This window comes from Rhinopithecus bieti, unplaced genomic scaffold (genome assembly GCF_001698545.2).
Source record: "Rhinopithecus bieti isolate Rb0 unplaced genomic scaffold, ASM169854v2 scaffold_10354, whole genome shotgun sequence".
Classification (NCBI taxonomy): domain Eukaryota; kingdom Metazoa; phylum Chordata; class Mammalia; order Primates; family Cercopithecidae; genus Rhinopithecus; species Rhinopithecus bieti.
Window position 1 is genome coordinate 1,872,760 of NW_016806491.1, and position 72,089 is coordinate 1,944,848.

Sequence of the window (72,089 nt, forward strand, 5' to 3'; positions counted from 1 at the left end):
GCCATGGGGAGGTTGAGTGGATGCGGGGCCTGGTTCTACTGGGGGCAGGGGCTGGGGTCCCACCACCCTCCCCTCTCCTGCTTGCCCTGTCTGTCTGCTTCTCTCCCTTGTACCAGTGTTCCAGGTGATGGTGCATGAGCTCTCCAGCGGGCCTCTGCCCAGTTCCTCCCTCTCAACTCCCTCGGTTTATTCTCACCATAGGAGACATTTTCTAATGAAGTCCCTGATATTTTTCTCTTCCAATGCTCAGTACTGTACCCTCTGTCCAGTACCATCAATTTCACACGCTCCCCAACATCTGCGATGTTCATCTCCCACAGCAATCCCCTACATTCTACTGAAAAAAAAAAAAAATACAGAGGCACAGCTGTCTAATCACCTTCCTTGGCACAGAAGCTCAGATACCAAAGAAATTGTGGCCTCACACCAAGATCCTAAGGTGTCCCAAAAGAAAGGAAGAACAGGTATTGTCCTAAGATTTCCAGCTTTGGAGATGCTGGGCGCATTGCCAGCCTTCTCCTTATCTCCCGGCTCTGACCCAGCAAGACCATTTATGCCCCAAACCAAAGCACGTCTAAAACACAGAAGTCAGATACTTAATGCTTTAGCTGAATTGTCTTGAGACCATTTTAATTCAGTATTCTTGGGAACCATGAACATCCTGAAAATAGTGCCTTATACACTTTTATTTTTCCTAATTTAGTTGAGACACTCAAATACTTTACTGTGTCAGGTTATATGTGCATACCCACTCCAAGTAGAAGTTTCAGAAACAATTGCTTACCTTTTTGCTAATAAAAATGCTATGTTCTTATTCAAGAAAAATATGAAACTTAAGAAGACAAACTTTAAACCAATTACTTCCCAGTATATGTGTCCAAATCTATCTCAAGGAAAGATTTGCATGTCCGGGGAACTATTTTGCACAATTTTAGAAGCAGAATTACTCACAGTTAAGAATTTAAAATTTCATAGTCTTATATGAAGGACTATCTAGTCTGTATCCAGGTATTTTTTTAGTCATATTTTTCTCCTTTGACCTCTTGACACCCTTTCTAAAGTCAGATCATGGTGTTAGGAGGGTCTTTGTGCCACGCCTACTTGGACATGACTGTGGTGTTGCTTTTGGGATGTAGATTGGTGAGAAAGACTCAATTTTCATGTATGCCTGTTCCCCTGGCAGACTGCCTCACTCTACCTTCAGCTGTCAAGTACCTCTCTTAAATAGACTGAGATATAACATCTTATCTGGATCAATGAGGAAGAACACAAAACAAATCTTGGTGTAGCTTCTCTTGGTCCCTGAAATCTATAATGGGGGCTTGGAGTTGCCAGCAATGCTGTCCAGTTCTGTCTAGATCATGAAAGCACAATTCTTGCTAACTTTCACCCATGTTTAATCTCAAGGATTGTATCAGTATTTCAGAAACATCCACACTAATAGTCCATGTATTTTCATTTAAGGGAATGTTGATAAACATCCCTAGAGTCTCCTTGTTCTTAAGCCAAAGTCAGATTTATTGACATTTGGGTGGTTTGTGTAAATGAGTGGGGTAGAAGTCCGAGGAGATTGGTTGAGGCAATAAAGATAATTAAAGATATCCGTATAAGGGATCAGGTTCATCCTTTGATACTATGTATGACTCATCAATAAGGCCAAGATTTTGGGGGTGGGGCATTACATGCATTAATGAATCACAGCTCCACATCCACCTTTCCAGTGTTCCAGAAAGCCCCTTTCCTCACAATAACATTTCACCTTATTTCTCCAAGTCTGTACAGTGACTCTATTGTCTACCGAATCTAGTGGGAACATTCAGGTCTGGTTGAAGGCCTGCTGTGTTTTGGAGGTAGCTTGCCTCTCCGCTGCTCAGTCACCATATTCTGCTGATGTCACAAACTCTATGTCCTCACACAGCAACTGTATTTATTTCCCTGCACCCATTTGAATCATGCTATTTCCCTCACCCAGAATATTTTCAGCTTTTCTGTCCTACCATCTAAATTCTGTATCCGGTATTTTCCTGGCATCCTCTTACCCTTTATCTGCAATTTCCCTCTAGGAACTGTCCCTTTCTCTGCTCTCAGCTGAGACTCACTTTACCACACAGAGATGCATTGTGGGCCCTGGGCCTGAGGGAGACCCACTCAGAGCCAGACTTTTGCTGAGGACGCTGAGGTAGAGGCAAGCCAGCTTCCTCCACTAGACCTGAATTCGACAGGAAATAATGTTCAGAGCTATTGGCCACCATCTTGAAATTGTCAGGCACAAGTCAGTGGGAGAACAGAGCTAACCCAGAGAAAGTGGAGCCAGGGAATGATGGGAGAGGAACGTGGTCCTGACACTGAGCCCTGCAGAGGGCTCAGGCTGTGCCTCAACTAGCCTTGGCTTTTTCATTATGTTATCTTTTTATTTTCTTATTGTTTTGCTTAGGTCAATTTGCACTGAGTAATCTCCTTATCCTTCACTATGTCACTTTATAGCGGTTATGATGATGATGATATGGGAAAATGCATATAAACTGTCCAGCACAGTGCCTTCTGCAGAAGAAATACTCCACAAATGTTAGCCATTACTATAGTGATGGCAGAAGGGGATTAAATCAATATAATCTTTAAACATTTTAAGGGCTAGTTTTCCCAGCAGTTAAGAATAGTATGAAGTGCTTGTTCTGTGCAGTAACGAATGATGAGAGGAACTTGGGACAGTAAGGGGGAAATACACCAAGGTTTGCATTTGATGTTGGACTTCTCTTTGTTATTTTTCTGGAGGATCAGAAAAGTGCTTCATGTGAAAAGATTGTTTTCATGCTTAAGAAACTCCTTTCAACATTTTTGATTTTCCAGGACAATTTATCGTCTTCTCTTAGTAAATTAGAAAGGTGTTCAAAGAAACTTTTGTGTGTGTGTGTGAATTTTTATTTTGGAGTCTCAGATGCAGGACGGCACATAACTTTAACATCGCAACTAGATTCTTCAGTCTGACACACTCCATTGGATACTAATCTGAGTTTTCTCACATGTCTCCTTGGGACCTTAGAAAAGGACCATTTCCGCAGGCGGAGAGCTACCAATCTGGCAGATGCTCCCCAAATGGGGAATTCACTTGCTCATTATTTCAAATGCATAGTAATTCATTCGCTTTAGAGATATTTTCTGTTGCCTCACAGCAAGATCTTCTTTGAATGGTTAATATTATCTCTCCAACAGAGTTCAAATCCTGGCCTGACCATTCGTTGACTTTCATAATTTTATCAAATAGCTTGGACTCTCACTACCCTACAGCAGCAATATTTGTAAAATGCAGGAAGTTTATATTTTCCGCCAGATGTTGGAATATTGCTTTGTACTCTGATATTGATGAGATGTTCCAAAGTAAGTGGTCATTATCACTCTCACTCATTTTTAGCTGAAGGGAATTTAATAATGCTGACTCTAATTTTCCTTTGGTCTGATAATTATAGGGCATGTGGTTTTAGTCCAAATAAAGGTAACATCTGCCTTAATTTGTCTCGGTCCTTTACTCTCCAGTGCCTTATATTGAGAACAGTGACTGCCATCACTATAATCACAGAAATTTTCTTGTTATATATGCTGATTTTTCTATGGCACTCCACAAGACATGGGTTTTTCTGGTGCTTACCTTATAAGGGAGATAATGGTGATAAATAAGTGTGATAAATTTACCTGTCCATCCAAGGGTTCAGCAAGCCTTTCTTGAAGGTTTCTCAAAGGACGCTCATTATAAACGAAATAAAATAATCATTCTTTATTCTACATCCTGTAGAAATTATTTCTCCTTAGGACAAGTAGCCTGGAGGTTGTTAAGGATTCTTTGGAGAAAATGCCCTACAAAATGGTATCATTTTCTGTAATTGTTACTGTCATTTAATATTTAAATTCTAGAATTTAGAATAGGAATTCTTTCTCCTTTTAAAAATGTACACTTTTAGTTTGTGATAAGGATGAGCAAAGACTTAAATGAAGTGCAATATAAATCAAAACGAACTCCCAGGAGAAAACAAAAAATGATCACTAGGATAAGGGATTTGATATATGAGCTAAACTCTCAACAGATATTTAACAGGCTGATTCAATACTGTGTTGATCCCAAACCTCTCAGAAGTTAGAGTGAGAAGCAAGAGGGATTTAAGAGTTTAAGGCATGACATGATTTATGTAAACTTTAAGAAAATCACACACACAAAATACTAATTATAGTTCATGGATACCTGCCCATACTATGAAAGTATAAAATCAAGGATGGAAATAAAAGCACACTTGTCTTAGGACAACACTAAGTTCTCAGGAGACAGAGTGGAAGAGGTCAGAGAAGGCGTCAAGCAGGGCTTCAAATGCATTTATGTCCTATTATATCTTTTCTTTTGTTAAAAGCAAGATAAGGTTTTGAAGAAATATGGCTAAATTTTAAGATGTGTTAAATATTGGTGGATGGAAATTAGTTATTATAGTGCTATTTTGTATGTTTTAAATGTTTCACACGAACAGGATTTTTTCCAAATTTCATTTCCCAAGAAAATGTACTGTTTATCTGAGTGGAGGAATAGAATCACAGAATTGATGACCTGAGAGAGTAAAGTATGGCTATGGTTTATGGTCCATGTTTTATGAATGAGGACACCAAGCCCTGAGAGGTAAAGTGATTTTCTTAAGGTCCCGGGGCCAGGTGCCATCATGGTGTCACTCAGGTTCATCAGAGCCCCTAGCTGAGAGCTCTTTTCAACATATATTGCAAGCATGTCTCGTAAGCAAAACTTTCCTAATGGTGAAATAGGCACTGCTCTCACTCCAGGATAAGTGACAGAAGAATCCTCACTGGAGACATTACAAACATGTCTGAACATCTTTCTAAAAGGACACTTTGGGCTTGAAATTAATTCAGTCCAACAAATCTATTGAGTACCTAGTAATCGCAAGGCATTATATGTCCTACCCAGATAAGATTCTTATAGATCTTTTCCATCTGTAACTAACTTTGTGATAGTTTTCCCCTTAACTGGCTTCATCAAGGCAGAGAGACATAATACTGAAACCAAACGTCCTTGATAAGCCAGAGGAGAGGCTAGAAGCCAAAGACCAAGTGGGAAAAAACCCTGGGACATGGCAGCCTCGAAGTTTCTAAAGGTAAAATCTGTATTTAGAAACAAGCGGGGATGGATGTCTATGACCAGTCTAGAACTTAGGTGTTCCCATGTAAATCCATAAATAATAGTGCCATTAGAAGAGTTTGATTTCCAGGGTCTAGAAGTAATGGGTAAGAAACGATCCTTCCTAATTCAACTCATAATCTGTGAGACTGAAAGTAATTGTGCAACCATGTGGATCAAGGCAGGTGACTAAAGTGTTAGGAAGGAAAGAGTGAAGAGAGGATGGCTCAACAAAGGATGCTTCACATTGGCAGAGAAGAGGAAATAAGTTCTAAATTGCGGAGATTGTTTAACATAGGAGTTCCTGGCTGCTCATGTTGGCATATATGAGAATAAATTTATTGAGAAAGGTTTTGGAAGTGCTGTCTTTAGGCAAATTCTAACAACAACGTTTATTCATATGTGACTGAAACAATTCCCTTTAGGGTCAGTAGTTGGAGCAGCTGTGTTCTCAAGGGTTCTCCCACATCTGTGGTCCTAAATCAATTTCTGTCATTGAGGCTGAATGCCGGTTCACCAGTGGAGTTGCTCAGAGTGGTTTGCCCAGTGCAAGTTTGGGCTTCCAGGTTCCACATTGTGAACCGGCTGAGGAGCTGGTGGGGGTGAGGTGGGTATTCCCACAATAAGGCTGGTGTTGGCAATGGGGTAGCCTGAGGATGGGGAGAGTACATCCAGGGCCACATGCATTCCTGCGGAAGGCCCTACTCAGCCATCTCCATGTAGTCTGACAGCGACAGTGGCAGAACCTGAACATGAGGTGGAGGGGAGGTGCTGTGGAGATGGCCGCACCAACACCCACCCACCCCAGCCCCACCTCATAACCACCGCCAGCCACAAGGTCACCGGGGACATGAAGGATTGGACGTCCAGGGATGTGGTGGGGATACGATGGGGACCTGGAGGGAGGGAAGAGGAGTGGGCAACTGGATGGATTGATCATACTTCCCAGTTTGCCTAGAATGGTCCTGGCATATGCTCTTCTTTCCCCCTGAAACTTGTTAAAAGTGTATCTCCTTTCACTCTCAGACCTGTTCCCATTTGGATGATAAATTATATGGTTACCCAAAGGGGGTCATGGGGCATAAGACAAGTGTATATATGGCCCATCTTAATCCAGCTGAGAACACTAAAGTCATCCCTTGAAAATGTTGGCACTGTGATAGTTTGTGTTCTGACTCACAGCTGAGTTAAGGGGCAAAATGTCAGCATCACCACAATTCCTTATATCCAACTGTTACGGAGGCTGTGAATTTAAATGGTTCCTGTCTTTGAAGTTGCAAATGAACCCTGTCAAATTCCCAGAGTTGTCAGAGTCCTCGCTGAGATGTGAGTCCAGCAAGGGCAGATGGACTCTTCCCACCAAAATTACCTCCCCAGCTCTGTAAATGAATATCCTCAGCAAAAATTGCTTTGAAAAAATTATCTTCCCATTTAAATATGGAAAGCTGGGCCACATGCATTTTGCAGCATGTTTGAGACTATATCCCTGGAAAATTTAACTGATTATCTTTAAGATCAGCCGACATCAACTATCATCCTGGCACAGATGAAAGAATAAATGATTAAATCTGAAAAGAAATGTGGGTGCTTTAAAAGAATTGGATTTTTTTGACAACATAATCATCTTATTCATGTGTTTTTCATCCTCTGGTAACATTTTGATATACAGCCCATGTTCAAGATCAGCAACGGAAGCAGGCACAGAAATGAAATGAAATGAACTTCCACAATAGCCAGTTTTAGATATTCTAGGCAGTTCTCCCTGTAGGCCGGGGACTGCCTAATAATGCAATGAAGGTCTCAGGGCTCACCAGCAAACCACAAAGCAGCTAATTTGGTATTTCTTGCAGAAAAAGAACTGGAAGCTGCACAGTGTTTGTTTAGGAAAGAACTTAGCCAAGTTAGTTGATTAGGGTGTTTCAGGAAGGACAGTTTATACTCCAATAATCGTCAGAATACAAAATAGAGATGTGAAGTGAATTCTATCGAGGAACAGCCTTTTCCAGAAGCCCACGTTGGGGCTGGTGGGAGTGTTACACACAAAAGAAAATTGTATCTTCCTCTCCTCAAGACTCCACGCAAAAAATCCACATAACTGTTGAAGAACGGCCCCTCCCCGTACACATACAGAGGTGAAAGAATAGGGGACACCAGTCTTCTGTGTGGTCTCAGGCAGGCCCTGCACATAATTAGAAACCCACCAGAGTAACGAAAGAAGGTAAAGCAATGTAAACCGGGTGCTTGGAAAGGGAAGGTCCATGCCACTTGGCAGGAGAAAGTTCACAGGGAAAAGAGAGCTCCTGACCTCTTCTGGTAATTCTCAGATGAAGGTGGAGACTGGCCTGCCATGTCTCTAGCCATTCAGAGGCCAAAACAGGAGAGCAAGATCTTCTGGTGGGTGGATGCTGAAGAAGAAAGAAGCAGAAGAGGAGGAAGAGAAAGAAGAGGAAGAGGAAGCACAAGAGGAAGAGGAAGAAGGAGAAGAAGAAAAAGGAGGAGGAGGAGGAGGAAGGGAGGCAAAGAAGAGGAGGAAGAAGAAGAAGACAAAAGAGGAGGAGGAGGAGGAAGAGGAGGAGGCAGTGGCTCTTAAGAGGGAAACGTTGCTTTTGAGCCTTCTGCCAGCTTAGACATTGTAGGACTGAAGTTGGTGGCCCCAAGTGTTGTGACTCATGTGTTGATGGCTCATTGGTGGCAAACTGGAGCTGCTGGGAATGGGTCCCAGGGCTGTAGAAATAATGATGCCCTCAGCTCAAAGCTATGGGGCAGCCAGACCTCCTCGGTGGTGGCCTCGGGCCACGAACAGTCACATCCTTGCCCCAGCGTGCTGCTGAAATGCCATTTCTATGTGTGTTAGTGAAGTGACCAAGGCTGGGAAGCCCTGGAATAGTGCCTCCCTCTGGTACTTCCAGGTGCTAGTGGGGGTCAGGGGTGTTGAGGATGTGGAATTTATTTCTGCTGTGGTCCTAATTGTGTTCCCAAGAAAGATAAGTGAGAGTCTTTACCTCTGGTACCTGTGCATGTGACCTTATTTTGGAATAGTCTTTGCAGATATCATTAAGATCTGAATATGAGATCATCCTGGATTTAGGTTGGACCCTAAAGCCAATGACTGGTGTCTTTATAAGAGAAAGGAGAGGGAGCTTTGACAGGTGCAGGGAATAAGGCCATGTGAGGATGGAGGCAGAGAATGGAATTATGCAGCCACAAGCCAGAGAATGCCAGGACCCACCAGAAACTGGAGCAGGCAAGGAGGGATTCTCCGTAGAGTCTGGAGGGAGCATGACCTTGCCAGCACCTTGTTTTTGGAGTCCTGGTCCCCAGAATTGGGAGACAGTAAATCTCTGTTTTTTAAGCTAACAAGTTCATGGTCATTTCTTGCAGCAGCCTTAGGAAGCTAATTCGATTTTCATTATGCCATGTCTTCTTTCTGAACAACTTGAATATGTATGGACTCCACTCTACTGTCATCCATCCCTGCCTTCTTCCCCTCACTTCTTTTCTTCCATCTCCCTTCCCCTATGTTCCCCTCCTCTCACAGAGGTCTCCACTCACTGCTCTACTCTAGGCATTGCTAGTCTGTGGGACTCCAGGCATGGATAGACATGGCTCCTGTCCTCAGCTCAGTTTGGTGGAGGAGATAGACCTAAGCAGGTCATTTCAAGGGCGGTAGGTGCTGGAGTTGACATTGGTACAAAACGCTGTGGGAGTCAGAAGAAGGAGCGATTCATTCCGTGGGTGTAGGGGAAGTTTTCCCAGAGGTGGGAGCATTTGAGCTGCACCACTGGAGCATGAGTGAGATGAAGACAGTCAAGCGGAAACAGGCACTCTAAGCAAGGGGAAATGTCATCTGAGGTGGATCTCTGATGGGTGAGTCATCAGTGACATATCCCTTACTTGTGCTTCTTTCTATTCCTGTGACATGTGATGAAATGTTGGGCTGTTTCATACATTCCTTGACCTACCTTCCATTACCTCTAAGGCAATTTCTGCGCTCACAGTCTGGACTGTGTTGGGCACAGGAATCGATTATAGCTCAGAGCTGTCCCAGGAAGTGTGGTCTGCTCTTGGCCTGATAGGCCCAGAGGTGCCATATTGAACTTCTCATGAGTTTGTGCTTATTGGAAAGGAGGAGAGCAGAGTCACCATGGAAGAGACCCTCTGGGTGCACCTGCACTCTGCTGGAATCACGGGGTACAGACCAGCATTCTCAAAGGTTGTAGTGATAGCCACAGAAAGGCACTGTGGATCCTTCTCACCTAGAGTGGAACTGGCCCATGAAGTGCTCTCTAAAACTTTCTCTACCCCAAGGGGAATGGAAAACTAGTAAGACAGTCTCATTTTTAAATTAAAGTAGTTGAATGCTGAGACTTTGGTATTATCCACTTTTGAAAGTATGCTTTTGATTTTTAAGTTGTATTTGTGTCTGGGTTTAAGAACTTGCACTTGACTCTTCAGGTATTCTGCATTCAAACTAGAGACAGGTTGACTTTGTCCTGAAACATCAGACTGTAGATGAAGCTCCAAATATGCTAACTTAAGCCAAAGGGTGTTAATTATGGCCTGCACCTTGGAGCCAGGTCACCTTTCAATAGACAGGAGTCAGCTTAGTATAGGGCAGGTCAGGGTGAGGGAAGCAAGGCACTAAGTCCCCAGGGAGACATCAGCTCCTCACGTAGTGTAAAACCCCTTGGTGTATCACGTGCAAGTCCTGGCTTTTCTCTTGTGTGTCTTAGAGCAAATGACTAACCCACTTGTGCTTCAATGTTCTCATCTGTAAAAAAGGCATAATATTAGCATCATCTTCAGGTGTTGTGAAATTAAAATGAGTTAATGCATGTGAAGTGCTGCATGCCACCTGGCATGAGGACAGCAATCATCGAAAGCTCTGTTATTATGAAGACCATGGCTACTTTCTGCAAAGAGTCAAATGAGATGATGTAGGTGAAGTGGCTAGCATAGTGTGACTGCATGCTAGGCCCTCAACAAGTATGAATTCCCCTTTACCTGAAGGCACTTCCCAGCTGACCTGGAGTGGGAGGCAAGGACTCAAGGCACATAATGCACAAGGGTCTAGAACAGATGTGGCACAGGTACCGGGGATCTGTGTCACATCTGCTCAGGGCAGTCCCGGGAGCCTGCCTGACCATATACAAGCGGGTGGCTCTTGCAGCACCCCAAGATGCCAGGCTGGGGAGATGACAGGAACCATCACCAACTGCTCCTACTCCAGGCCTGGCAATGGACAGAGCCACCCCCAGTAGCAAACCCATTTCCTTAATGCTATTTCTAGAAACTTCATGGGTGCTTGCTAAAGAGTGTGGGGTTCAGGTCCTATGCCTGTGTGGGGGGTGGGGGGCGGGGGGTGGTGTTGTCAGGGGTACGGGGCTGGTCCAGCCTGGTCCAAGGCAAAAGCTACTGGAGGAAACAACATTGAGCACTGAATTAGTGCTCACTCTTGCATCTCACTGGATTCTCACAATAACCTTCCAGGGTGGATATGAATATCCCCATTTTTATAGAAGAGGAAAGGGTGATTTAGAAAAGACAGTGACCTGCCCAGGGCTACCCAGCTAATAAAGGCAGAGTTGAGAATCAAACTCACTCTAACTCAAAGCTTCAGTTTCCTTCCCTCCACCAAACTGTGTCTCTGCTTTCATATCCCCTTAATGATAAACACACACTTCTGATTTTACCATAAGATATTTTTCTTCTAAATTTCATTTTAAAGAGAAAAAACACTATATTTTTTGTTTAGGTAAATAAAGCTTTTTATTGTGCTCAGAAGAATATATAGGAAACTTGGAGGATAATGAAATTGGACATACAAACTTTCTAATTTACTAAACATACCATATCCCTGTAAAGAACTTACCTAGTTTTGCTTGCAAAAGAGGAATAAATTGAGAAATTATAGGAAAAGTATGCTTTCCTTGTGAATCTAGAACAAATTGAAACTAGGATATTATCTATATGGAAAAATACTTTGGGGAGAGAACTTCTGAATTGTTTTAGAGATTCATTTCTGTGCTTTAACCAAAACCTCTATATTTCTTGTTTAGGTAAATAAAGCTTTTATTGTGCTCAGAAGAATATATAGGAAACTTGGAGGATAATGAAATTGGACATACAAACTTTCTAATTTACTAAACATACCATATCCCTGTAAAGAACTTACCTAGTTTTGCTTGCAAAAGAGGAATAAATTGAGAAATTATAGGAAAAGTATGCTTTCCTTGTGAATCTAGAACAAATTGAAACTAGGATATTATCTATATGGAAAAATACTTTGGGGAGAGAACTTCTGAATTGTTTTAGAGATTCATTTCTGTGCTTTAACCAAAACCTCAAATTTGCATGAAAAGAGAGATGATAAGAGGAACCTGTAGAATTTCTGCTAAATCCAGGTTCTCATCCTCAGCATTCCTGGCATTTGGGGCTGAATGAATCTTTGTTGGGGAGCTGTCAGGTATATTGTAGGATGTACCACAGCATCCCTGGCCTTTACCCACTAGATGCCAGTAGCAACTCCCTAGTCGTGATAACCAAAGACGTCTTCAAACATTGTCAGATATCCTTCTGGGGCAAAATCACATCCAGTTGAGAACCACTGAGCTAGATGAAAAAATGTTATCATCAATTAATTTTCATGCTTATTCTCATGGTTTATGGCATTATATCAAGAGCACATCTGCTTCCTGGCAGTTCCCAAGAGGGACCAGCAGAACAGAGGGACCTTTTCATGATGGGATCATATTGGGCCTCTCCATTCTTCATTCTTCTTAAAAAAAAAGAAAAGCAGCTTTATTAAGATATAAATCACACACTACAAAATTCCCTCTTTTAAAGAGTAGCATTCAGTGGTCTTTAGAATATCCACAGAGTTGTGCAATCGTTACCGCTACTTAATTTTAGAACTTTTTCCTCACCCCAGCTCCTGGCAAACACTCATCTACTTTGTCACTCTGGATTTGCAGGGATCCATTCCCCAGTGCGAGATGTCTGGCTTGAAAACCAAACAGCCAATGTTGATAGGGTTCCTTCCCCTAACCCAATAGCTCCTTACCCTCCCTTAGGAGTTTTTAAACTTGCTTTAAAATCTGGTTTAAAATTCTCCCCTTCCAGGAAGCATTCCCCAGTTTCTTCCAGGCTGGGAAGACTGTCTGATCGTTGCCCCCAGGGCCTCCGATTATAGCTACACGAACAGAAGAGCTTTGCAGAGGCAGATGTCTTCTGGCCTGGCCCTGCAGCTGCCATTGTGCACTCAGGCCAGCAACAGGAGTCAACATGGTTCCTTGTTTGATTTGCTCTGGGTCTCAAAAGCTGCTTTGCTTTGTGGGAATTAAAAAAAAAAAAAAAAAAAGCAACAGAGTATATTGAGTAAGGAGCTAGGCAGGCAGGTCTGTGGCTGGTCAGATTCCTGGGCTGTCAGTAACTGAGGATCTTTAAGACTGAGCCGGTAGGGCAATGGGCAGAGATGAAAAAGTCGAGATGAAAATCCATGAACGGTTCTAGCTATAACACTCATTCCAATGGGAAAAAAACAAGCAGGAGGTGTTAGTGCCCAAATGTCTATGGTTTTGTTTGTGGAGAGCCAGAGCAAGGAGTTCGTTTATCTTGGTCTCAGAGCTGCTTTCAACCTGCCACCCTCCAACTTTAATGAGGTGGCAGCAAGGTCTGGGAACCCAACCCTGGGGCCTCTGTGAGAAGCAAGCAGGAAGGGCAGGAAACGACCTCTCCCAAGCATTTGCCATCTGTTAGCACTGGGCCAGAAAGACCATAGCTGAGAATGGAGCATCCACCATGTGCCCAGTTCAGCTCTAAGTCCTCACATTTAGTTCCCAAAGCAAGCCAATGAGATGGGTGCTATCACTGTGCGCATTTTGGAGACAGAAAAACTGAGACCCAGGGAAATTGAGTAAGTTGCCCAAAAGGTCACTGAAAAGTGGTGAATGTGGGGCTCTGGTCCAGAATCTGGGCGTGTAACTACTGCCTGATACTGCTTCTCAGAGGAGCACTGCCAGGTGCTCTGACATGCATAACCCCCTTAGTTCTCATGACAGCTCTTAGTTCTCATGACATGCATAACCTACCTTAGCTCGTCAAAGAAGAGAGCTAATTATGATTCTAGTTATTTACATAATTTAGATGACAATCTTGAAAACATAGTTATCCTTCTGAGGTTCATGTCTCTGTGCTCTCGTGTGAATATTATTACCTTGTTGTCCAAAGGAGGAGCCTAATGCTCAGGGAGATTAATGATCATGCAGCTCCTAGGTGGCAAAGCCAGGTTTAAACCCAGGCTAAACCATGCTCATCCCACAGGGACGTTGCCAAGGACAGTGCCAATGACTGGGTCCTTCCAAAAATCAGCCTGGAAGCCTCAGCTCTTACCCCTTGGAAAGAAGAGCCACTGGTTATTTAGGGAAAATGGCTTAGTTCTTTTAGCTTCAGGCAAAGGTGAAAAACAGGCAGTGCTCCTAGAAGGATCTGAAAAAATTTTCCTTACAGAGATAGAAAGAATGTAGAAAGAGAAAAATGGTGCTGAATCATAGGATCCTGAAAAGGAGTTAGGAGAAATAAGGATCCAACTGCATTCCTTGGAAGAATCTCCCAGGACTGAGGACTGGGATACGTGAGTTGAGCATGGACAGGAAGGCTGGTGGCCAGGCCATTCTTGGTCAGGATGCTCACACGACACTTACCCCGGGAGGATCCCTCCTGCACAGTCATGCCTGTCTAGGACAGAAGCACACCTCAAACTGATAAATATACATAAACACACCTCAAACCTGAACGGAAGCTCATCAAAGAAGAGAGCTAATTACAGTGCTAGTTATTTACATAATTTAGATGACAATCTTGAAAACAGAGTTATACTTCAGAGATTCATTACTTTAATCAGGTTGCAAGTAATGAAAAATAACATAGATCAAGCCAGGCTGATTTGCATGAGCATTAAACATATAGGTTAGTACTTATACATAGAGCAAAATGCCAGAGATTGCAAATTATCTTAGAGTCATTCTGGGATAAATGGGATAATGGATCAAAAGAGAAAGTATGAAAAATAAAAATTGATCAGGACAGTTATTTGAATGTGGAGTTAGATGGCTCTGTAACTGCTTTAATCAATGTATATAGCTGTAGCGTGAAAGAGTATATCTTAGTGAAAGCTTAGTGGGTGGGAACATGGCATGAATAAAGGATTTTATTACCATAAGACCATAAAGTTCAATTTTATGCAAAAATGAAAATGACAGGCAATATAACAATTGGGCTATCCAAGAAAGAGTATCCCACAGATATAATTTACTTTTGGGTTGGCTATGGACGGTTTGATTGCTTCAGTAGGAGGTAACTGACTGACTACATGGAGTGACTTGCTCTTTCTCTGGAGGTTTTGTCCCACCTCCAGACTCACATACATGTTGTTCTTCTGCCTGCAGTGTCCCGCCTCCTCTTGTCAGCAAACACATATTCGGCCTTCAATGCAGAATGGAAGGCAATCTGGTAGCACAGTAGAAAGACTTGGAGTCCCAGTTTAGCCATTGTCTGAGTGGCTGGTCTTAAGCTGTTTACTTAACTTCTCTGATCCTCTCTCCCCTGCAACCTCCAATAGGGAACACAGCATTAGTCCCCCATCAGTGATCTCCTTTGTCATTTTTGCTTTCCTTATCACTATCATAGCATTCACAATTATAGACTACTTGCTGTTTATGTGGATGTAGCATTTGGCTTGCAGTCAGAAGTCTTGAGTTCATATTCTAGAACTACAACTTACTGGTTAAGCCTCAGTTTCCTCAGCCTGTAGTCCCAGCCTGAGCAACATAGTGAGACCCCCATCTCCACAAAAAATAAAATAAAATAAATTTGCCTGGGCATGGTGCACTCCTGCAGTCCCAGCTAACAGGGAGGCTGAGTTGGGAGGATTCACTTGAGCCTGGAAGATCAAGGTGGCAGTGAACCATGATTACACCACTGTGCTCAAGCCTGGGCAACAGAGCAAGCCCCTATCTCAAGAATAAAATAAAATAAAATAAAATAATAAAATAAAATAAAATGATGGTAAAGCCTGTCGAGGCAAAGACTGACAGCTGATCACCAAATCTGTCATAGCTGGTCACGTGACTGATTAGAGCCAATAGAATATGAGCAGGGATTATGAGGGCTACTCACAGTACCCGGCCCTTAAAAGCCCTTCATGCTTCCCATTCTGACAAATTAAGGTAGTTGAGAACTGTAACCTAATAAGCCAAATCTTGAAAACAACAGAGACACAATATGGGGGAGTCTTAGCCCCCCTGAGTCATCACTTGGGAGAGCTCATCCCTCCATCCAAATAAGGAATATCTATTTTGGGCTTCATGTGAGTGAGATACACGCATCTCTTGTAGTAAGCCACTGAGAGCTGGTGGTTTGTCTGTTACAGCAGCTAGCATTACTTTAACTAATACATCAATACTATAGAATTGTTGTGAAGATTATAACAACACCTGGCAGGGTTCCTAGTACATAATAGGCCCTTAGCAAAGTCTAACAAATGAATGGACCATTATGTTCTCCAAAAGAGAAAATAGAATTAATATATATGATGATGTCCCCCATGCCAAGCCAAGTTTAATTTTTTTTTCTGTCAAGTTAGATACACATAATTGGGATTCCTCAGAGGTTTGTAAGGATGATACTCTCTTGTGGCTAAATTAGTATAACTTGTAATCAAATTTCTCACAGATTTCCAGAGTATTGGTGCTAAATGGGATTTTAGCAAGCAAATCACACACACAACTTTCTCATTTCACAGATGAGAAGACAAAGGCTTAGAGAGGGTAATTACTCTTGGGTAATCGGGGCAGAGCAAGGGCTTTTAATTATTTCCACAATAATAGAGAGATTTTGTGATTGCCAAAGTTACAAATGATTATGGCTTAAAATTGAGAAAATAGAAAAGTTTTATTTGATGGGAAAAATAAGATTAACTCTCGAGTAGCCATGGGTTATGTTTTTAATCGTTTATCTATATAATTTGAATAACATTTAACAGAGATCACGGTGTTTACACAATTTTAACTACTGGGCACCAAAACTTGACTCTGGGCCTCAGGAAGAAATGGGGCTCCCTGGGCCACTCTTAGAGGTTGAGATCTCGGAGTAGGATCGCCATGGCTGCTTTGACAAAATGACATCTCATAGGGTGAGAGAATTCCCACTTTCTACTTGAGGAGGTTGGGGTGGAGAGCAGGGGTGGTGAGAGTTGGAGCCTGTGTATTCAGGGTCAAGCCCTCTACCAGCCTGGTGCTTCCCAACTCCTGCCTGAGTGGCAGGCTCTTTGTCCAGAGGGCCCAGATAGAGTCCCACGCATGCAGCTTTCAAAGCTAGGAAGCTGGAGCTGTGGCTTCAAGCCTAGGAGCTTCCCCTGCCCACTTCCCTAGCAACTCTCCAATAGTTCTCCCCTCAAATATCCTGAATGGTGACTTTTGGGAACTGAGCACTTCTTTTGGCTATAAAGTGAATTCTTCCTGATGGTAATTTGTTAATAACTTCAATAAACCCTAAGCAGAGATTGTTCTGTCACAGGTCCCCTTTGGCCCTCAAGATGGTGGATACATCTGGAGAAACTGCCAAGGGAGAGACCAGAGGGAGGCTCTAACCCCTGGTAAAGGGTGGTTAATGGCCTTTCCAGCAGATGAATCCTGCCCTCACTACCATGGCACCTCCCAATTAGCCTATGAGGGTCAGCAGTGCTGCTTTGGTCACAGAGGAAACCACCGACCGACATTGAGTGACAAGAAGGAGGTTGTTTCATGGAGAGCAGATTTGGGGTCCTGCGGCTCTCTGGCTCTCAGTAACACCTTGGGCCTCGTGATTGATGGTGCTCCCTGAGTGACAGAGCTTAATATTCAAAGATGGTGTGATGGAAAATTGAGCCTGGCTTCTTTACGCCATCATGAATGTCTTGTTTCCTCCACTTTTTTTTTTTCTGCCTGAACATCCCTCTCCCACTGACTCCACTTTCCTTGCCAGCTATTTCTCAGACTTAGTGTCTACAATGATGTAGGATATATCTGTGGCCCATACAAAGATGAGCTGCCGTGTGGCTCTTCCTCTGTATGGAGTCACATTCAAAGTACAATCTGTCACCCCAAAATACTTAAAAGTAACTCGAGTCTTCACTATAGTTTATTGAGAAAATGCTGAAGATGCATACCAGTCCTAATGCACAGAAAACTAGAAATTCTTTCTCTCCTTCCCCCATACCCAGTACAGCAGCTTCTCCCCTGCCCCTCTGCAGTCTCTCTCCTTCCTTCCTCCTCTTGTTTATATACTCTCTGCTCTTTCTGAAACAAACCTAGCCAGACTTTGAGGTTCTCCCCCACACAGCTTCTGTTATGCTCTTAGAAAAAGCCCAGAACTCTCTCAGGCAGGGAAGAGGGCAAGGCTCTGAATATTTATATGTTAATATTTTTCCTTGTCTCATAGCTTAAATTCTTCCCTTCAGTTTAGTTGTGTTTTATTGCAACACAGCTTCATTTCCATGATGGATGCCTTTGCAGGGGGTCTGCTTAGACATGGAGCAGGCTCGCAGAACGAAATAAATAAGGTGGCGACTGACTTCAAGACATTGAAAACAAAAGCCCACGGCACACAACAGGAGCCAGTGCGTTGTTTCCAAAACCATTTTGGCAGTTCCCTTTTGCCTCCAGAGTTATTTTTCCTCTTGCTCTCCTCTTTATTCATTTTCTTCCCCCATTCTCCCTATTATTTCCTTTCCGCCCTCCCAAGCTGTCAACAACAGCTCCCCTAGACTCTGCCTAGCACAGAATTTTGCTGACTTCTGAGAAATTCAAGTGGCAAACCTGCAGGGCAAAGAAAGTGAGTATAAATGTATACTGACTTTCATAGACAGGGAAAGGAAAACCCACCCTCACCTCCTGCAACTGGAAGTTAACACTTCCAGCCAAAGAGAAATGTGAAAATGAAGCCTTCACAGTACTGCAGACAAAGAAGAATGGATATCGTGCTTTTAATTGGCAAATGTGACACTGTCTCCCATGAGGATTGGAGTGGGATGGTGGTGGTGGAGAGAGGGAAATGGCTCAGAGTAAAAAAAATCAGACAGGGCGATTTTATGTGAAAAACATAACTGTAGCTGACATGATCAATGTATTGGTACAGGAGAGATTAAATCACTTAGAAAGCATCTGTAAGGAGAGATGGGATGGGAACATCAGGTCAAATGCTGCCCAAAGCACATTTGAGGTCAGATACATACTGGTCTGGGTCACCCCCCAGTATGCACATTGCAGCTTCCTCTAAGTACACACATAGCAGCTGTCTGATAATCACTGGCTATTGATTGACTAATTAATTAAACATATTCGTGGTGTCATTTTAGGAAACTTGGGAAAAGAAAGGAGTGTTGCAGGGAGATCTGAGGCGAAGAAGAGCAGTTGGGAAGAAGCATGTAGAATCTGTCTCCCTGTGCTCTGGCAAATGATCCTTTCATAGCTGTAGCCACCACCATGCATCCCATTCAAGGGAATTTCCTCTGTTGTTGAGCCAAGTGGCCTGCCCCCCATTTCCACAGGTTCTGCTGGCTAACTTTACTTCTAGCCCCTCCATGCCCCTCTACCTCTGCCTCAGCATGTCCATGACAAGGACAGAAGCAAGCTATGGTCTCATGCCCCATCTGCCTACCTCCTCTCCCACATTCAGAGGCAGCACCCACCATGGACAGCGGCTTTTGTCAGCGGCTGCCCACACTGGAAACTGAAGCATGACACCTCAAGCCTAAAAACCTTTCCTCATTAACGCTTCCTCCTAAAGCACGCTGCTGGCATCATCATGGGCATGCAAGCCATTTGCAGCCCAGGTGAATGAGGAGTTTTGGCTCCTCTTTATGTGAAACTATCTTTGTCATAAGGCTGGCTTGATAACAGTGAGATTTCCCAGTGTGGCTGTTCCCAGTTCCATTATGCCACTTGTTTTGTAGCAAAATGTTGTGTGCTTATTACGTGCTATGGGGCTAAGTGCTGAGACTAAAAAAGTTGAACCAGACCCATTCCTGGCCTTTAGAAGTTCAGAGTCTAGACACCAACTCAAATTATTGCAATATCAATCCATGGCACCAAGTCTAATGTCGGCTCTGTTTAACCTGCTCCAGCCCTTCCAAGGCCTAAGATGAGAAAGCAGGACAAGCACTCCAGGCTGATGGTGCCCTTTCTCCTTCCCTGAAACAGTTGATCTTATTTTTAGTTAATTTTTTCACTCTTAACCTTATTTTGCCATCTTGAAATTTTACCATCAGCTCCTCCCTTGCCTTCGCCCCCTCACATACAGTCACCATCTCAGACATGTTTTCAGACTCTCTCCCATATCCTCCAATCCCTGGGCCCTCTTCCTTCCTGGCCTTGAGAGCTGACAGCGGTCAAGTGCCCAACTGGTCTCCTTGCCCCCAGGCTCTCACTCCTCAGTCCTTCTGCTATCCTGCCTACATGGTTATTTTCCTAAAATACAAATCAGATTGCATCACTCCTCACTTAGAGACAATCACCGACTCTCAGCTTTCAGCGTGACTGGGCTTTGCACCATCTGCAGACACTTGGTGGAGGAGGGGGTATTAATGGCATTGCCTGGCCTAGGGAGAAATGTGAATGGAAGGGAAGGGGACTCAACCTCGGGATAGGATGGGCTCTCAGCATGATTGCACATTGAGACCATCGGGGAGAGCTTTGATGACCACAGATGCCAGAGCTGTTTCACCTTCCCACCACCCCCAGCCATTGGATCTGAGTCTGTAGGTCAGATCTGAGCACCTGTAGATTTATAAATCTCCCTGGGATGAGTCATGTCACAAGCCCCTATGCTGGGGACCTCAGCAGGCTCTGCCTTTTGGGATGGATTATGTGCTTTGAAAAGGCACCCTCACATCAGCTCCACCTCATGGGAAGGGAGGCACCCTTGTCTCTCCACAGTCTTTTGGCTCATGGTCCCAAACCAAACAGTGGCTGGTGGACCATGAGGCCATCCCAGCCCTGATTTTGGCTCTGCAACTCCCCAAGCTCTATCCATCTGATCTAATTTACCAAAAGCCAGGCTGTTTCACAGATAATATAATGCTTAACCAATTCCTCAGCCTAGGCATACTCTGTTCTCTATAGGGAGTTAATCTACAACATTTTAGTTGTTTCCTTAAAATAGCATAGTGGTATATTTTATGAGCACGACTTGAACCAAACACAATCTTTGTTTGCTTCAGGCTTGATTTGGAAAATTTCTTGAAGTTCTGGGTTTTGCAATACTTCAGCAGTATTAGAAAATATTTAGATTTACTTCTAGTTAACTAGGTGCTCTTTTGGGAGGATGGGGGTAAATCCGGTTGATCTTGTAGTTCATTAAAAAGAGTATTGTCTCTTCCACTCAGGGTTCAGCAAATGTGTGTGTGTGTTTGGAGTGGGGGTGGTTTTATTTGATTTTTGGCATTTTAATTTACTTCTCATTAGGAAACACACATTTCCTTTGATGGTAACCACAACAGCGCTGCTGCGCTAAACTACTCCATGGCTACAAAACAATGACAAAGTGTCGGAAGCCTCCGATTTTCTTTGAGGATGGTAGATAAGCCAAAGACTTTTTAATTTTGTTTTGTTACATAAGTCTCTGCTACTGGCCTCAGGCTAGTCCAAACAGCCTCATTATTCAAGTCAGGACCAGCCCGGCTTTGGGCGAGGCTGCCTGGGTGGAAACGTTCTGCTCCTTCGTCTCCGTCCTCCGCACGTCATTGTGCACCGCTCCCCGCACAATCCAAGCCTAAAAATACCCCAGTTGTCCACAGAGGCTCGTCTCTGCTGGCCTTGCCTCTTAATGCAGGCCTTTCATTCTGTCTTCATTGCCTTGCCCCTTCCCCCACCTCCTTCACCCATTTTTCCCACCTAATAATTATAAAGAAAACCATTAGCCATGAAACCTTCCCCTCCCCCCCTTGCTCTTTTATCTACTTAAATATCCTTGACTGCGAGACATCGAGTACAACACATTCATTAATTTTTAATCTGTCTCTTCTTGTGGTTACTGTGTTCCAGGGACTGAAGGACCTCGAACAATGGTCTCTGAAACCTTGGGCTGAGCCTCTTTTGTTGTAGGCAGGGAGGTAGCTGAGGGCATAATGGAGTCTGATCAAATAAATATCTGTTATCTGAAATAGCCTGTTCAAGGTGAATATGGATTTTCATCACATTAAACTCAAGCTGGTGAGACAGGGTTTTGGGCCTGAATATTATTAGCAAACAGAAAAATAATTTTGAGAGATGGTAAACTGAAAGAATTATTCCTCGTGGGAGAGCTGTTCTGGAGGCAGCCCAGAGGACTCTGAGGGCAGACAGCTGCAGAACCACAGGGCCCCCTCATTGCTGGATCAGAGGAAGGAAGTCCAGGGAGGGCCTTACGGAGAAGCTCTTGTGTGTTATTGGTGTTCCTGGGGGCCTGCCACAACCCACTTCTCCTTTTGCAGTGCACACTCTCCTTGGAGGATCTCATCCACTCTACCCCTACCTGTCTGTGCCTCCCATAACTGGTTCTCCAACCTGCTTTCTCCCCTGAGCTGCAGAACCACATATGCAGTGGCTCCTGGGAATCCCCAGGAGGGAATCCCCAGGTAGGTCCAGAACAGAACTCACTCTCCAGATATCCCAGTCCTGCTCCAAGCATGTCCTTCTCCTGAGCATTCCTCTCATAATGGATGGTACCATTGCCTATCCATATGCATAGGCTGGAGGCCTCGAGGCGCTCCTTGGTTTATTTTCTCCACTATTTTGTCCAACAGTTTGGTTGTAAAGGCTCGTAATTGTGTCTCAGACGCGTCTCTCGAGTCCATCTGAACCCTCTATTGTAGTTCATTCATTTTCCTTCTCTTGCCTGGAAGGGCAAATGCCTTCCAGCTGAGCTTTTCAACACGTACACATGTTCCACTCTGGCCTGTCTGCTACACTGCCGTAATGTTCCACAGCACATGTCCCATCAGGCCACGGATGAAAAACCTCCCAGGCTCTTAGAAGTCTACAGAATAAGGTCTAAACTTGTCTTCACGGCTTCTCAGACTCTTCACAGTCTGGCTCCAACCTGCTTTCCTAGCCTTATCTTCCAGCCTCAACCAGCTGCGCACTCTGTTGTCTACTTGCTGAGCTCATGCAGCTCCCTAGATTCAAGTTTCTCCTACCTGTCACTTGAATTCATATGACGTCTGATATGGTTTGGCTCTGTGTCCCCACCCAAATCTCATGTCAAATTGTAATCCCCACATGCCGGGGAGAGACCTGGTGGGAGGTGATTGAATCATGGGGGTGGATTTCCCCTATGCTGTTCTCATGACAGTGAGTGAGTTCTCACAAGATCTGGTGATTTATAAGTGTGGCACTTCCCCCTTCATTCTCTCTCTCCTGCTGCCATGTAAGACATGCCTTGCTTTCCCTTTGCCTTCTGCCATGATTTGAAGTTTCCTGAGGCCTCCCCAGCCACTCTGAACTGTGAGTCAATTAAACCTCTTTTCTTCATATGTTACACAGCCTCAGGTAGTTCTTTATAGCAGTGTGAAAACGGACTAATACAATGTCCTTACTCCATGCTAAGCAATGTGTTAAGCACCATGGATTCAGAGAGAAGTGAGGCATAGCTCCTGGAAGGGCTCAGCCCCCAAAAGGGGAATACACAAGAATAAAGATAATTGCAAGGAACACCAGGAAAGAGAGAGGAACAGTCTGTAGGACTTCATGGAAGGAAGCTCATCATTCTTCCTGAGACGGCTAGAGAAGGCTTCCAGAGGAATTAGCTGTTAAGCTAAGACTTCAAAGACAAGTGCGTGCTGAGTCCAGTGACTCACGCCTCTAATTCCTGCAGTTTGGGAGGTCAAGGTGGGTAGATGACTTGAGCTCAGGAGTTTGAGACCAGACTGGGCAACATGGTGAAACCCTGTCTCTAGAAAAACAAAACAAAACAAAACAAAACAAAACAAAAATTAGCCAGGCACAGTGGTGTGTGCCTGTAGTCCCAGTTGCTCAGGAGGCTGAGGCAGGAGAATTGCTTGAGCCCAGGAGGCAGAGGTTGCAATAAGCTGAGATTGCACCACTACACTCCAGTCTGAGTGAAACTCTATCTTAAAAAAAAAAAAAAAAAAAAAGAAAAAAGAAAAAAAGAAAAAGAAAGAAAGGAAGAAAAATAAATGGAGAGGAAACAACCTAGGTAAAGGCACAGAATTATGAGATGTCAAATCATGCCCTTGGAATGGTGAACAGGTCCATATGACTGGAGTAGAGGGTGCCCAGGAGAGCAGAGTAGGAAATGAGGCTAGGGAGAGGGCTGGGGAAGGAGGAAGCACTGTGTATGTCAGGTTACAACGTTGGTACTTCTGTTTCTATTCTATTCACATGTTCACAATGAAAATGTGTTATCTGTATTCATTTCCTGTGGCTGCTGTAGTAAGTTACCACAAACTGGACGGCTCGAAATAATAGGAATTTATTCTTTCATAGTAGTGGAGGCCAGAAGTTCAAAATCAAGGAGTTGGCAGGGTTGCCTCCTACTGGAGGCTGTAAGGGAGAACCTGCTCCATGTCTCTCCCTAACTTCTGCTGGTTGCTGGCAATCCTTAGTGCTTTTTGTCTTGGAGATCCATCACCCCAACATCTGCCTGTCTTCACCCTGTGTTCTCCCCTGTGTGCATCTGTCTAATGCCTCTCTTCTTGTAAGGACGTCTGTCACTGGATTTGGATCATCCTAGATCATTACAAGCTCACTTTACCTTAATTACATTTACAACGACTCTATTTTCAAATAAGGTCACATCATCATCACCAGGAGTTAGGACATGAGCATATCTTTTGGGGGAACACAGTGTAACCCACAACACCATCCTTGATGCCAACTACATAAGTGTTTTAATACAATGTATTAGTTCAATTCAAAAGGTATCTATGGAGTGCTTGCTCCATGCCAGGTGCCCTTCAATGGCACCGGGCTTTGAAAGTAGATGTGGGACAAGCAACTTCAGCACTCAAGGAGCTGGTTCGTATCATGCAAGGTTCTTGATTTAATGAATCCAACCAGCACTGGAGTGTCTACTACTAGGTGAGTGACCCTGCTCCATATTGCTCAGAACAGTCTTGTTTTATGCCAGCTGTCTTCGTATCCCATCAAGTTAGCCCTCACTCTCACTCTCATTCCTGATTCGAATAATAAATTTTATGGTTCCCAGCAATAAGGGAGCTACTGTGTTAGGTGCTGGAGGCACAAAAGTGAAAGGATGGGGATGGAGGGGTCCCTGCCCTCAAGGTCACAGGAGGGAAGTAAAGAAGCAGGAGGAGGTAAAGAAGCATTTATAGTTCAGCATAATAAATGCTCACCTTAGCCAGTGACAGGATGCCACAGTAGTGCATAGGGGTTTCAATTGGAGGGTTCTTGTCAATTCATTGAAAATCAATTTAATGAAGAACTGGCTTACTTCAAACTGACAGAGAAATAACTTCTGCTAAGTTTAGGAGAGCTGGCTGGAGTAGCATTGCTCTGTGACCCTGCTTAGAGGAACCTCTCTCTCTCACCTTCTTCTTTTCTTAGTGTGGCCAAGAGTTGGGTTTGGGGTTGGGCACATGTGAGCAGGTGAAGCAGAACAGACATGGTGTGGAGCCAGCCTCAGGGGCAGAAGGCTATTGCTGTGGAGGGCCAAGGCCTCTGTCTACCTCTCAACAGACTAGAGATATCAAAACTAAATACTGGGGCAAAAATCTCCAAAATTTGTTGAAACCACCTGTGTACCAATATGGCTATAAACTCTGTAGATGGTTTGTGGACATTTTTGGTAACTTGATAAGTTAGCAAATTAGCTTTTGGTAAACTGTTTTTTTGGTTTGTTTGTTTGCTTGCTTGTTTTTTGTTTTTGAGAACTGGCTTTTGGAAAATTGGTAGGTTCAGGTCATTGGATATCAATAAAGAAAATATGGAACATTTGAGGCAAAATGGTTAAAAACCTCGACCATGGGTGCAGTTGAGCTAAGTTGGAATTCTGGCACTTTTATGGTGATGCTTTCTGGACCCATAGCCTGAGGGCGAGTTAGAGGAGGGAGAGAGCCCTGTGTCTCCCAAATCCTCTGGGGCACCCAGCAGCCAAGGGCGGTGCTTTTCTGTCAGTGTCAGGGCCCAGCTAAGCTAATGTCAATGCCTGAGCTGGAGAAACCTGCAGCAAAGTCCAGCCTGAAGGAGAGGCCAGTGGGAACAGAGAAATAAAACCCTCCCTTTCTTTCCTTCCTCCCTCCATGTCACACAGCAGTCAGTTAACTTCCCGGAGATTGTTTCCCAAATTGGGAGAGCACTGTCTCAGGTTTTTAGGGGATTGAATTTGCTGCTGTTCGTAAAGGCTCTTCCTAGAATGCCAGGTTCAGAGCACAAGGCAGTTGTTATTAACATTATTATTATCTTACTAGATCAGTGTTTCCAATCCCAAATTATTGGCTGGCCAGTGCCTGAGGATGCCAGGGGCCTTGGCTGTTGATGGGAGAGGGCTCAGGAGGGGAGACAGAATGAAGATGTGCAGTCACCCCATTGATGGTGCTCTTTGTTACTGTGAATGGAGTATCCATACCTTGAAAAACATCTCAGGAGATTTCCAGTGTGAACCTGGGGGGACTAGTCCCAGCCCCAGAGATCCTGGCTTAGTTGGTCTGGGATGGCCTGGTCGTCAGGCTGGTAAACGTTTCCTCTGGTGATTCTGATATGCCGCAGAGTCTAAGAACCACTGTACTAGACCTAAGGAGCTTTGTCTCTCTGCCTCTCCATCTGGAGTGGGCCCATTCTGGGGTGGGGTGAGAAACATGTTGTTCCCTGCCCTCAGCCCCAAAAGAGCTGGGAGAACCAGAAGCCAGAGGGGTCAGTTTCAATCCCGATGCTGCTTGGGGCTGTCTGTGCCGGATGAGGAGCAGAAGCGTTCGGGAGAGTACTCGACACGCAATACTCAGACCTCTCAGAGGGAGAGCTTGGCTTCCTCCTGCAGAACTGTGTCAAGAAGAAAATTCTCTCCTGGCTAGGTACAAAATGTTTGCCATGGCCTTTCACAGCAAGTGGAGAGCCTGTGCTCAGGTGCTTACAACAAACAAGCAGAGGATATAGGCGTTCTGGTCTCAAATTTCAGCAATCTCGGTCCCTCGGGTTCCCCAACTTTCTCTTTTTCCTCCTTGGTGGTGATGCTTTCTGGACCCATAGCCTGAGGGCGAGTTAGAGGAGGGAGAGGGTGCTGTGCCTCCCAAATCCTCTGGGGCACCCAACAGCCAAGGGCAGTGCTTTTCTGCCAGTGTCAGGGCCCAGTTAAGCCAATGTCAATGCCTGAGCTGGTGAAGGTTGCAGCAAAGTCTGCCCTGAAGGAGAGGCCAGTGGGAACAGAGAAATAAAACCCTCACTTTCCTTCCTTCCTTCCTTCCTTCCTTCCTTCCTTCCTTCCTTCCTTCCTTCCTTCCTTCCTTTCTTCCTTCCTTCCTTCTTCCCTTCCTCCCTCCCTCCTTTCCTCCCTTCTTTCATTCCTCAGTTCCCTTCCTTCCTTCCCTCCCTCCTTACCTTCTTTCTGATTCAGGGCAGGATGAGAGTGTCTCCAAATGCAAGGTAATGCTCCCTTTTACTTTGTAGCACTCGTGGCTTGATCTTTGGACTCCCGGGGTACTTAGGAGGATACAATCAATTCCACTGAAATCTTCTTTCTTCCTCAGGCTTCTTACCTGCCCACTAAGATGAGCTCTTTTGTAAGAGGGAGGTTTTAAAAGTCTGTTAAAGGACATTACCAAGAAGGCAGACCTATGAATTTACATCCCCTTCGGGGTCCTCCTAACACTGTGCACTCCATGAACTTCTTTGGATGGTAGCTCAGAAGGTGGGATTATTATTCTTATGGGATCTCAGCTGCTTTGATAGATCAGTAGCATAAAAAATGGGGTCACATAGGGTAAGAGAACCAAAGGAATGAGGCAGACCTCAAGTGGGGCCTGGGAGATTGGAGTTACCTGCCATATCTTTTTATTTACTTTTTCTTCAAAACAGCTCTACATGGTGAATTGGTACCTGACCTTCTTTCATAAGAGGGAAAACTGGGGCATGGAACTTGTCAGTGAAGCCCAGCATGCTACAAGAGCATCTTGGTTTATCCTAGTTGAGGACTGGAAAATCTCAATCTCTAGTCAACAAATGGTGACTTCTCTCTCGGCTGCTGCAATCAAAATGCCAGCTTAGTCAGGGCGGCATCCTCGGCAGGTTGATAAACCAGCCCACCCAGGGCCTGCCTGTGCACACAGACACACCCTCTACCATGAGGCGCAGGCAGACCCTTGTTGTTTATCTGCCTTTATGACATAAATCCCAGAGAAATAGCCAACATCAGACAGAAAAGACTTCAGAAAGGGGATTTTCTAAAACTTGTAGATACTGGAGGGAATAAGCCCAGTGTCATTTTCATGGCAGAGCTCTCCACAACAAAGAAGACAAAGAGCTAAGGGTTTTAAAATTTTTATTTATTTATTTATTTTTTAGTGCTTATTTGACCATGCTTTCTCTGCTTAGGTCTTATTTCTTGCTGGCCATGCCTCAGAGTGTTCCTACCCAGAGATGGCCTGCTTTGGAAGATGCACAATGCTCTGGCATAGCCCGCAGGAGCAAGCATCAGCCTGAGAAGAGGACTGATATCACATCCACCCACCCACCCACTCATTTGTTCAGTGCTCCAAATATCTCCAAGTGCCTTCTATGTGTCAGGCAAAGCTGAGACCTGGCTCCCACTCATGGCTGCTAGGTGGTGAGAACTCAACTCCTTCGCCCCCTAGAATGGTAGAGAAGCATTTGCCCCCTAGAATAGGAAGAGCACCATGCAGCCCCACTGAGAAGGAGCAGGATGAAAGAGCCGCTTCCTCATAATGACGTTGTTCAAGAATGACCATGCTCTTCACTGATGCTCCATCCAGCCCAGCATTGTGCAGCTACGCGGATGTTATTATTCTATCTTGTGAAAGCACACAGTGAATGCTGGAATCAGTGAATCATCCAAATAAATGAGAGGTGGAGTGGATGGGCGGGTGGAGCCACCAAGCTAGAGACGTCCTTTGTCCTCACAGGCAGCTTTGGTCATCGTACTGGGTTTGAAGGGACGTGGAAGTGACACGTACCACCTTTAGGCCGTGGCCTTACGACATTGGGCACTGGTTCCTCTATCCTCTCATCTCCCTTCCTGTGGGCTGGGATGGATAAGCAGTGTGACCCAGCCTTCATCATGCTTGTGAGGCTAACACTGGGGATGCCAGGACCTGAGATGGAGAACCTGGGTCCCCAAAGAGTGTGTGAAGTGGAGCCTGCCACCAGTCTAGACTGCTCACCTCTCCTGTGTGTGAGGCAAACATTTCCGTCTTATTTAAGCCACTGACCTCTTGGGCTACTGTTACAGCAACTTAGCCTTTGCCCTACTAATATAAAGGTGTGAAAGAGCAGCCCTCTCTTCCTTTCCTGAGTTTAGAACCAATTAAGAGAAGGATAGTGGACCCAGAAAGATGCAGAGCAAAACACTGTGTCTGTTACTGGTAACACTGGGCTGGAAAATGCAGCATCGAAGCTGTGGCCATGCAGCCTTGCTAATACCTCGCTTTTGAGTTAGACCTACCTGCCTAGTCCCTGGAGCAGCCGACAGCTGCTGGTACTGGGGGCATATGGAGGGGCAGAAAAGGTGCCTCCAGGAAGGAGAGAAGAGGCTGAGCCAAGAAGACTTGTTTTTTCCCTCTGAAATTCATCAATCAGATAGATCTTTTCTCCTCTTCTGGGCAGAGTAGGAGAGGCGGGTGGGCAGAGGTGAGGAGGCTACCATAGTGGAAGGCCTCTCCCAGAATGTGAAGAATGGTGAGCCCCCTCACATGGCAAATGCCCCACAGTGGGCACTGGTGGTGTTGCTACCAAGGCCCCTGTGCAGGAGTTAGACCACTGAGCATTCTCTAATCCTGGGTGAATCTGCTGGAAGGTTTCAAACAGGGGTTTGGGACGGGTTATCAAATGGTTTAATGAAAATCACCTCTGTTCCTCCATTTCTGATGACTTATCTATGAGCACGCTGGCATGTGTGGGGCACAAAGACGCTCAGGTGTGCAGATGAATGTGCATATTTCCGTGGAGGGATGAGTGTAAGAAGGAGCACATCTTCTTATTTCTTAGATCATGAGTTTTTGTGACGTGTGAATCTCTACATGTTTTGTTTTTCATTTCAGGAGCCCATATATATTGAATACTTTTGGTATTGGGGCTATTGATAAAGAAGAAATCTTTCTAGGGCTAGTGAAGAGCAAGCCCGCAGGCCCTGCACATGTTCAGGCCTCAGCACCTCTAAACCAGAGCTCGTGCAGCCCTGGAACTGGTTTCCCTGTCTCTGCTATCTACCCTCTCTAACACAGTGGTAGCAGAGTGTCCTTCTAAGACCAGGTCTGATGTTACTCACCTTCTCCAAAACCTCTAAGGGCTTCCCATGTCCTAAAACATGAAGTACAAATCTCTTGTGTGGCATTAAAAGCCTGCTCTGATCTGGCCTCAATGGACATTTCCAGCAAAAATTCCCCTTGGCCCACTTTAAGTTTTGCTCCGCACTCTAGTCAAGCTGAAGTACCTTTCCCTCCCTCCCCTCCCTCCTCCGCTCGCCTCCTCCCGTCCTCCCTCCCTCCCTCCGTCCCTTCCTTCCTTCCTTCCTCCTCCTTCCTTCTTCCTTCCTCAGCATGGGAAAGGCCTCAACATCTTGGATTATGTAATAGTCTCCTAAGGGGTCTCCCTGCTTCTACTTTGACCCACTACTGTCTATTCTTACCTCAGCAACCAGACCAAACCTGTTTAAAACCTAAGCCAAATTTTGTCAGTCTGCTCAAAACCCTCCAATGGAAGGCTGCCAGATTTAACAAATAGAAATACAGGACATTCAATTAAATTCAAATTTCAGATAAGCAACAGTACTTTTTTAGTGTATGTTTCATGCAATATTTGGGATATGCTTGTATAAAAAAAACTATTGTCTACTTGAAGTTCAAATTTACAGAGCATTCTATATTTTATCTTGTGACCCTTGACCAATGATTTCCCATCTCACTCAAAAATAAAGGCAAAGTCTTTACAATAGCTCTGTATGATCCGGCACTTCAATGTTGCTCTGACCTCATCACCCTCACTCTTCGCCATGTCCTCTTCCCCAGCTTACTGCCCCCTGATGGCTCCTGCAACACACCTAGCATGTTTCTGCCTCAGGGCCTTTGCACTTGCTGTCTGCACCGCCTGGAACACTCTTCCCTCCCAGATGGCCATGCGTGTCTCCCCCTCACTTCCTGAAGCACTCTGTCCGCATGCTGTCTTTTCAGTGAGGCCTTCCTGATGATTCTGATAAATTCCCACTCTCCAGGTTCTGTCTTCTCTTACCCTCCTTTCCTGCTTTTTCCCTAGGGCACCGATCATTATCTGACAGACATTGGATTTACTTGTTGATTTCCTCATTTTCAGTCTTTCTCTTCAACCCTAACTGGAATACAAGTTCCCTAAGAGCAGGCACTTGTTTAATACAGTGCTATAATCCCAGTGCCTAGAATAGGTCTGCTAGAGTAGGTAATCAATGAAGAGATGATGAATAGACAAATAAATCAATAGACAGATAAATTTATAATACAACTCTAGGGAGTGACAAGTGCTACAGAGACAAATTAAGCAGAGCAAGAGCAAATAAAGAGTGAGGGGCGGCACTCTCTCCTGTGAACTGGGCTGCTCTGAGAAGGTGGTGTTTTAGCAGAGACCTGACTGAAGTTTCGATGAAGCCCCTCCACCTTCAACCTTGCCTGTGTTCTTTGTGCTACCTGAAACCACCCTCTTTCTCACCTCCTTGGGTACAAGTCCCACCTCAACTGCTTAGATAGCGTGGCCCTTGGACCTTATCTTATGAACATGTCAATAAAACCAGGCTTTCTTCTTCGTTCTGCCTACATAACTGACAGAGAGAACACTGAGTGAGCTGGTGGGAGTGATGAGGGATTTATTTTTCACATGTCTTAAACTCTGCAGTCGCTGCTGTTTGAATCACGCTGACAACCTCTGGCAAGGGCTTGGCATTTTAGTGCCCCTCCGGGTACTGGCTTGTCCTAGGCGAGAAGGACTACGTGGGACATTGCTGGGAGTTTCTCTGAAGCTACTCTGTTTCTGCACTTGGTATTGGGTGCCACAGTCAAGGGCTTTACTCAGGAAACCAAAATAAAAGTCAAATTCTGTGAGGGTCACATCCTGGGAGTCTAAGGTTTCTTGTCTTATACATTTAAAACCAACAAACTCCCTTCTCTCAATAAGGACCATCTGGAAGATGGTTGTTTTGAAGCTTGAAAAAAAAATCTAATGCTTTAATCTTCTTAGTGTCTTCAAACGTCAGGTCTTCTTTTTCAAACTCAGTTGGGGGATGAAGTTCTTTATCTACATCTGCATTGCTTGCTGAGAGAATATGTCCCTAGAATTGCACACAGAAGCCACCGTGCCTTACCTCAGAAAGTGTTGCTTTAGAGATTTCAGAGAAGCACGGTGTTAAACTCCTTCAGCAGATGCAAAACCCCTAGGTAAAACTGCAGGATTAGCGTCTCTGTTCACGGGCGCTTTCTGTCTCTCAGTGAACTTCACTTTTGTCTTCTCTGTCTCCTCAGGATTTGTCACACATATTTTGCAAATTTAAATGATAAAACAGTTGTGTGAAAAACTTTCTTATAGCTTCCAAATATTGCAGAAACTGAACAGCTTTGCTCTGAATGAGAAACCCAATAACACACATTTTATTTTCATTTCATTTTCTCTTTGGCTGTTCTGGGAATTTATATTGGCCATTTAATTTTGCTGTTATGGTTTTATAAGGATATTATCTCTGTATAAAATAACATTTTAAAAAAGAACTGTAAGTTGTATTAAAGCTTTAGAGATTACATTTCCAAAAGCTGAATATTCTTATCTTTTTATTTTCCATGTGAATTTTGAAAGTCATGCTCTTTTCAGATTGGTACCTGAAGGTAAATCAGAAATGCTGGAATTTTCTTCCATTTCATTATATAACTCCGGAGAAGTCACTTTCCTAATGATAACAAAATAGCATGTGTGAAATAAAGAATATTTATGTTTTTGTTTGGAATATGATTAGAATTCAGTTAAAGATAATAGGGTTGGAATAAATTTATCTATCTTCTGTTTATATTTACATGATCAAAGCTTATTAATTTATGATTTCTTCTTGATCAGAGACATGACTATATCATAAGAATAGTTTATAAGACCAAATTTATAACCTATAAAGAAATATTTATGGAAACTCAAATGACTTTCATTTATTAAAGGCCAGAATTGGAGGCAGACATAATAATAATAACTATTATTCATTAAATATTTACTTCATAAGAGGCACAATGTTAACTGCTTTACATGAATTATTTTATTTATTCCCTAATTAGTTGAATTCCATTATCACCATTTTACAGACGAATTGAGGCTTAGAAAGTGTATTCCCAGGGTCACATAACTGACAAAGGGTAGAACTAGAATTTGAACTCTAGAGGCTTAAAGCTTAACCACTATGCTATAATGCCAACCAGCTTTGGAAATAGTCATGGAAGCAGAAATACAATTCATTATTTAAAACAATTTTTTTTCCTGCCAAGAATTAGAGTGACATTCCTGCTTCTGAGTAGAATAGTATATTTTCTGCTCTCTCTAGGACTTGAAATCTCAATTCTAGCCTTTTCAAACCTCAGTGCTCAGCTATTTTAATGAACAGCCAATACTTACCATTCTGTTACAATATAACTGACATTAGCAAGTCAAATAATGCTTAATGATAACAGAAAAAAAATCTATGAGAGCGGCAAAGAAGCACGGCCCCATGAAGAACTGATGATGTCCAAGGTCACAACTCAGCAAAGCTCAGTCAGAGCTAAGTTTCCAAGAGATGACTCATACAGAGAAAATGTACACAGGACACAGAATTTGTGAATAATCAGAGTATGAGAAGAAATAGAAGAGTCAGCAGAATGAACGTGTGGTTATCTGGTCAGGGCTCTGAAGATGTCTTGGTAGCTCCTGAATGTCTAGCAGAATGCCTTTCATATCACAGGCACTCAATCAATACTTGTTGAATAAGTGGATGAAGAAAACCTTCTAATCTCACGGGTGGTCAGTATTCCACTGAGCAGATTCACTCGTGTCACAGTATGAACAACTTTAAAAGATACTTAGAAGTTGTCAAGAAGAAAGCAGAAATGACTGGTAAGAATGGTTTTCTTGATCCACAGTTTCAGAGAAAAGAAGGACTTGGGGGGTGGAAAATAACTGGTAAACAAAGAGAAATGGCGTTATCACCATCATTATAAGGCCTGGTTAAGTCAACTTTACTTTTTAAAAGTAGAAGTGGATGATTTTAAAGTCTAGAGAAGCCCAGACAGGTTGTCAACCAAGTTTCACAGTTGGCAAGATCATTACAAAAGATTTTATGGATCTGAGAGTAGATGAAAGACACTAAGAAGTGATAAGTAGACTAGAACATCCCCAAAGGGCAAGATCAATGTGTAAAATAAAATCAATAGGTAAATTAGACAGTCATCCTCAAATGCCCTTCTGCAGAATATTGGTATCCAACTAATAAAATGATTGTAATGTTTTCTTAATGGGCAGAAAAATAAGTTGAAGTGTAACTTCTTCAACTGAACACTCACCTCTCCTCCTTCATTGAATTTTTTCTTAAAACTTCCATATCTACTATATGAAAGAATGGATAGAAATGAAATATTATTGGAAAATTTCAGGAAAAGGTAATAATTACGCATCTAATACTTTGATCTTTCTGGGCATGTGTTTATTCTTTTTGTGATTTTACATTGTATACTTGTTTTGCTGATAAAATTATTCTTTGTTGGTGTGACGAAAGGTCAGTTTTGCTAACCGCTGCATATTACATTCACATATGCAGCTTCTGCTGTGAACCAAGCCACTTCAATCTCAGAGGTTCAAAACAATAAACATTTATTATTTGCCATGATTCTGTGGCTCAGTTCTGGTCTGGGTTTCCTCAGATGATCTCTGCTGAGCTTACGCATGCCTCTGTGGTCAACAGGATCTGCAACATCCCATTGCAAGGGCATGCAGATAGAGAAAGGAAGAATTTGTAGCCATTTAAAAAAACCTGTGCCAATCTGCAATATGGATAAGCCTGGGCTAGCATGCTACAGAATGAGGCATGTGAAGAACTAAGGCAACTCAATGGGCAAACTACAAACTACCTAACTTGTGCATGGGGCCACCTAGATCATCCAGCTGCTCAGCCAATTTGCAGGCTCCTGGGAAGTAATACATGGTTGCTGTTTTAAGCCATTAAGTTTTTGAGTGGTTTACTGTGCAACTATGGTAGGTTGAAATGTAACTTGCTGCTGTCTTAAGGTTGTGTTTTTTGGGAAACAGACTGTGAGGAAGATTTTCATGCATGCGATTTATTGAGGAATGCTCTTGGGACTATCTGTGAGGGCATAAGGGAAACAGGATCGGACAGAGGCTATAAGAGTGGCCTTAGTCAATCTCATGGGAGCTCTGGATATGGAAGGAACCCTCAGAGGTGTCTTTCATTGAGATAAGGGGTGTGAGTCACTGGATTGGAGTGCCCCTGAGGGAGCGGTGTAACCTGAGGTTAGGAAACTCCCTTTGGCAGAGGGCAATTGCTGGGGAGGGACTCAGCTGTGCTATCAGCAGCCAATACTTCCAGGGGGTAGGGAAGGAGCGCGTTGGTCCAAGAAGGATCAGGGCCTTACAACACAGCATCCACTATGGTAATGCTTCCTATCAAAAGATGGAGTTTATTTCTGGACTGGCCTTATGACTTGCTTTGACCAACAGAATGTGGTGGAAGTGACATTGCAGAGCCTAGGCCTCAAGATGCTTTGCAACTCTTGCTTTTGCCCTTTTGGAGCCCTGAGCCCTGATTTTATCTTGTAAAAAAAAAACCTGGGCTGGCCAACTTTAGGACAAGACCTTGTGGAGCCTGTGGCTGGAAACAACCACCAGAGATACCTAAGCCATCCCACTCCAGTCAAATTGCCAGAGACTTCTGCTACATGAGAGATCCCAGGAGAGACCAGAAGAACAATGGCCAGCTGAGTCCAGACCAAATAGATGATCCACGGAATCATGAGAAAATAAAATTACTAACTTTTGGGATGGCTTGTTATGTAGCAAAATATAACTGATACAGCAGAAAAATTGATACCTAGAAACAGGTTGCTGCTGAAACAAAAACTCAATACATGTGCCATTAGCTTTGGGGTTAGGTGGGGGGTGGATCTGGAAAAGTGCAAGGAAACTGTTTGTGAAGACTGGAAAAAATGATGAAAACTATTTTTCAAAGTTGGGAAGGTGGCAATACATGTAACATAGTAGCAAAACAGTTGTCAAAAATGTACATAGTAACTTGGAAGATAAAAAATGTACCTCACAGAATTTTATATTTGGTTAAGTAGATTTTCAAGTAAAATGCTGAAAGTGTCGAGATGCTTGTGGATGCATATAACAAGATATTGCAAAAGAGGGATGAGTTAAAAAAGGACTCTTTAATTTGCAAGCAGAATTGAGGGGAAATTAGAGAGCCCAGGACTTGCTGGTCTGGAAAATAAAACTGTTTTTCATCCTCAGACTCCAGACAGTAAAAGATTTTCAAAGTAAAAGGAGTCCTGGTGCTAAAGGTCAAATCAAGAGTGTATCTATAAGATTCTTGGTTTATACTTCTGAATGATTTAAGGTAATACTCATTAGACCATGTCAGTTAGACAAAAGAACTTCCAAGAATCTTAAGGCATTATGCTACAGTAGCCTAATATGCTGCTCAAAGTAGAAAGGGCCTACCTGGAGAAGAATTGTGGATGTAACTTTTGTTAAAGGGAGTGGACCATAATCTGATTCATGAAAAGCCCATAGATATTTTAAGGGAGTTATACCAACCAAAGAACAACACATTTGTTCTAAAAAAAGAATGAAATTGCTTCAATTGCAAAGAGATTTCTGGCCTCCTGACTTTCTCTATGTTGAAAGCATTTGTCAAGAACTACAAAGGGCTGAGATTTTATTCTACTTACAAGCTAACATATTATGGGTGTTGTCAAAGACATGGATCTCCAAGGTCAGAGACTAAAATAAAGGACAGTTTATTATTCGTGGCATGACAAGTAGCGTGAGCAGGAGAGTATTTGTGTTAGTTTTCTGACCTGCAATTCCCATATGGTGACAGAAAGAGAGCCATGCGACACGTGCACATGCAATGGTTTGCAATATAGGAGAGGAACTCCAAAGTTTGGGAATCTGAATCTTTTATATTAGGCAGTAGGTATGTCTGCCCATTGTCTCAAATGTTATCTCTATCTTCTAAGGCGAAAGCAAACCTGCCCTTTGCTCCAGAGGGCGACACTGTTTCTACATTCCAAGACTGTTCACTTTACAAACATCTTTAAACAAAAGATAGCTCGGAACAAAAACAGTCAGTGATGCTACTTGTAAGATGTACAGAAATGCAAAAGACCCTTGGAGAATTATCTTCCCACCGCAGGCAACTTCAAACATAGGCCATTCTATTGGAAAAAAAGGAGTATATCTCAGATGACTAATTCAAAAGGCCAAGAGCCCAGAGGGTGAAGCCACAGTCTTGAAGGACAATGGACTAGACATCCAGTCTCAAGGAGAATCAGAAAATAACAGTCTGGGGAGCTATTTCCAAGGAGCAGAACCGGGCCCTAATCAAGCAACATTCTCTGCCTCCACAGCAGAGGATCCTGGCAACCTGTGCTCCATTGTATTTCACAATTGCCATGGACTGGTGACTGGTAGGTACTTCCCATTCTTTCCCTTTTGGAGTAGGAGTGCCTACTGCAGTTCTCCTGTTCTTGTCTTGTGATTGCATGTGGGTGTATGAGGGCAGATAGCTCATCTTTTAAGCTCACTGGACTCTGGGTCAAGAAGAGCTACATGTTGACCTGATTTAGGTCACAAAATCCCAGACTTCAAATCCACTACCATCACGGGAAGGGATTTTCAGATGTCCTGGGATGGGAGTGGGAGTACTTTGCATGTGGGAAGAATGTGAACAGTTTGTGGCTAGGGATGGACTTTGGTTGATTGCAAGAATAGCTATGTGGTCTTTGTTCTTTGCATCCACTCTCTTGCAATGTGACTTTGCAGATCCTTCCATCAGGGGTAAAGTCTGTTTCTTCACCTTTTGAATCTAGACTGCCCATGCAATTTGTTCGGGAGAGTGGGACTTTAGCAAACATGATGTAGGCGGAGTTGTACTGGGGCTTGCTGTACCTGGATCCCTGAAACTGCCATGGAAGCAATTCTGAGCTAGCCTGGAAGGTTGAGTGGCACATGGAGAGGGACTTAGACATCTCAGCCAACACGTGCCAACTGCCAGGCACGTGAGTGAGATCATCCTAGATTCACCAGTCACCAGTCACACTGCCAGCTAATCACGGACACATGAATGAATCCAGCGGTGGTCTTCCCAGCTAGCTCAGGGTAGAAGAACTGCCCTGCCTTCACACAGAATTGTGAGAAACAATATATATTTGTTATTTGAAGCCACAAAGTTTAGAGGTGATTTGGTAGACAATAAAAGTGAACTGATAAACCATCGCACCCCCCAAACCCAGCACATAGGAGATAGTCAATAAATATTTGTTGAATGAATATTTATGAAGTTATAAGATATATAAGAATATCATAACTAGTTATAAAAGGGCTGCCACCTGACTGGGTTTGTACATCACTGAAATAGTTTATATGCTCTGAAAACTACCAGGTGTTAAGATAGAGCTTTAAAAAAAATATAATCATGGAGGCAATTAAGGAAAGTGAAAGGTGGGGAGAACCCAAACAGCTGCATGTCTGATCTCTTCTAGATGTTTCCTTAGCTAACACAAGCAATAAGATTAGACTAGAAAAATAGATTATCTTCCAACTCAATGTTTAAAACAAAACAAAAGATTAATTTATTTTATATTCTGTCTGTGTAAAACAAAAGAGAAAGCCAAGAAAATAGTAAAGTTTATAGGGCAGCATATAAAACATCTCATAAGTTTAACAGCTATTTAAATAAGTTATTTTTAAGAGAAAGGTCAATTCCTGGTTTAGACATCAGCAACCACAACAAATCAGAATTGAGCATATAGCTGCATACAAGAGATATTCATGAAACTAACATAAGTAGATAGACTAAAAGTTACAATGTCGTCTAAAGTGGGTACACTTGCTGGTGTGTATATAATGTGCTTCAGTCCCTGACTAACCATGTTTTGCCCCAAGAGATGTCAGTGGCAAAAGGAAGGTACATTGTCCACTGGGAATATACCATGTAATTGCTCTCTCCCCCTATGTTATGCTAGAATTTTCTGGAAAACAGATAAGCAGTAAAACTAAGGTTTGTTACACATTTCACTTTTAACACATTTAAAGATAGAAACTCACTGCAAACAACAAAATAAGCACACCTTCCACTGGCATCTTTGCTGCTCCCACCCTCCATTAGGACCACATAGAATCCAGTAGGCTGCCTCCTGGACTCATGGAGATCCCTCTGCCCTTCCCTAATAATTTACCCCAGAGCTGTTAACGCCAGAATGACTCATCCCTGTTCTTCAAGCTGGTAATGAAAAGCAATCAAACAAACAGCGAATACTGGATTCTTATGTCGATGAGGGCATGTCACAGACTCTCTGACCCTTACTTGATGCTCCTGTGTTGACCACCTGTTTCCCGGATTAGAGGCCCTGGCAGAGTGGGAGGAACCACCATCTGGCATAGCACTAGGAGTTGCCTCCATTGTTTATCTTTGATTTCAGTCTATTGTGACAAAGGTTTTGCTATTCTTGCCAAGCATGCAGAACAAATATAAAAGTAATTTGCACTTTCCACTTTAGGTAGCTGGTTTCATGTATGACCAAATGTCAAGTGCTGATATGTTTCTGTTGCAATCTGCGTTTCCCTGGGATGTCAAGACTTCAAGAGCAGGAAGCGCAGTGAGTTGTCCTTGACATAAGTCCGCTCAGGGTGCCCACCTCTGACATGTACACATTCTGTCTCTGGAGATACACAAGTACACAGACTATAGAGTCTAACTGAGAAGAGAATGAGAGAAGGCTTCCAGGAGATGAGTGGTCTCTTAGAGGAGACCTGAAGAACTTGAGAGTGTTCTCAAATGGAGGGAATGGGAATCATATTAAGTCCAGAGAATAGAATAGAATGATCTTGAAAGCAGGAAATAAATTAGTGTAACTGTACTAAAGGGGATAAGGGGTGGGCAGATGGTTCATTGCTGAGAGACGAGGTTGCAGATGCAGGTACCACCAAGCTAGAGGTTATGGGTAACATTTGAATATTCTAAGCATAGAAACAACATGGTTTCAGAAAAATCCCTTTGGTTGTCATATGGAGAACATCTGGAGTGTGTGTAATGGTGGGGAGGGATTGGGGAAGAGTAGAGTCAGGTGAAACTGGAGCTGGTAATTGATACTCCAGGGAGGAGGAAGGGAAGAACAGTTAAACCAAACCCAAACCAAAACCTCTATCTATGTCCAGGCCTGAATCTGAAGAGAGAGAAGACATTGTATTCAAGAGCTACAAGGGAGGTAGAATGTGCAGACTTGGTGTCTGATGAGAGTGAGGGTAGAAGAGAAGACAGGGTCAGTGTTGACTTCTGAGTTTTGAGCTTGTGCAACAGGGCACATGGCTCACTGCAATTAGAAATATCAAAGGAACAGGAGGTTCTGGGAGAAAGATGAATTTTCTGCTGGTTGTATTAAGTTTGAGGTGCTTGTGGGATGTCTTGGCAGCAAAGAGTTGTGTAGATGTGTTTGTTGTTCTGGGAAGTGGGGCTTGGGGTAGAGATTTTGGAATTGGAACCATAGGAGGCAGTGAGTACAAATGGGGTGAATGTGTGAGAAAAGGATATAGGATTAATTCACCACACAGACGAAAAACATCTTTCTGACACCAGTGATTCAAGGCTGAAAAATGCAATGAAAATGGAGATTCTGTTAAAATAGAAACAGGACATTAAATTCTTGGCTACTAATGTCATCCAGGACAAAAAGATGTATTTAAAGAATCTATAACACTCTAATGAGGACAATAAAGGCAGACTTGAGTAAGTAGGGAGCTATACTACAATATTGATTTGAAAGAGTAAAAATAGTGAACATGACAGTACTCCCTAGGTTAATATATGGATTTAATGCAATGCCTATTAAAAATCACAGCAAGATACTTTATAAAACTTTACAAAATAATGGTAACATTCTTTTCGAAATAATTAGTGGGCAAGAATGCAAGAATGCACATATAGATCACTATAGACACATTTATATAACACTTCAGATTCTACAAAGTATTTTCACAATGCTCTCATTTAATTCTCACAGTGACTCTTATAATAAGGTATGTTTAACTGTTATTCCCATTTTAAGGTGACCACAAGTCCCAGTATATCCAATGCAGTCTTGTTTTATGCTATTGCCTTAATGTTTCCCTTTTATTTAATATTTCTCCCAGATATTTTCATTTTTAAGGACAGTATTATTGTTAACAGTTGTAATAAAATAATCTGGGCTGGATTTGGTACCATCTCCATGAAGTACTTCTTAGTCTCTGTCATGGTCTTGTCTAGTAGTGGGTACGGTGCATGCGTAGTGAACAGAATTCTTACTTTAACACGTGTTCAGTCTGAGAGATGACCAGTGATAACCTTTTTCTCCCCACCTCCCCTTACCTGGTGAAAAGTAACTCACACATCTCTTGCATGCAGCATGCAGGAAGAGGACATACTCTCCAATGAATCAACTTGTTCCCACACTCTATGGATAGCTAATTTTTTCTAGTTCACGTGACAGTGGGAGAAGTATTTGATGTTGTTACCGGCTCCTCCTGAAGACTTGATGTACCAACTAGCTGCTTATATGAACCATTTTCATGAAGCCACCAGGCTGTTTGTTGGTGGGGTCAGTGGATAACTTGAGAAATTATAGGTTATATATAACAATAGAAATACGTACAAGATATGGGGGCAGAAGAGTTCTTCAATAGAGCTCATAGAATATCCTAATTTTTTTAAACAATCGTTTGTCATTTAATATGTAAAATAAAAATGATCAGTTTTTTTATATTTTACTATGGCAAAATATACATAAAATTTGCCATTTTAATTATTTCTAAGTGTACAGTTGGTGGCATTAAGTATAACCACATTGTTCTGCAACCATCTCCACCATTGATCTCTGAAACTTTTTTATCTTCCCAAAATGAAGCTCTGTGCCCATTAAACACTAACTCCCCCAGCTTCTGATAACCATCATTCTACATTCCTCCCCTATGAATTTAACTGTAGATCCAGGTATCTCGTATAAATAGAATCATACAATATTTGTCCTTTTCTGACTGGCTTATTTCACTTAGCATAGGTTCTTCCATGTTTTAGCATGTGTCATAATTTATTTCCTTTTAAAAGACTGAATAATATTCCATTGTACGTATACATCAGTTTATTTTGATGCTTGGGATTGTTTGTTAATTTTGTAATAAACTCTTGTTGGCAATTAGGCTAAAAACAAAAGTTCATGTTTCATGAAATATTGAGTACTAAATTTTTTTCTTGAGAAAGGGTGAGGAATGTGTAATTTGCATAAATATTTATTGAAATATATCATCCACCAAAGGAGATTGTTGTATTATAATTGGCATCATAAAAAACAGAAGACATAAATCTAATGAAGAAGCATCAGCATTTACTACAAAAATTAGTAATTATTTTGAGAAAATAGTTTCTGAAAACAATGATTTAACACATGTGGTGGCAAAAAGTGCATTGCATATCACTGTGGATCATCACTTTTCATTGAGATCAAATTACTATTGTAAATTAATTTCATTTATTTTTGATTACTTTTTTTTATACATGTCAGAATTTTTTGTTTGTTTGTTTTTTTGAGATGGAGTTTCACTCTTGTTGCTCAGGCTGGAGTGCAATGGTGTGTGCTATCTTGGCTCACTGGAACCTCCGCCCCCGAGTTCAAGCAATTCTCCTTCCTCAGCCTCCCAAGTAGCTGGGATTACAAGCATCTGCCACCATGCCCAGCAGATTTTTGTATTTTTAGTAGAGACGGGGTTTCACCATGTTGGCCAGGCTGGTCATGAACTCCTGACCTCAGGTGATGCACCTGACTTGGCCTCCCAAAGTGCTGGGATTACAGGTGGGAACCACCACACCCAGCCTGAAAAAGTTTTTTTTTAAGCTGAGTGGCAAATTTATTTTGCCTAGAATTGAATGATAAATAGAATACATAGAAAGATGGCTCTATCACTATATCTCAGCCAATATGCTCTTTTAAAATTGTAATGTTGACACTCCCCGTTCATGGATAGGACTTTATGCTTCCTCCCAGTGATTCTTTCTCTCACTATTCATTCTTAGACACTCATAATATGAGGAGGTCCAGGGTCAGGACCAGGTCACATGGAGAGGCCATGAGTCAGGTGTTCTAGCTGACAGTTCTGAAGATCTCAGTTAGCAGCCAGCATCATGTGGGTGAAGGAGTCTCTCACAGTTGATTGCAGTCCTAGCCTTCACCTTAGCTGAAACTAAGTGGTGCACAGACTAGCCATGCTGCCAAGCCCTTCCTAAATTAAAGATTTGCAAGCAAAGCAAATGTCATTGTCATGTTTTAAGCCTCTTTGTTCTGGAGTAACTTGTTACTGAGCCATGGGAACTAGAACAGTGTTAACTCATTGGCTGCATTGTGGAAAAAGAACTTCACAAACTTAAATGATGCTCCTTTGGTATCAGTGTCATCAGATGCTTCAATGGGAATATGAGGAATTCTAGTACAATATTTAGGTGACTTCCAAACATGTTCCAGCTCTGATCTTTGCTCCCATGCAGGCAAATGGAATCTTATCTTGGTTCTGAGTAATAACTAATAACTGAATCTTTTCCTTGTTCATCCAGTACCTGCACCTATGCTTTGACAGGTTATTTAGGAGTGAGACCCTGCTTAAATGATCAACTCCTGCATTTATAATGATAGAAACAGTTACCATTTATTAAATGACTCCTATGTCCCATGTCCCACATAGTGCACCACATATTTTATATATAATTCTGGTCCTTACAACAGCCCTGCAACAACAGTCATTTATTAGCCCTATTTTATAAGTAAGAAAATAAGGCTCAGAGAGGTCAATAACTTGTTTAAGATCACATAAGGAGGAGGAAGCCATGCTTTCCTACCACTGGCAAGGGCCTTTCCACTGTGTCACACTAGAATTCTGCTTTGATCCCAGGCACTTGGCTGGGTATCTTAATCTGTTTTGTGTTGCTATAATAGAATACCTGAGACTAGGTAGTTTATAAAGAAAAGAGGTTTATTTAGATTATGGTTCTGCAGGCTGGTAAGTTCAAGAAGCATGGCATCAGCAACTGCTTAGCTTCTGGTTAGGGAATTCTTGGTGCATCACAACATGGCGTAAGGTCAAAGGGAAAGTGGGCACATGCAAAGAGGCAAACAGGAGGGGCATCCCAGCTTTATAACAATCCATTCCTTGGGGTGCTGATTCATTCCCACAAGAACAAATCCAGTCTCACCAGTGCAAGAACTCACTACCACAAGAATTGGTGTGCACTACCAAGCCATTCAGGAGGGATCTGCCCCTATAACCCAAATACTTCCCACTAGGCTCCACTTACCAGTACCACCACATTCAGGATCAGATTTCAACATGAGCTTTGGTGGCGACAAACTCAAACCATATCAGCTGCTAAACTGATCATAGGCATCTTTCATGCTGATTATCTTTCTGCTCATGTTTCTGAGTGTTGCCTGCCCCAAAGACCTCTGATGATAGGCCTACTTATCTGTCATTCATCTTTTCACCTTTTTCTGGACCCTCCTAATGACACCTGCGTGTCTGGGTTCTGCAGGTCCTCAGTGCTTCAGCTCTGACTCATTCCCATTTCAGTTAAACTGGATGGTTCATAGACTTGATGCAGCATCAGGGCAAGAAGTCATGACTTTGGAGAAGAATGAATGAACCTGGACTCAATCACTCACCATATGAAGTCATACAAACAGAGCAAAAGTTAAATAAGCAACAATAATGATACCAGAAACCTTTCCAAAATCTGAAAGTAAACAACACTATATTTATCCTATATGTGGACCAAATAAGTTTTTCTCTACTAATGAGAAGAAAATATGGAAACAAGATGCATATATCTGGATATGCAAGGATTAGAACAGGAAGAGCAAAAGAATACAAAATGAAAAGCAATTAGAAATGAGTTTTCATTGGAAAAAATGGAGACCAGAAGGCAATGACATATTCCAGGTGCTGAAAGAAAAAAAAACTGTCAACTAGAAGTTCTATATCAAGCAAAACTACCTCTCAAAAATCACTATGACATAACATATGTGCCCAGGTAGCACTCCATGACACTGTAGCTCTTACTGTTAGACGTCTGGTCACACACAAAGGTGGCCTCTCCTTGCAACTCTCTCACAGGATATTCTAGGTTGTCCATTTTCCACCTGTTTCATCCATCAACCACTCTCATTTGTATTTTGTTTTCCAGATATAAAATACATTCCCAGATAAACAAAAAATAAAAGAATATGCTTTTAGAATATGTGCCCTACAAAAAATACTGAAGAAAGTCAGAAAGTTAGTTAGGCTGAAATAAAATTCCACCAGATGGTTATTCAAGTCCATAGGAAAAAATGAAGAACACCAACAATGTTAAATTTGTGGGTAAATGTAGAAGACTGGAAATATATTTTTTCCTCTTTTCATCTCTTAATTAAAAAACATGTTTCTTTAAACAATAACTATGATACCATATTATTGGGTGTGTAATATATCTGCTACATTACACCATATATATGTGGTAATATAATACATAAGTGGTAAGTTACTCCATGCCCTCTAGGAGTTCACCTTAGCTTCAGGTTTTACACCCTCTCTCTGAGAAGAACTTCACAGCTGAAGGGACCCTATAGCTTTCTGTCTGCTCTCTGGGCTCTGAGGTGAAACAGAGCAAAGAGAAGCTGACAGAGCAGGGCGATGGAGAGTCTTAGGTGGAAGGTGTAGCTGAGCTGGAAATAATTAATTAGTCAGGAAAATTTTACTGCCAAAAGATTAAAAATAACATGATGATAATTCTCCTTATTAGCAAATTTGGTGTTTTACATGGATCCAGAAATAGATTAAAACTGAAATCAAATGAGGATCTCTGAGTTTCCTCAAGAAAAGTACTGAGAAACTTGTTTCAATGACTAAGAGCCATGGCCCCACAGATTTTAAGCATAGTTCCTGCATTTACTCTAAAAATCGTTCTTAATGTTCTGAGTCAGACCTTATAAAAAGTATCCATGATACCCAGAGACTTATGGTTCATGCTCTGACCATTGCCACAGGACTAGCTTCCTATTACCCATGCATTATCTTCAACATCCTCACTATAGATGTTTCAGGATGAGATTTATAAAAATCTACACTCTGATGACAAAAATTGGATAAATATCAGATGTCATATTTCTTGAATCATAACAGATGATTGAAAATCACAGGATTTGAAATGAACAATAATTGAATGTTACTAGGTGCAAGGCATTTTGATAATCGATGGTGGATACAAAGATAAAGATGGTGCCTGCCCTTGGTGGTATATTACACTGCTCCTGCTGCTATAACAAAACACCTTAGGCCAAATAATTTGTAAATAACAGAATTAATTTTTACAGTTCTAGAGGTTGGTGTTGGCAGATTTGGCATCGAGTAAGGGCTTGCTCTCTGCTTCCAACATGATACCTGTCATTGCATCCTTACCTGGTAGAAGGAAGGATGTGCTTCTTTTCTATGTGCTTACATAGAAAAAGGAGTGGAAGGGCCGGGCAGCTCTCTGAAGACTCTTTCATAAGGGCATTAACCCCATTCTCTGCTGACATGCCCCACCTGACAATAAATGAACACTCCATCTCTTTCTCATGGTTTTGTCCTTTTCTTATTTTCTCACCTCTTCTCCTCATAGCTATTGGCAGTCAAAATGCATTGGAAAAAGCTGGTTTAGTTATCTGTACTGGAGAGACTTGGCCCCCACAGGGGAATGTGATCTTGGCTGTCCTCAGTACTACCTGTCTGAATGGCCTGGGGTTTTGCCTTGTTCTCCTCCAGTCAGGAAAGAACTGTATGCCTGAGACCAGGGCCAGGTCTGGGATGGTGTCCCGCTTGTGGAGAGCACTTTCACAAGGATGTTTCTGAGGGTGCCCAGAGTGTTTTTATAATGAAGAACCAAGGGATAGTCTCTTGTCTGGTTTTAGTGCCAGAAGAACTGTGCTTCTCTTGAGCAATTTGTTTGTTTCTATGTCACAGGCAAGGTGGATTTTCTGACTCATCAGGTAGTGTGTGTGTGTGTGTGTGTGTGTGTGTGTGTGTGTGTGATAGTGTGATATTGGCCTTTAGAAAGATTACAGGCAGATGCATGTTTCTCTCATAGCCAGTTGATATGGCTTGGCTCTGTGTCCCCACCCAAATTTCATCTCGAATTGTAATCCCCTCGTGATGAGGGAGGGAGGTGATTGAATCATGGAGGCAGTTTGGTGATAGTGAGTGGGTTCTAAGGAGATCTGATGGTTTTATAAGGGCCTCTTCCCCCTTCACTCCCTCCCTCTCCTGCCACCTTGTGAAGAAGGTTCCTGCTTCCCCTTCCGCCATGATTATAAGTATCTTGAGGCCTTGCCATGCTGAACTGTGAGTCAACTAAGCCGCTTTCCTTAACAAATTACCCAGTCTCAGGGAAGTTCTTTATAGCAGGGTGAAAACGGAGTAGTATACCAGTGCATAGGATTTGAAGACATGTGTGTTTGTATTATTTCTGACTTCTTCTGACCCAGTCTTTATTATTTGCCTTATCCTTTCTCACTTGGCTCTTATTTATATTACCTTGTACTTTCTGTGCCCTTGTAAAGGTGCCTTATGTTCTTCTTGGAAACAGACAGGGTATAAATACATGAATAAATATAGAAAGCACCTGGCTTTCCGAGCCTCTGGCTCCACATCACACTCCACTGCTTCTCAGCCTTTTGGCTCAATCCAAGCCCAGGGTAATAGCAGGCTCTGTTTCCGCGCGGGGATGGTGCCCCATGACCGCCACTTAGGACTGCTCTTCATTTTTGGCTTTTTGTTCTGACTCTTTGATCTGGTTTCCAAACCTTCTCTTGTCTGACCAAAATTTCTGGTGTCTGACATCTCTGTTGCCTACCTCCTCACACTAAGGCTGGATTTTGCTTTCTGAGATCCATAGTCTCTGCCCTCCTCTGGCTTTAACCAACATCTGTAGAAATCCTTTCTAGCCTGCCTTACATAGTATTTTTAGGGCCCTGGGGAGGCAGTGTGGTGGTTTTGGTGTCATTTGGATTTGGGTTGGTCCAATCATTCCTCCATTCATCCAGCCATGCACCCATCCAATCTTCTATCCACCCACCACTCCGTGTGTGTGTGGTGGGGGGTGGGGGGTGGGGTGGTGGTGCTGATCATGTGCCAGGAACTGAACTAAATACTAGGAATATGATAGTGAACCAGAGATATGAATTGAACTCAAGCTCTGACACTTACTACCTGTGAAAAAGTAGGCAATTATTTAATTTTTCTGAGTCTCCAATTCTTAATCTATAAACTGTGAATAATAATATCTACTGCCTGAAGTCTTTTCAAGGATTAAATACTATAACATAAGAAAAGCACATGGCCCAGGGTGTGGGCCCAGGCAGCACTCCACGACTCAGTAGTTCTTACTGTTAGATGTCTGGTCACGCAAAGGTGGCCCCTCCTTGCAACTCTCTCACAAGATAGTCTAGATTGTCCATTTTCCACCTATTTCATCTGTTAAACCACTGTGATTCATATTTTGTTTTCCAGAAATTTGCTGCAGTTTCTCATTCACCAAGGCTCTGCATTTCTGTTCTCTCCCATTATGGATTTATTTCTCTTTGTTTTTGAAAAACAGAAAACATTACTGGCAATAAATAGTAGTACTGTGTCTTGCAAAACAGCTGAACTGCACCAAACCCATGACAGGTAAGGTAATATAAGCTCAAACTCTTGTGTTTATAGTTACTGTATTAATAGTAAACCCCTGTGGACTCACCTAAGACCACTGATGGTTCCAGCAACTGCCTAATTTCTAAATTCTGACCAATCCCTGCTTAGATCATACCTTCTAACTTCCACCCTAAGGCCCTGAGCTCTGCTCTGTAAGTAGCCTCTGTGAAGTGGTTCCCTCCTTTGCTCTGCGAGTCTAATACAAAACCTTGCTGGTGGTCTCTGGGTTTGCTGGGGGGCTTTGGCACATTTATATTTTGGTGGAGAGAGGCTCTCTCAAGAGGGACTGCAGACAAATACATGTGTCTAGTCTACGACTGTAAACCAGAAGTCTCAGTCAAATATTTTTTTTTTTTTTAAGACATGCGGTCTCACTGTTACCCAGGCTGCAGTAAGTGGTGTGATAATCTTGGCTCACTGCAGCCTCAACCTCCTGGGCTCAAGTGATCCTCCTGCCTCAACCTCCTCAGTAGCTGGGATCAGAGGGGTGTATCACCACACCCACCCTAATTTTTTTGAATTTTTTTTTTTTTTTTTTTTTTTTTTTTTTTGTGGAGACAGGGACTTGCTAAGTTGCCCAGGCTGGTCTCAAACTCCCAGGCTTCAGTCATCTTCCTGCCTTGGCCTCCCAAAGTGCTGGGATTACAGGTGTGAGCCACTGTGCCTGGCCTCCACCAACATTTTTTAGCTGACAAGGTAGCACAACAAACAAACAAATGAAAAACCCAGGTACATGTGGCGTGACGGTGCCTCGTTTGCCTTTGTGCTCTCAGGCAATGTGAGTTGAATGAATTCTCTGATGGGAGAGGTTCAGGGGTCCAGGGCTTTTGAGAAGCAGCAGGAGGAATGCCTACCAAACTTGACCCCTTTCTCCACACCCACGTCCCCTTGCCACTGTCCATACCGTGCCTTGTGCTACGTGCCAGCAAAAGGGACAATCATCAGCAGCTGACGGTTTAGTGAGAACCACCTGGACTCAGGAGTTTTTCAGGAAGTGACTGTGGTTTCAAATTTAATGAGAAGCGTGAAGGCAGATGAACCTGGAGGTGGGCTCCCTCCTTCACACAGATTCCTCTTGTTAGGGTCACAGATAACTTCTGCTAGCTTCAGAGATTATGCTGGTTGTCTGATCTCTCAGCAGGCCTGTGTGGTGTTGTTTCAGTGACTGCAAACATGACCTGAATGTTCAACGCTAGAAGGAGCAGTTGGGGTGGTTCACTCGTGCAAATCATCTCTGAACAATTAAAAGGATGGATTCCATCCACTCACGCATTTTCCTTCATGGCAAAGATGATTCTAGGAAGAGGACTTCTACTGCTTTTATGAGGATTGTACTGATGAGGATTGACTCACTGATAAATGAGAAAAAGTTAACTTCTTCTGATAATTATTGCTAGAGGAGCCCACACCTGTGAATCTATGGTCAAGCTGTCAGGTAGGAAGTGAGACTGTTGTGTTTTAAGTTGTAATTGTGGCCGTAAGCAGGGCGTGTACTCAGGGGACCAACTCTGGGATGGGTTTACCAGTTGTTAAAACATTCAGTACTTCTGTGCTGGTTAGGAAGCAGCCGTTGCCCTGAGTCCTGAATGTTCCGTGTCCCTCCTGTCACCCTCAGACCTCATACCACCCAGTAACAAAGGCTAACCTAACACATTGGGGGCCAAGACCCTGCCCCAGTACTCAATGCTTTGCCAGGCCCTGTCCTACTTGTTATTGACTATTTGGAATATCATTCCTGCTCTTAAGTACTTTTGATTCATCAGGAAAAGGGAATGAGGATTATAAACTTAAATTGTGGAGTCCTGGCTATTGGTCAGACTCAGAGGGACACCCTGTATGCCCTGCGTTGATGGCTAATCCCTGAGGAATGGGACTTTGAAAAGTGAGGAAGCCCTCAAAGAGCTGCCTCAGATGTGTGTCAGGGGCTGCCTCCTCCTTCTACATTTGTAATTTGCATTAACTTACATAGCCACATGTGCCTAGAATTACTCTACTGGACAGGGCAGTTCTAGCATAAGAGATAAACAAGTGGAGCTCATGTACTCCCGCTGGGCAGACTGGAGTGCTTAAAGTCACCCAGTGACCTTGGCAATGCATAAGCCCCCAAGATAATTTCTGGGTTCTGGATCAAGCCCATGCCAATGCCCCCTTTTCGTTTTGTCTTGGCCTGAGCAGGGCCAGGCTCAAGGAGATGAGTGAGGCATTTGCCTTGGGTGCAAAATTTAAGGGATTACTGAAAAACTCATTAAGATAGTTATACAACATTTCAAAAATTGAAATTATTGCAAAAAATCCATGATGAACAAAATATTAACATTTTAAGTAAAGATAGGGTCAATATTACTGGTTTGTCCTTTTGCCTGAAGCTCCAATATGGACTGCCATGGCACTGTAGTGCTTATGCGGTAATACAGCAGCTTCTACCAATGGCCAGAGGAGAAGTGAAGACAGTAGATCTTCAAATGTGTGGTGTGTGTTCAAGGGCAATGTGGACTGTTGGGTGTGTTTTTTTTTCTTTTTTTTTTAGAGGGAGTCTCACTGTCGCCCAGGCTGGAGTGCAGTGGCCGGATCTCAGCTCACTGCAAGCTCCACCTCCCGGGTTCACACCATTCTCCTGCCTCAGCCTCCAGAGTAGCTGGGACTACTCGCCCGGCTAGTTTTTTATTTTTTTTAGTAGAGACGGGGTTTCACCGTGTTAGCCAGGATGGTCTTGATCTCCTGACCTCGTGATCCGCCCGTCTCGGCCTCCCAAAGTGCTGGGATTACAGGCTTGAGCCACCACGCCCGGCCTGTTGGGTGTTTTTAAATGTAGAGTGGAATTACCTGGGATTGTGTCATGAATAAAATTCATCCCATGTCTTTGGACTGAAGAGCATGTAGACTGGAATGCACAGATCTGGGATGGAGATGACAGGAGAGGAATGATGCTAACACTGTGAAACTGTTAGTGTGTGGTTTTGAGCTCATTGCAATGTATATCAGAAGATGCCACAGAAGTATAACAAAGAAAATAAACGTCACTTTTAATCCACCAAGGCATTTTTTCTTTACTATATTAAGACTGTTAAAAATTTTTTAATGATGTTATTTTCTTATAATAAGTAAGGAAAGAGACATATAAAGTAAAGCTAATAATCTTCCCACTCCACCGAAAATTCATTCCCACCAAGATAATCTATGTTCCTAGTTCTTACCATTTGTATCAGTTTGTTCTCATACTACTAATAAAGACATACCCAAGACTGGGTAATTTATAAAGGAAAGAGGTTTAATTGACTCACAATTCAACATGGCTGGGGATGCCTCAGGAAATTTACAGTTATGGCAGAAGGGGAAACAAACACGTTTTTCTTCACATGGTGGCAGGAAGGAGAAGTGCAAACAAAGTGACGAAAGCCCCTGATAAAATTATCAGATCTTGTGAGAATTCACTATCACAAGAACAGCATGGAGGAAACTGCCCCCATAATTCAATTACTTCTACCTGGTCATGCCCTTGATATGTGGAGATTATTACAATTCAAGGGGAGATTTGGGTGGGGACACAGCCAAACTCTATCATCATATTTCTCTGTTTTATTTAATGTTTTGACAAAAGTGGTATCATATTGCCCATATTAATACTCTGCAACTTCTTATTCTTTCTTAATACATTATAGACATCTCTCTAGGTCCAAACCTATAGCTCTTCTTTTTAAATTAAATTTTGTTTATTTTTGTAAAGATAATACATGCACATGATAAAAAACATAAAAAGGAATAAATGTTATTTGGTGAAAATTGTGCTCCTTTTATTTCTGTCCCAAAGCCACTCATTTCCCCTCCACAGAGCAATCACTGTTATCAGTTCTCTTTTGAAACCCTGCAGAGCTGTTGCATGCCTGAAAACGTGTTCTGTTCTGGGTAGAATTTTTCTCACATTGTCCTCACTTGCTTTTTTCACTTAATAATATATCTTGGAAAGTGTTCCTTATCAGTTTGTAAAACTGTCTCATTTTTTTGTTATTATTATTATTATTATTATTTGGTTTTGTTCTTTTAAATGTCTGCCTAGCTTTCCATTATATGGGAATACAAAATGTATTTAATGTACTTCCAATGGAAATTCAGCTGATTTTTTTCCTACTCTGGCATTTACAAACCATGTTGGAATGAATAACCTTGTCATTATATCACTTTGCACACATGTATATTTATCTGTGGGTTATATTTCTAGAAAGGGGCTTGCTAGGTCCATTGGTGATTTCAGTTTTGACACTTATAGTTCTCCAGAGAGGCTGTGCCATTTATAGTTCACCAGTAAGGTGGAACCCAAATCCCCACACTCTTGCCACCATGGTGAGTCATTAAACTTTCTGTCCCTTGCCAATATGATAGGTGAAAACTGGTATCTCTGGGTAGTTTTAACTTTGCATTTTTCTCATTATAAGGGATATTGAGTATGTTTTCCAGTCTTTAAGGGGATTTATTTTTTTCTGTGAACTATGTATTAGTATCCTATGCCCATTAGAAAGTTTGGAATATTCATTCTTTTCAATATTGAGTCATGAGACCTCTTTGTATGTTACAGAATTTTTCCTTTTGTCTCAGATAAAGTCTTCTAAATGGCTACATAATATTATATATGAGCTATGCTTATTATTATATATTCCTTTTTTTCCCCCTGGGAATTGTTTGTCAGGACAAATAATGTTGCAAAAATATACTGGTATATACATATGAACTCGTACTTTTATTTTTGTAGGGTATATCTCCCAAAGTGGGATTGCTTGTTCTAGAAATACATGTATTTTAATATTAATAGATATTGTCAGATTACTTTTTCAAAATTCTGACATAATCACATTCCCACCCTTAGTGGAAGGAAGTGCCTGTTCCCCTGCACACAGTCAGCACTGTTACCACTCTCTTACATTTTGAAGTGGTAAATGGTGTCTTCTCGTGGTTTTACTCTGTATTTATCTGACCACCAGTGATGCTGAGCATCTTTTAATAATTTTATCAGCCATTTACGTTTTCTCTTCTGTGAGTTTCTTGTTCATATCCCCTGCCTGTTTTTTCCTCCTGAATTTTTGGGTTGTTTTCTATCAATTTGTAGGGACTTTGTGTGTACAGTCAGTCTTCTGTATCTTCGGGTCCTACATCTGCAGATGCAACCAATCACGATTAGAAAATATTCCAAAAACTGGGCCCCGCCCCCCCCCCGCCCGCCGGGCGCGGTGGCTCAAACTGTAGTCCGCACTTTGGGAGGCCGAGAGGCGGGCGGATCAAAGGTGCAGGAGATCGAGACGCATCCTGCTAACACGGTGAAACCGCGTCTCTACTAAAAAGAGTAGCAAAAAAGCTAGCCGGGCGACGGTGGCTGGCGCTTGTATGTTCCCAGCTACCTCGTGAGGCGGAGGGCAGGAGAATGGCGTGAACCGGGAGCGGAGATTGGCAGTGAGCTGAGATCGGCCACTGCAGCTCCAGCTGGCGACAGAGCGACGACACCGTCTGAAACAAAAAAAAAAAAAAAAAGAAAATATTCCAAAAACTAAAAAAGAAAAAAATGACAAGAATTAAAAAATCTAAATTAAAAACAATAGAGTATAACAACGATTTACATAGCATTTACATTATATTAGGTATTAGAAGTAATCAACAGATGATTTCAAGTATACTGGGGGATATATGTAGGTTATATGCAAATACTATGCTACTTTAAGAAAGGCCTTCAGCAAATCCTTGGGATCCTGGAACTAATCCCCCACGGATACTGAGGGAAACTATATTAGCAACATTAAAGTTTTGTTTGTAATGAATATTTTTTCCAATCTCTTATTTGTTTCTGTACTTTGTTTATAACTTTTACTAAATGAATTTGAATTTTTATGCTGTCAAAGATATCTTTTCATGTATGGCTTCTGAACTTCCTGGCTTTATTAAGGAGTTCTTCTCCACTCTTTCTGTAAAGGGCCAAATAGTAAGTATGTCAGGTTTTATGGACCATGTGGTCTCTGTCCCAGCTACTCACTTCTACCATTGTAACTTGAAAGCCACCAGAGACAAAAGAAATGAATGTGGCTGTGTTTCAAGAAAATCTTATTTATAAAAACAAGTGGTGGGCTGGGTGTGGTGGCTCATGCCTGTAATTCCAGCCCTTTGGGAGGCCAAAGCAGGTGGATTACCTGAGGTCAGGAGTTGAGACTAGCCTGGCCAACACAGTGAAACCCAATCTCTACTAAAAATACAAAAATTAACTGGGTGTGGTGGCACGTGCCTGTAATCCCAGCTACTCGGCAGGCTGAGGCAGGAGAATCACTTAAACCCAGGAGGCGGAGGTTGCAGTGAGCTGAGACCACACCACTGCACTCCAGCCTGGGCAACAGAGCAAAACTCCGTCTCAGAAAAAAGCAAATGGTGTACTACTGGCTGTAATTTGCTGACCCTTGTGTTGAAGTCCTGCTGGCTGTAGTTTGTTGACCCTTGTGTTGAAGTGAAAGTCAAACGATGAAATCCTTTGTTCAAATTCTCTGAAGGTTCTCTATCTCACTTAGATGAGTACAAGCCAAAATTATACCCCATTTCACCCTCACTACCTTTCTGACTTCATCTTCTATAACCCTCCCCTTGGTCAATCTGCTCTAACTGCAATAGCCTCTCTTTGTGCCTTGTACCCACCAGACAAACCCCAAACCAGGCTCTCTCTCTCTTTGCATTTGTTTTTCCCACTGCTTAGGATGCTCCTCCCCCAGATATTTGGGTAAATCTTTTCCTCACTTTCTTCTGGATTTAGCTCAAGTTTCAGCATATCAGGATGTGCTCCCCCAATCACCCTATTTAAAATTTAACCCCTGTTCTGTCACATGCTTTCTATTCCTCATTCCTGTTTTTTTCCTTTTAACTCCCCACTAATACTGTATAGTTTACTTATTTATAATGTTGATCATTTCCTCTCTTAAAATATAAGTTTCACAGGGGCAAGAATTTTCATCTGTTTTGTGTCCTCAGCACTTAGAAGAGTGTTTGGCATACAGTAATTTTTGTTGAATAATTGAATATGCATAACAGAGAGGGAGAACTGAAGATACAGATATATAAAAATACACACACACACACACACACACACACACACACACACACACATATATATATATGGAAAGAGAAGCAGGGTATGATATCAGGAGGAAAGTCCTTGAGAATGAGAGATAACCAGCTTTGAGGGGACCAGAGACACTTCTTAATTGGAGTAAGAGATAAAAGGGGTGCCTGAGCAGGTTGGTCTATACCAGGGCTTCTCAACCTTGGCATTATTGACATTCTGGGCTAGACAGTCCTTTGTAGTTGGGGGCTGTCTGCTGTAGGATATTTAGCAGCATGCCTGGCTAAGAAATCCCAGTAGTAGCCACCTCCTCCAGTTGTGACAATCAAAAATGTCTCTAGACATTGCCAGATGTCCCCTGGGGAGAACAATTTCCCTTGGTTGAGAACCACTTGTTTCTTTATTTAGACTGTGAAGGGGGACTTTTTAGTGATGGCTCTTATTCCCTCAGTTACGTATAAGATGCAGTCATCAGATGAGAGTATGGGGGGAAGGGGGAAGAGGTTTGAAGAAAAAGAAGGCATGTTGTGGTGGCCTCAGAGTGGGAAAAGGCAATGTGAATAAGAAATAGGCTTGCCTCCTTCCTGCCCTGAGGAACATGAAGTGGGGTGAAAAATGGCCTCTTTGTCAGAGGGCTGCAGGGGAGGCATGCTTGGTGGACAGTCATTCACATTGTCCAGAAATTAGGTTTCTGATGATAGACTATGAGTTTTACAGAGCTCAGTCAAAAAATTGGGGAGGGAGGGGTGTTGGATGGGATTAGGCTTGTTCAGTATAGTGTGGGGGCTTAGAGATCCCATATAACTGCTAATGGGAAGCCTCGGGTTTCTGAAGGAGACTGATATACAGTGGGCTGGGACTAGTCCTGAGAGCATAATGGAAGGTTGGGAAGCTATCAGATCAGTGTCATAGTCCTGAGTACTTTACTTGAATGTGTAGTGAGCCTCCTGGAGGAGAGGTGGCTAGCCCTTCCATGCTTTCATTACTAATGAGAATGGAATTATTGTTTGTTTCCATTTCAAATTGATCACTGCTAGTCTAGAGAAAAGCTTCATGGTTTTGTATATTTATCTTATCTTTAGCCTCTTTGCCAAATTCTGTTATTAATTCTAATAGTTTTGATGGAGTTTATTAGTTTTTTAGTTAAGCAATTATACCATCTGTAAATAAATTTCACACTTGCAACATGACCAATACCAACTGAGGTCCACTGTGTAAAACTCATTCCTGGGACCCTTTTCAGCCCTCCAACTTTGTCTCCCCCTTCATGGTTAAAGCAGTTATTCTTTTCAACCACTGGATGGCAGTGACTCAGCATATCTGTGATACTTGGTTGGTTTGTAGGTTTGTGGAGATATTAGCTGAGCAAACTTTATTCCCAATAGAAAAAAAACAATCTATTTCTAGCAAATTCAAAACAATTTAGAACCAGTCAACTTTCAGCTAGCTGTAAATATGTATCTACAGATTATCTTATATCAAAGAAACCTAAATGGGTACTTGCTCATTAAAAGGCCTTTCTGTTCTTATGGTTCTTTAGCAAGTCCAATAACTTTAAGGATCATTTACAGTGGGAAAGATCTTTATATTTCGGGAATTCCTTCTTCATAAGCTGGGCTTAATTTTGGGAGATCATCTCCAGCTTTTTCCTTTGAATATTTGAGATTATCTGCTTTTTAAACTGAAATTATGTCAATGTTATGAAATCTATTGCTGTTTTCTATTTCTTCTGCTTCATTTGATAGCTTGACCCAAAAAGGAATGGTACATATCAAGACAAGCTGTCTCTCCAAGATCTGGTTTTCTAATATTATCTTGAAAAACTTCATGTGAAGTCATCCCCAAATGTTTTACTTCTCTGTTTACCAGCCTTGCTTTGAACTCAGTGGAATGAGTCACTAACCTTAGCCCTCCTGGGAAACAACAAACCAGGAGTATCACTGGATTCTTATGATCAAATTACCCCAAACAATATATAAAATTTATATTATCTGAAAAGAGTAGGAATAAATACAGTTTTCTCTATACTAACAACTACATTGTTTGGTACAATGAAAGCACAGAATTTGTGTCCTAAATTTCTGTTACTCTATAACAGGAGTCAGCAAACTTTTTCCATAAAGGGACAGACAATAAATATTTAGGTTTTGTGCATCATATGGTCTTTGTAATGACTATTCAACTTTGCTGCTGTAGTGCAAAAATAACCCCAGACAATACATAAATGAACGAGTAGAGCTGTCTCCCAATAAACCTTTATTTACAAAAACAGGCTGTGGGCCAGTTTGGGCCTGTGGGTCATAGTTTTCTAATCCTTGCTTTATAGTAAAGTTGTTCAATGGAACTCTGAGGATGTGTTGGACTTCAGTGAATAGGGTCAGAGAATAGGTTCATAGCCAGTGAAATCAGAGAATGGATCTGGGGGTACATCAGGACCCACAGAGTAGGTGTTTGTGGAAGACAGCCCATGTTTCAACTTAGAGAAGTGACTATAAAAATGGAACTAAAACCTAAGAGCAAGAAGGGAAGAGACAGGGACATGGTGCTGGTTTAGATTCCCTATCTGATTTCCTTGTAGCTGTGAGAATCACACTGCTAATTATAGGGTCTTGAAACTATTTTCAATCCCACTCTTTCCCTGGGAATAATGGATTATGCATAGTGCAAAAAAGTGCATTTTGTCCAGTCAGTGTTTCCCGAGGGACACTCCCCAAAGAAACTGCCACTGGAGAATTTGAGTGTGACAGTTTCTTCTCATTAGAGATTCCTAAAGGCCTTGGAATAATCTGCTGTTTATAGTCACTGCTAACCTTTTCACTACATTGAGGGATCCTAATGGGCCTTTCTTCTTTGGGTAGAAGGAGAAAGAGAAGGATGTATTAGCCTCTGACACAAAGAGACAAAGGGAGGGTCAGAGGCAAGGGGAGCCAGCATATGGCTCCATGGCTCTCTGGAGTATCGGGGCAGGGATTGCTTAGCCTCATCACTTTTGCATCTCTAGGCCCTGGGGCAATGCTGGCACACAGTATGTACTGAATACTGCTTATAGAATGAATGAATGAGTTTGTTTTCAATGGATAAAGAAACGAGTTAATCGGATCATCCATTTTCTTCTTATGTTCTACACAGTATAGAGTGAAAAAGAAGGACTTCAGATCAATGATGATACAGGAATTCATTCTCAAAGAATTTTGGGGTCCAGGCCATATCCTTCCTGTAACATACAGACTTCCCCTTTCCGCTTAGCCCATTAGGAACCCTCTGTTCTTGGAAACTGCTCAGCACTGATTACTCATCTGGCTCTTTTGTGTACTATGCAAGTGTTCAGTTTAGCTTTTTTTTTTTTTTTTTTTTTTTTTTTTGGAGCCAGGTCCAAGGGGGACAGAGTTGAATAAAACCGTCTCCACCCTCAAGGAACTCATGGTATGACACTCCTATATTATGTGTCTATGTCTTTTCTCCCTTGTGAAGATTATAAACTCCTTAATGTCAGGTACCCCTTCTTTTGAATCTGTCCAGTTACTACTATGGGGCAGAGGATTCAGCTTAATGAATATTTGCTAAATCTACAATATATATACTTATCAGGCCATCTCCTGGGGACAGCTCTGAACCAAACTGAATTATTTGAAAATGGCCCACTCAAGCTGAAAGCAAACTGTAGTCAGAGCAGGATGATTCCAAGGGTATGTTCCAAGTGTAAGTTCCACTCTCACTCTCAGCTTTACCTTCAGGTCATCCTCCAGCTCAAAGTGACTTCAATACTCCTCTCTCATCTCTGTTCCTTCACATGAAAGATGGGGATACATGAACCCTGACACCATGTAGTTTTCCCAGTGCTCTGAAATTCCTACATGAAAGGGTTTAGGCAAAATATGAGCACATTCATATGTGAGTGCTATAAGCTTTCATCTCAAAGCCTTCTCAGTTTAGAGTTTCGATTGGGAAATAAAACCACTTCAGGGACAGAGAACTGTTGGCTCCCAGCAAAGTTAAGAATAAGGGAAGTTTTACTTTTGGTGCCTCCTCTTATCGAGCTCTTTCTCTATCCAGTCTCCTAATTGAAACTTGGAGGGGGTGGGCAGAGAGAAGGGAATAGATACACTAATTTTTAAGTTTATATCATAGAATAAAATGGGAAAATTATCAAGGAAATTTTGAAAATTAACAGCTAGGTCAACTTGCCTTAATAAAAATTAAATTATATAGTGGTTGAAATAAAAACAGAACAATACTACGATGTAGTTATAGACAAATTGGTCATTGGAAGAGAACAGATAAACAGATCCAAGCATATTTAAGGAATTTGACGTATAATAAAGGAGGCATTTCATTTTAGTGGGAAAATAATGGACTATTTAATAACTGGTACTGGGAAAACTGGCTATGCATTTGAATAAAAGGATTTTATATTTACTCACGTATTTACCATTTGTGACACTCTTCATTCCTTTGTGCAGATTCTAATTTCCACCTGGTATAATTTTTCTTCTGCCAGAAGAACTTTAATATTTTTGTTAAAGACCTGTAGGTGATGAATTCTCTCTGCTTTTGAAAAATCCTTTATTTCATCTTCGCTTTTGAAATGAAGAATAGTAATCCCTAACAGACAGGAACCAAACTAGGTGAAACTTACTATTGCTCTAGTTTACTGCCTTGAGTTTTCAGGCCACAGCATGGGGAAGGGAACTCAAGCGGAGCCCAGAGGTGTCCAGGATTGAAGTCCAGGGAGATCACCGTGGCTGGAATGCACAGGACTAGGCCAAAGCCTTGGAGGAGGGAGTTGTACAGAGAGAGCTTCAGAGATGTGTAGATGGGCCTCTAGAGTCTTCAACAGAGCACTGACCAGCACATGAATGTGAGAAAACAACCCGAGGCCTGAAAGAAAGCACCCAAAAGGATTCTTGAGAATAATGGCCATTGCACACTGTTGCTGTAAACCAGCTTGCAAACCCCCATAATTCATAGGCATTGGGCAGAATACTCAGAGGGGTCTTGCCTTGGCTGTGGAAATTTATTAGCCCTAAATTAAATGCTACTCTGAACCCACTTGACAAGTCTTAAGAGCAAGAGCCAAAAGGATCAAATAGTTTCCAAGGAACTTAACTGCATTCCAGAAAAAAGCTGCTCAAGAACATTTATAGGAATATAAAAATATACAGTACTCAAATAGGTTTAATTCATAATCTTTGATACCCAGTTAGATATTAGTAGACTTGCAAAGATGCAAGAAAATACAACCCACAATGAAGAGAAAAAGACTCAACTAAGCAAAATGGAGAACTGACGCAAATGTTAAAATCAGCACACAGAGATGTTAAAAATAGTTATTATAACTGTAATCCAGATGTTCGAAATATTAACTGTGGTCATGAAATACATAAAAGAGACCCAAATTAAATTTTTTTTGGAGACTTTTTTTTTTTTTCTGCCCGGGCTGGAGTGCAGTGGTGCAATCTCACCTCCTCCTCCTGTGTTCAAGCAATTCTCCTGCCTCAGTGTCCTGAGTAGAGTAGTTCTAGAAATGAGAACGACAATGGCTGGGATGAAAAATACATAAGAACTATAATGTCTGGAATGAAAAATACTCTGGATTGAATTAGATTAAACATTGCCAAAGAAAAAATTAGCGAACTTGAAGACACAGCAATAGAGACTATCCAAAATGAAACACACAGAGAAAAAAATGATTAAAATAATTAAAAGAGCATTAGTGAGCTATGGGACAACATCAAACAGCCGAATATATGTATACCTAGAGTCCTGAAGGAGTGGGGAGAACAGACCAAAAAAAAAAAAAAAAAAATGGAAGAAATAATGGTTGAAAAATTTCCAGACTTGATGAAAACTGTAAACCCAGAGATCCAAAAAGGTCAGCGAACTCTAAGCATAAGAAACATTAAAAAAACTAACCAAGGCACATAATATTCTAATTACTCAAAATTGCCAGAAATGAAGATATGTCATACACAAAGGAACAAAAGTTAAGGATAACAGTGGTTTTCTCACCAGAAACAAAACAGTTGCATAACATCTTTAAAGGACAGGGAGAAAAAACCCTGTCATGCCAGAATTCTATAGCCATACAAATGATCAACAAACAAATGAAACACATGCTTAATTTCAAGAATTGTTGGGAGAACATTTAAAACAATAATTAAATATTTTCCCCTTCTTTATTTCCTAAATTTATAATCAGCAGGGAAGCAAAGCAAAAGAGAGACAGAAATCAAGATTGAATTTTTTTTCTCCTCTGTCGCCCAGGCTAGAGTGCAGTGGCGCGATCTCACTTCCACCTCCTGGGTTCAAGCAATTTTCCTGCCTCAGTGTCCTGAGTAGCTGGGATTACAGACACCTGCAGCCATGCCTGGCTAATTTTTGCATTTTTAGTGGAGACAGATTTTACCATGTTGGCCAGGCTGGTCTTGAACTTCTGACTCCAAGTGATCCACACACCTCGGTGTCCCAAAGTTCTGGGATTATAGATGTGAGCCACTGTACCTGGCTCAACATTGAACTTTCTTATTGATAAAGTTCATTAGAGAATTAAAGAAGGCCTTAGATTAATGACCAAATTAGATTAAGTAGTAATCCTTAACCTCTGAATGAGACAACTTACTTGTGCAGTAACAGATACATCTTGCTTTGATAACTGCCACAGGGTTGCACATAACAGAAAGAGACCCTCTCTGTAGGTGGACAGATCTGAAATGATAATGATAATGCCCAGATGAGACAGTTGAGCTAAACATTTTCAGTTCCTCTTCCTGAACTCACCAATCAGACAACTCATGTAAAGGTGTCAATGAGTGGCATAAGAATCTGGAAGTGTTTTTAACTATCCTTCCACTTATGGAAACAGAAAGTTGGGAAATCAATGTTCTTCCGAATAATAATCAGTAAAAAAAATCATTTAAAAGATTAAAACATATAGTAGATATTAATTCACAGTCAAGACCTTGGCAGTCTTTGTTTTGGGCTACCTAGCAGACTGAAAGACAAAGGTTTGAGTATAAGGTTTTTTTTTTTGTTGTTGTTTGTTTGTTTTTGAGACGGAATTTTGTACTATCGCCCAGGCTGGGGTGAAGTGGCACAAGGTTGGCTCACTACAACCTCTGTCCTCTGGGTTCAAGCGATTCTCCTTCCTTAGCCTCTCAAGTAGCTGGGATTACAGGTGCCCACCAGCACACCCAGCTACTTTTTGTATTTTTGGTAGACATGGGGTTCCGCCATGTTGGCCAGGCTGGTCTTGAACACCTGACCTCAGGTGATCCACTTGCCTCCACCTCCCAAAGTGCTAGGATTACAGACATGAGCCACCGTACCCAGCCTAAGTAGTTTGTATAGAAAGCAATCTCCGGAAATACTAGTAAGTCATGGGAGAAGTGAGATACAGAAATTAAGGAAGGCCATATGGGCATTTCTTCAAGCAGTTTACCACTTTCGGCAACTGACATTTAATTCCACTACAGAAATATGAGAAACAGTCTAAAACTTACAGTTATCCTGTCTGAGAAGCAATAGAGCTGGGGTATTTATCCGCTAGTCACTGGCTGGAGGTTGCTCCTCCAACCAATTATTTGTTTGGAACTTCAAAGGCTGGCCCTCCTATGGGCAGAGCTGACTCCAGCTGCCACAGAGTTCTTACAGACAGGCTTGGAGATTTTGGCATTTGGAAACTGGGCCAGCAAGCATGGAAATCGTAGGTGCTGACAATATTTCATTTTCTTTAAATGAGACTGAGTCTGACTCCAAGGTCACACCTAGCTAGGCTGGCGGAAAATTTACCATTGTTTATTATTAGTGCTCTTCCTGGCCCTTTTCAGGGTGAGTGAAGGTTCCAGGAGAGTCCTGTAAAGCAAACTACTCAGGGAGCCCTAGGCATCACCCCGCCATTGTTTTCATTAGAGTGATTTGTTTCTGTCTGGAAGCTTTGCTGTGATTGGGAACTCCAGGATGGATTTGCCTCCCAGGCACATCTTGCTTTTCCCTTTACCCGAGATTCAATCCAGGGCACTGGAAGGCAGTTGGTTATGGGTCTTCATTTGTTGAGACCTAAAAGTTTGTATCCCCGCCTCTCCTGCCAGATGCAGCTATCTTTCAAAGGAATTCTGACAACTCGTCCTTAACCCTAATTCTAGTCCCCTCATTTAGTAATTATTAGGTTTTGGCAAACCAAAGCCAGGAAAACTGGCTGACTTCAGGCTACTTCTGCAGTTCCTATTCCAATCTTCTCTGAAGCAAGTGCTAACAAAAGAATGTTAGATTAGATCTGTTAGATATTCTTAGATTGGAAGCAAGAGAGAAAAACATTAGAAGAACAAAACATAAATTAATAATGTTACCCGATTCTGCTACAGTGCATTAGAATGGGCCAGAAATGTTCAGTGTTATGATATGTATGTTTACTGTGGTGTTGGTGGGCCTCTGTCACCCCACTAGAATGTCACCCTTCTGCTGAGGAAACCTCTGACCCAATGCATAATTGCATGATAGCTGGTAGCAAGGCAAAGGTAGCTTTCCTGGTGTATAATTAGAATCCTATCAGAAATCAAGATGACTCCATGCTATTAAAAAATCAGGACCTGGATTAATTATTCCAAAGGTCATTGAAGAACAAACCTCATGAGCTTCTTGGATATAAAATGTCACAACGTGTCTTTGTCTCAATCTATTTCTTCATTTCTGTTTCGGTTATTATATATAAAAAGATTAATATACTGTAAAATTGACTTTTGCATGAGAATAGTTCTATAAGTGTAAACACATACAGATTAATGTAAAAATAACCACAATTTGGATACAAAACAGTTCTATTACCCAAAAAAAAATCCCTGGTACCCTTTTGCAGCCACAACCCCCTCAACCACCACATCCTGGCAACCACTGATTCTCCATCACTGTAGTTTTGTCTTATCTGGAGTGGTGTATAAATGGAATCATATGGTATGTCAACTTTTGAGACTGCTCTTTTGTCCAGTATAATGACTTAGAGACTCATCTTTGCCATTGTGTGTATCAATAGTTCATTCCTTTTTTTTTTCCCATTAAATTGCTTGTAGACCCTTCTTTTTCTTTTTGTTTTTTAATATTTTTTTCTTTTTTTTTTTTTTTTTTTTTTTTTTTGAGGCAGAGTCTCACTCTGTCACCGGGGCTGGAGTGCAGTGGCCGGATCTCAGCTCAGGCAAGCTCGGCCTCCCGGGTTTACACCATTCTCCTGCCTCAGCCTCCCGAGTAGCTGGGACTACAGGCGCCCGCCACTTCGCCGGCTAGTTTTTGTATTTTAGTAGAGACGGGGTTTTACCGTGTTAGCCAGGATGGTCTCGATCTCCTGACCTCGTGATCCGCCCGTCTCGGCCTCCCAAAGTGCTGGGATTACAGGCTTGAGCCACCGCGCCCGGCCTCATTCCTTTTTTATTCAAGCAATTCCTTTGCATAGGTGTAACACGTTGTGTTTATTAATTTACTCGTTGAAAGACATTTAAGGCCCGGCCCCGGCGCCGTGGCTTCAAGCACTGTAATCCCAGCACTTGGGAGGCTCCGAGATGGGCGGATCACGATGTCAGGAGATCGAGACCCTCCTTGCTAACACGGTGAAACCTCGCTCCTACTAAAAAATACAACAAAACTAAGCGGGCGATGTGGGCGGGGCCGCTGTAGTCCCAGCTACTCGGGAGCTGAGGCAGGGAGAATGGCGTCAACCGGCGAGGCGGAGCTTGCAGTGAGCTGAGATCGGCCACTGCACTCCAGCCAGGGGACAGAGCGAGGACCTCTGTCTCAAAAAAAAAAAAAAAAAAAAAAAAAAGACATTATAAATTGTTCTGAGTTTTTGGTGATTATGAATAAAATTGTGACAAATATTTGTGTGAACATACATTTTTATTTCTCTAGGATAGATAGGTAGATGTGGGATATCTAGCAATGTAGTGCTGGTGGGATATCAGTACATCCTTACCAGCGCTTAATGTTGTCAGTTTATTTTTTAGTCATTCTGATAGGTGCATAGTGGTATTTCATGTAGTTCTAATTTGTTCCTCTGCCAGTAAGTTGTCTTTTTCCTATGGCTGCCTGCAAGATAGTCTTCGTCTTTGGTTTCCAGAAGTTTTAATAGGATAAACTCAGAGAAGTGTGTCTGTGTGTGTGTGTGTGTGTGTGTGTTTGCTTTTGTTCTGTTAGATGTTTTCTGAGATTTAAAAATTTGTAGTTAGTGTATGTCATTCATTTTAGAAAATTCTCAGTCCATTATATTCTTCAAGTCTTTCTTCTGCCCTATTTTTTCTATTTTCTACTTTTGGGATTCCAGTTTTACCTATGTTAGACCATTTGACATTATCTCATAGGTCTTGCATGTTGTGTTGAAGGCATTCTTTATGTGTGTTACAATACTGTGGTTTTGATTTGATTTGATTTTGATTCTCCTGTATAGTTTCTCTCTGCTGAAATTATCTATGTGATCTTGCATGTCAGGTTTGAACCTTTAACATATCAGTCATTGTTATTTAAATTCTCTATCTGATAATTCTACCATCTGTGTAATACATAAGTCTATTTCAGAGTGTGTTTTTCCTCATCTTTTGTATGTCATGTATATATACATAAGCTTTTTTTCTCTCTACATATATTTATGAAAGCTGTAAGTGAGTTATAGGACAAAAGATACTGAAGTAATTATTATTATTTTTTGCTTGGAAATGAGTACATCTTTCCTTTTAGGTCTTTAGTGTGAGAGTTTGTGTTAATCTAGTCAGGAGTTGGGCTGAACTTGAAGTTTCTTGGGCTGGGTTACCCTTAGTGTACCACAAGTTTCAAATTTCTCTCATGGTAACTTGTTTTTAGGATGTGGGCTACTGCTTTTCCAGATGACTTTCCTGTTTCTACTCTCCAGAGACAGGCTGTCACCTGCACTTCTTTCAGTTGTATTCCACTGTTATTTTAACTCAGCGCTTGTTACTGTGGTATGGGGTGAAGGGTGTGTGTTGGGTTGTTCTCTGATGTTCTGATTTAGTGTCAGGTGTGGGTAGGCTCTGTGAGCCTGGGGTTGGGGCTGTGGGCCTCACAAGTGTTCTTGCCCTTCCTCCACTGCTAGAACATGAGTCTGCCATTCCCCCAGTGGGAGAGCTTTAAAAATTCTGTTCCCTTCTCACTGCTGCAGTAGGTTTCTACCATGATTTAGTTGTTCATTTTCATTGCTCTTCCTCCTGCAGATTAAAGCTTTCATCCACAGGGGAGATGAGGAAAACGGGCCTGGGTGAAATTTTATCAGTGGCCGCTATTCCCCTCTCTGAGCCAGCACCATGGATAGAGGCTTTTTCAGCATTCTCCTTGGTTTTCCCAGCAAGTGTCAGGCGAGGTTTGTAGAGTAAAACTGGCAAGATGGTATGAACCCCTCTATGTGGGCACCAGGGCCTTCACACTGTCTCACCAGACAACACTCAGCCTTTAGTAACTCCTTAATATTTTAGCTAAATCGTATCAGTTTATTTGCTATTTGGCCGTGTATCACCAGGTCAGCGAATGCTTGGTTTCTCCCCACACGTGCCTGTCTTTTCATATTTTAGGTTGGGCGTTTGCCCTGTCAGCTCAGTTCTCTGATGACTGCAGGAAAAGTTTCCATTTGTGTTTTATCCTAGTTTTTCTTGTTGTAAGTGTGGCTGGAATGCTCTCTCCAGCTCTCTGCATTTATAAGGTGGAATGAAAAGTATCCACTGTTTTTGGAGAGTTGTTGTATTTCCAAGCCATGATTTTAGGACAAGAAGTAAGGAAGATGAGATTATGTTCCCTTCTTTCCCTCCTCTCTTCTCATCCCCCACAACACAAGGCATCTTTAGGTCAGCTCTATGTATTTCCAGTCACTCTAATAATTCCCACTATCCCTTCTCTTTTCCTCATATCCTTGTTTTAATGTTTATTTACCTATATATGTTTCGTGGATTGGTGGAATCTGTGTGTGCATGTTCCTATCGGTCATCTTTGTTCCATCTTTTTTGTTAGTTATGTGTTGGGTGCTCAGGCACAGTGTACCACCTTCTCCGTGAAGATTCTTGGCATTCATGAAAGGAGTTCTACTCCCTGGTGGCACAAAGGTCCCTGCTGCACAGCTGTGAGAGGAAAAAGAGGTGTTGACTGTTTCTCATGCACAGCCAGAGGAGTGCAGATGGAGAATTCACACTTCAGAGTCTTGCAGATGGAAGGCAAGAGCCTTAAGTGGCACTGTTCTCTCTGTACTCCTTGTGTGCATGTGTGCTTTCCATTGTGAGATATGCAAGTGCATGCGCACACACCCAAACACACACATCTCTCCACAAATTGCAATTTCAGAATGACTTCCTGCTTCACATTGACAAAGTAGGAAGCAAAAATAAACTTGCTGTGCTCTTTTTTTAAAATAGAAAAATGTCTTTATTGATTTCTTCAAACTGCCAAAGTAATACAGGATCCTTGCCAAAAAAAAAAAAAAAAAAAAAAAAAAAAAAAAAAAAAAAAAAAAAAAAAAAAAAAAAAATCAAGAAAAACCAAAGTGTAGTAAGCGTCTGTTTTCTTTCTCTTCCCCTATTCCCAATCAGAACACCATCGTCCACATTTTGGTGTACATTCTTCCAGTTTTTCTATTTATATGCAAAAGAGTATACATTCTCATTTTTAAAAAGTTAGGCTAACATAATTGATTAGTAGTTTTGAAGAAATGTGTTAGTGGAGGTCACTTCCTTTCCTGTCGGCAGCTCAAGGCTTGCTACTGTGATGGGTGAAGCAAAAGACAGGAAGTCAATAGGAAACCATAACAGCTTTTCTGAAGAGAAAGAGTGTGCAGGAAGGCAAGAGCTAAAGTCATGAAATGAAAATGTGAGGAACTCAGGGAAAGGTTTGCCACCCTTGCATTGAGCGATGTGAGGTGCTTTGATGACACAACCCTGTCAGCAGAGGGCAGGATCTCAGGACCAGCCCAGAGTCCGCAGGGACAGGCATATTCACTGGGGAGCACCCTTTGGTTCCACCAGCTTCTTTCCTCACTGTCTGGCATTCCCTGGATCTCTGCAAGCCCTGGCTGTCACATCACACAAGGACAACCACAGATCTTTCCAATTGCCTTGTTACTAAAAGGTCATTTTGCTCCTGTTTTCTTCCCAGTGGTTCTGGATCCCCTGATGGTAGGAGTGCTGACCTTCACACATGGTGGCTCCTTGGGGAGCCTTCATGTCAGTAGCAAATGTGTATTTGTGTCATGTCTGTCTGGATAAAGATGGTGCAGGTAAGATTGTCAAATGTCAGCACTCTAAATGTGGCAATTCTGTTCTCAACTGAAAATTACAGCAGGGGAGAGAGTTCTCAAATGTGTGCACTTGCAAAAGCATTCTTTCATAATTTAGGACCTTACTATTCAAAGATGGTCAGAACTCACACCAGTACGAAATTTGAGATTTGATATGAGGAGCGATATCTCTTTAAGCCAATCTACGGTCGAGTTCCTAACATTAACATCACACAGAGATCAGTTTGACCAGAAGTGCAGATCTTGAACAATGCCTGAGATGAACCAAGGTCCCTGAAACAAGCACAGATATCACTTTACTGGATTATCTCTGATTCATTTATGAGGAGAAAAGTGGTTTTAATGTTAATGCATTAACACCCTCTCTGCCATTAGTTATCCTTATACTGATTTCCATAGCAGGCCTCTCTACTTTAATTCTTTAATGTGACTAATAATTATAGTGTTGATTCTATGTTCAGCAGCACCTAGACCTCCAGCTTTCCATCTGGTGAGATTCACTCTGAGCTGGGAGCTCCCGCTGACTTGACTGCAAAAGAAAGAAGCATCACCAATGGAGATTAATCCTCCCATCAGCCTTGAGAGAAAGGGCTGCAGGCCCCTGTGGATTTGCTCAGCATGCTACTGACTTTATTAAACAACCTACCGGACAAAGGGAAACAAGGTCTCTCCCTCTTTCCCAAGAGCACTATGCCAAAAATGTGTATTAAATGGTCAAAGGCCACAGGGTCAGGTCCAAATGCAGCTTTTCTAGATACAATGAAGCACTTTCCTATGTTGCAGCTCAATCAAACGGAGTTTTTGTAAGCCAGGGAAATTCATGGGGAGGCTTGTGGTAGTTTAGAAATCGTTTTTCTTACTTCCCCTAGTTAATTTAGGAGGAGGTCACTTGTTTCCTTAACGAACGTTGAGTTCTGTGCCAGAGAGTAAGCGAGGGCCCGGGAGCAGAGAGGTAAGAATGTGCTGCACAGTCTCTGCCCCAGGGACTGCACGGGGTGGCGAGATGGGGTGTGGAGGCGGCAATCAAGTAAATCCACAGTTCCAGCATGTCAGCAGGAGCCTGGGTCTCGAATTGCATGCAGCGGACTTGGAGTAGATAAGATGTGCCTAGTCAGCATAGGGAGGAATCAACCAGACTTCACAGAGGTCAGCCTTTGAGGAGTCATTCACTTATTTGTAAGTTATGGATCCATTTAGTAAATATTATGAAATGCCAATTTCATTTTATGCTAGGTGTCATGGGCTGAGTGGTGGCCGCCCCACATCACCAGAATCTGTGTCCTAGTCTTTGGGGTCCGTGAATGTTATCTTCTATGGTAATAGACGTGATGAAGGGAAAGCCTTTGAGAGCGGGCCTTTGTTCTGGATTATCTGGATGGGCCCTAAATAGAGTCACAGGTATTCTGACAAGAGAGGCAGAGGGAGTTTGAGACAGACACACACAGGAGAAGGCAATGTGAAGATGGAAATAGGAGAGATGGGACCACAAGTCGAAGAATGCCAAGGAATGCTGGATGTCACCAGAAACTAGGGGACAGGCATGGGACGTGGGACAGATTCTACCCACCCCACACCCCAGTCTGGGGAGGGAGTGCATCCTGCTGACACTTGTTTCAAAACATCTGGGCCCTCCCTCAGGCAGCTAGGGTCTAGCGCAGGTGGCACACTGGGGGTGATGAGCGCCCAGGCCCTGTGGAGGCCACGGGTGACCTTGGTGAGCACAGTTACAAGGAAATGTAAGGCAGAAGCCAGAGGGCAGGGAAGGGGCAAGCAAACTGTGTCCGCAGCAACGAAGGACCATTTTTGGAAACGTGTTTGTCCCAATATGTTTTGCTGAGGTCAATGCAACAAATTCCTTTTTAAAAAATAATGTTGATATTATTTTCTGATTATGAAATAATATATATACATCGAAGAAAATTGGAAAAATACAGGAAGATAGAACAGAAATAAAAATTGCCCATTCTCTCACTATGCAGAGATAATCCTTATGAACATTTCTGTGTATTTTGGTCAATGTTACTTCTGCATGGTTGTGACTGCCATCTCATATTTATGGGTAGGTGACCTAGACTTTGGGGTCTAAGGAACAGAAATTCTCTCAGTCTGGAAAAGGGTTTGGGTTTCAAGACGTATTAGGTAGGAGAGCTGATGTTATGTTTCTGTAACCAAATAACCCTGAACTCCCAAAGGTTCATTTCCTGAATACATTACACATTCGTTGTAAACTGCAGTGATGGTGATTGCTGGGGGACTCTGCTCATGGCTGTCACTCGGCACGTCTGGCAAGGGTGGAATGCGTTTGGCTATTAAGGCGGAGAGAGAGAATGGATGCCGCTCATGGGCTTTTCACCTCTCCCCCGGAAGTGACACGCAGTATCATCTCCTCACAGCCCAGTAGCACAGCCACGCCTAACTGGAAATGGCTGGGAAGTGTAGAGGAGCAATGCTGTGTCCGTTTTTGCACAGGGTGCCTTGGATTGCCCGTGTTCTCATTTAAACATTTGCCCATGACCTGAGGTGGCCAAGTGAAGGTTCTGTGCACCATAGCAGGGGTGATAGTTGGTCGAGTCAGTCAGGCTGCCACTTTCTGGGTCTGCGGAAAGGAAGGAGAATGGCCAGTGGGCTGCACAAGAGAAATGAAGTAGACATGGCGACCACAGACCCACGAGAGCAGCCCTGAGGCAGCCACTGCTCCTGATGGCTCTTTATGTCAACTGATGTCCGTTCCACACACACTTTACTCTCTGTGGCAATGTTGGTACTGCTCTCCAAAAGTTGCTACTGCAAGAAACTCCCTCTTTCCAAGCTGCCGTCAGCCCTGGCTCCACCAGTGGCTTTATGCCAACTGCCCTACCTCACCCCATAAGGTGATGGCCCACAGTGCTCTGTCTGCCACAAACAGAAGTCAGCACATAGAGAATGCATTTGGGCTGCCACTCCCCATGTCACGGCACACCCCCTGACCAAAGTCCCAACATTCCTGGAAAGTGAAAATAAATGGTTAGGTCTCCAAAATGTGTAAAAAAATAAAAAATAGTTGAACTATGCATATGAAATCAAGTACGTACATTATGAAATATCTTCTATCTATCCTGTGAGGGGACAAATCACAAAATTCCTGCCAGACATTTTTTTTTTTCGTGGACATCTGATCTGACCATTAGCACTGACCAATCAACTGAACCACTGCAGCTTTCTTGTACCCCCACCTACATTTTCCCTGAAGTCCCCTGTGGGTGGAGTAACCACTGTCTCTAGGGGTGGGGAATAGGGGCGGTTGCCCAGTCCAGACCCTCCTGTGGAAACAAGCTCAAGCTTCTGCCTCCAGTTCCGCTTCCCAGCTAGCAGGGTGGGCAC

General features: G+C 42.4%; 1 long non-coding RNA gene across 2 annotated transcripts; it reads left to right on the top strand.

Annotated features, from left to right (window-relative positions):
- Positions 1-33,276: 33,276 nt before the first annotated feature.
- On the top strand, positions 33,277-50,926 carry LOC108532644 (uncharacterized). Of its 2 annotated transcripts, none has more exons than XR_001886507.1 (3): positions 33,277-33,474; positions 48,199-48,357; positions 49,520-50,926. It is a non-coding gene; the product is annotated as an uncharacterized LOC108532644 (long non-coding RNA). The 2 variants fall into 2 exon arrangements; XR_001886506.1 differs by having other exon boundaries at positions 49,544-50,926.
- Positions 50,927-72,089: the final 21,163 nt, after the last annotated feature.